Below are 72,089 nucleotides of genomic sequence, written 5' to 3' on the forward strand. Positions count from 1 at the left end.
AGTTTGACGTTTTTACTATTCCTAAATTACGATGTTGTACAGTAAAATGTAAGAATTCATCTTTTGACCTTTTGATAAGGTAAATGTACTTGCGGTTTGAAACATTGAATTCTTTTTCTTTTTTTTTTTTAATAACTTTTTTTTTTTTTTTTGCTGGACGTTATCCTTAACCCTATAACTTTGTCTTCAGGCTAATGGTGAGGTAAATTGAGTCAAGTACATAAGGCAACCAATTTAAACTCAAACTCCTACTATTAGTGACAACAACTGAACCCTTTCTACTCCTGAAAGTAAGTCTTGAGTGAGATTTCTCTTCTACTAGATCAATACTCGAATCGAATTCTTAAACTGAGAAAAAAGCAAGTAATAAGAGCTTGAATTATGCCAAGCCATTGAATTAATCTAATAATCCAAACCCCCCAATTTGGGGTACGTACCAATGAATCTCAGTGAGTCTAACACGACAAATTAAAGTATGCTTCTACATAAGACTAATACAGTGCGTATAACGTATGACATTAGAGGTCAAAAAACTTGAGCAGTTTGCGTAAATTAGAGCAGCAATTAAGGAAATAAATTGGAATGAGCAACTACCAACTGACCTCTGACGGCGACTTCAACTTCCATAACCCACAGCAAATCGCGCAGTATCTTCTGCTTCTGCTTCTTCACACTCAACCTTTTCCTACGTGCTTTTGACCCTATTTTTTCCTTTATATATATGTATAATATAATTTTACGATGTGATGTGTAATGTGAGCGTGCGCGTTATAATTTTACTAATATATGTGTTTTGCATGAAAATTTAGGTGAAAAGACGTTTTCTAATTTGAAACTGGAGCAGATTTCACTTTTTATAGAGATCATTGAGTGGGTTTTAATTAAGGTTAAGTATGTACTTACTCGTTAAAGAAACTTCTTATCATGCAGAATTGAACTTTAGTCGTGTAGTGAAAAGAATGGTTTTAGTATATGGTGTACTGACACTATAGATCAAATAGTTGATCAGTGAATAACTTAATAGAGCAAAAAGTCAAAGTGAGGCAAATCAGTTTCAATCGTGTTGCTAGTCGTAGGGTGAGCTAGCTCAATAGTGCAAAAGTCAGAGTAAGGCGAGTCAGTTTCCGCCGTGCTAATAGTCACAAGGTGGGTTAACTCATCAATAGTGCAAAAGTTAAAGTACGGCAAGCATTTCAGTTATGCTGGCAATGACACGGTGGGTTATAAGTTCAATAGTGCAAAAGTCAAAGTAATGTGGATTAGTCTCAACTATGCTGGGATGGTAATCGCGAGGTGGGGATTTGATTCCTGCCGGTAACACAATTTGTAATTAGATCTCTGGTAAAGTATAACAAACTTCTTATTTCCATTTGATTGTGACATATATTATTATTAACCCTTTTACAAGACTATAGAAAAAAATAATTTAGAGTCTTTCGAATGGGGTTCAATTTATTTACTATTTTAAAATTGAGACTATAGATGATAAGAAATAATGAAAGAAAAGTATAATTAGGAGGGAAGAGTGCCGACACAATCGGTAATGCATGCCTATATAGTAGAATTCTTTTTATTCTTTTTGGCTTTTGCTTTTATTTTGTTTGCATTGTGCGATTGCTCATTTTTTGACGCCGCAGTCAATGAGCAGACAACACGAAGCTCAAAGCTTAAAACGTGCCCCAACTTCTGAGTCTTTTGTGATGATTTCAATACCAAATTAAAATTAAAAGACAAAAAAAAAAAAAAAAACATATCCCATCTTCTTTAATTACCACTAAACAATATAATTAGTGAAATTAACTTTAAAAAAGTTGTATATAATATCATCGTTATATATTGTTTCTCATACTGATGCCATGTCGGAATCCAATTAGGAATTGGAATTACAATTCTTGACATTGGCATTGGTGAGGTAGATGATCAAGTCGGAAGATAAGTTTCACTAATTTGGTATGGAATAAATGTAATTTGAAGGCATTTTTAATTTTCAAGAAAGTTCACAGTCGCTACTCAAATGTTAAATATGTATTTTGAGTGAAACTGGTCTTGTAATCCTAGCAAACAAATAAATAGCTTTAATAAAATCAAACTTGTAATTTTGTGATTACTAAATTAATTGACTAATTTGATTGGGATATAATTTGTTAGTATGAAGGTGGATTCAAGCGCGGTTCAGGATATAGTTTGACAAAACTAAAAAACTTATTAAAAAAAAACGTAATTGGAATTACACAGAAAACAAAGTACAAGTGAGTGAAGTGACTTTAGAGGATTGATTATTATTTAATCGTCTATGTATCATCTCTTATCTTAAATTATTTACCAATTCAACTGTTGTGTACTAATAATTTTGTAGGTTAAAAGTTTAAATGAAAATAAAAAGAATATTTAATTTACTTTTGAATATTTTAAAATTTTAAAAGTTTGCATGTCATTATAGATTCACAATGCTATAATTTTTAATTATTAACTTTATATCAATTCTTAAAATATAATGGCATAATTAAGGAAGAAAAAATGTTATTTTCACAATTTCACTAATGATATTGAAACTCTTTTTTTTTTTTTGGTTATTTACTTGTAAATTGATTGACTTAGCCACAATTTTAAAATAATTCATGCATTAATTAAATATAAAAAGGAAATTTGATAATAAAAAAATTGACACATAAGAAGAATAAATTTAACTTAAGAATGTGAATATAGCATTACTCTTTGATACTTAAGGAAAATTCTATAGTCCAACCTCAAGAGTGTTGGAATTATATATTCTTTTTCTTTTTATATTTTTAAAGATGTATGGAATAGAATTTTATTAAAATTTCTAAAGCAAAAAAATAGTTCATAATTATATAAATGGGTCATGCTACATGGATTATAAAATCTTTTACGTATAGCAACAATTTTTAACATGGCAATATTAACATATTCTTTTGTAACGTAATCAATACCGACTAATTTATGATAATTAATAAATAAAAAAATTATATTATCACGTCTTATGGTGAAAGATTTTGATCTTCTTTATCCGTAGGAAGACCTTCAATAGTTTGCATAGGTAGCTCAACTGGTCACAGATGTGAAATCTATCACAAGAGACCAAAGATTAGCGAAACATCTCAAATAAGGCAAAAACTTGTGTGAGACCGTCTCACCATGAGACGGATCGGATTGGGTCGGGTTAAGATGCAAATGTAATACTTATATGCACAAATGTCATACTTATATGCTCAAATGTAATACTAATCAGGAATAAAATTTTTGTTACTTATTAGGGTAAATGTAATACTTTTAAAGGAAAATACAATACTTTTACATTTCGATTTAAAAGTATTACATTTTTCCTCAAAAGTATTATATTTGCCCTTATAAGTGAGAGGCACTTGTCAACATTACTTATTATGAAAAATGTATTACTTTTTCTCTTATAAGTAACAAAAATTGTATTTTTGATTAGTGTTATATTTGAGCATATAAGTATGAGATTTGCACATATAAGTATGACATTTGCATGGTTCTTTGACCCGATCCGACCCGTCTCACGAATAAGGATCCATGAGACGGTCTAACACAAGTGTGACCCCTCAAATAATGAGGGGATTCCTTATACGCAGTGATCAAAAGTAGCATCCGTTGATCAGTTAAGTCACCAAAATTTACTCATCTACAGTCTTGTCGGGTAGACTGGTGAAGTGTAAAAAGGCCTACCTGTTTCTTTTTTTTTTTTTTTTTGCCACTAGGATCAATAGAGCCATATAGGGACATCTAAAACTAACTTTTTGACCATATGTAAATATTTTATTTTGTATTTTTTAAAACGAAGCTAGTATAGCGACATCTCATGCATTCCATGTTAGTGCGCCGCTATAATAGTACTTGGCCTAAATTTCACTGTGCTATACCTAAACCAAACCACGCCCTGCCGACTATCCATAACCAAGGAATAATGTTCCAATGCTAATTACTATATCAACTAAACTCAATCACTACAATTCATCCTCGGTTTGCCCGTTCCAAAACACCTAAAAAAAATATAATTTATCTAATAACAGTGGTTTAGTAGATGAAAACTTATATTTGAAACTTTTTTTTAAAAGTAGTTAGGTGGGGTTCAATTGTTCAAACCCCACCAGGCTACCACAAATAATTTAGAGATGAGTTCTACTAATTTAATTTGAGGTTAGAGTTAGACTTTTTGAGACGGTGAAAAGCATGAAACTCACTGTCTCGATCGCCTAAAGTCAAAAGTTCACTGGATATATAAAAAATAGTAGAGTAAAACCAATGTCTAAAATGTTAATTTATCATACTAATTAATCTCAATCCCCTTTTAATAAATAAATACATCCCTCACATGTCTAACTGCCGCTCTACATACTAATCTAACCATCAATACTCTAATTTGACAATCACAACTCTAACGCCTCTCCCCAACAGATCGAGCCTAAAGTCCAATAATCTCAAGAGAGTGGTACATTAGTTGTAGTTGGAGCTATTATATTGTATCAATGAATTTAATCCTTTGACATATAATGTCGGTTATTTGACAACGTATTTATGCACGACATTGTAAATAAATGATATAACGTCGATTTTTTAAAACCGACCTCGTATGTTTTTTTTTTTAAATAAAATTTAAAGCAACAAAGTTGGTTTTAAAAAAAAAATCGACTTCGTTAACTTTTTTTAAAAAATTTACTAGATATATGAAAAATAGTCAAGTGATGAGAACAATGTCTAAAATGTTAATTTAGCATCTCTAATTTCAACCCAAATTTTAATTTATAATTAAATACATTTCTCACATGTACTAATCTATCCACCAATACTCTAAATTCTAATGTGACAACCACAACTTTAACGTCTCTCCCCATCAGATCGAGCCTAAAGTTCAATCTCAAAAGAACTAGTGGCTATTGTATGTTGTAGTTGGAGCTATCGTGTCAATGAATTATATTCAATCCTTTTGCAATGAATCTTTTACTCCATCCCCTTCATTACATACATCTAATTTAATTCGATTAATAAGATCAAGATGCATTCCTTTAAATTTTTTAAGCAACAAACAAACTATATAAAAAGGATATAGATTGTGAGTAATATTTAAGCATTTAAATTCTTATTAAATATCAGCAGCGAAATCATTGGATTAATTGAAATATTGAGGCATGCATGATATTATCTTATACAATTAGTCGGTGTGTGAAATTAAAAAATTGGGTGGTTATGATTTCCCAATATATCTACATCAATAGTATTGCAGAAGCTGTGTTCAATAATTCATGAGATGGGTACACAGATCTAAGATCTGTCCATCAGGTGCACCAAAGTATAACTGAACAAAAGATCATACAAGAAAGTGATCCATAAATCTATATTGCACACAAGGAACTATACATTATTCCCTTAGCTTGAATATGTGTCCACAATAATCCAAAAATAGCCAACCAATGATCCCGAGGAAAGTGCGTGGAAAAAAAAAAACAACTTAATTTTGTGGATGTAAAATATTTAATTTATTGCATGTCCTACTATTTGTCTCAATACTTCATTATTGTTTTGAGCAAAAATCAGAAGTTTTAACTCATATGCATGTAATAACAACGACGCTCTTAAAAGAGTTGCGTCTCAATATCCATGCTTTTGTTTCAAGTATAGAGTTAGAAGCTTGAATTCATGTGCGTATAATAGCATCATTGAGAAAGATGTCTGAATAATAGGTATTGACTAAAATATTATCATGTGGAGTCACTTTATATAGGGGTGGATAAGTGCGAACATACAAATTTTAAAGTGCAATACCGGTGCTACAAAGTGCATTTTATGATGATACTTACAAATGTAATTCAAAAGTAAAGTTCAAAAACTAGAAATCTAAAAGTACACAATACAAATAATAAGCTTACAAGTGCAACTCAGAAGTAAACTTCAGAAATTTCAAACTTACAATACAAATCTTTTAGAAGTACACAAGTTATATATATATATAGAAAAGAAGGGATAGCGCAAAATGAAACACTTACAAATTACTACAAATTTAGGCGAGCACATAACACACCCCAAAGATCCTCCATGAGAATAGTAAAAAAAAAAAAGAAAAAAAAAAGATAGGGGGTGGGTTGAGCGCCTGGAACCCCTATCATGTCGAAATGATAGTTTAGCCAATAGTTGCATAGCCAAGATTTTTCACTCGGGATGGCAAAGTATTTTACGGAGTAATAAAAACATTGATATTAATCAAAATAGTTTAATCACAAAACACATCAATTAAAATACAATATTTAATAGTCATGTGAAACTATGGAATAATATTCATTTATGATCTCTCGTATTATACTTTAGAGTATTTTTCTATAACTAACCCACAAAGCATACCACGTATAATTTTCTAACCCCAAACAAACATCATATTTTCTAACAAATTAACAATCTAACATCATATTTTTAATTTTCAAACAACATAAGTTGTAATCAACAAGTTTATATTTTGGAAACAAGTGGGTATAAATAAATATAAAATCTCCAACAAGGAAATAAATAACAATAATGTGAAATCAACATATATGGAAACAAGTGATGATAAGCAAAATCAAAATTGACTATACGTTTCGGCAAGTAAGTTGTAAACAAAATGAAAATCATTTAATATAATATTTTCTAATATCGAATTAAAAAATATTAACAATCAAAATATATAAAATAAATAGTAACAGTTTTTTTTTTTTTACAAGGTGGGGCAATAAGAGCCACGGCCTCCACTGATTATTTGAAATTTTAACAGTATTGTTAAATATGCCAAAGACCTTGTGGTCTAGTGGCACTAGGTGTTCCGATTTACACTCCCACATGGATGATGGGAGTGGATTCGAGTCTCAATAGAGTCAACTGTTGACTCTTTGTACATAGAATACTACTCCTATATAACAAGTTGGTCGAACAAGTTCAATTCTCCTTGAAAAAAATGTCTATTAACATTCTTAGTTAATTACCGCCATTCTTTCCGTCCCTACTAAGTAATTAATCAACATGATTCTGCTCTATGCAGTAATGAAGTTATGATTCGAGGTGACCATAGGTTGACCTAATGGTAAATGGTACAGTTTGTTTTGGATAAAAAGGTGACATGCTTAGTTGAGACAGTAGTTGGGGCAGTTAAAAAAATTTTTATTATGTTTATTTTTTTTTTGTCCAAAATTGTTTTCACACCCAAACAGTTAGACTGAGGAAGAGGAAGTGAGAACCTGAAAAGTCATCAATTATAGAAACTCACAAATGAAGTCCACACCAGACTATAAATCTCCCCTCATCTCTCTCCCATTTACTCACTCCATCTTCTCCCCCTCTCTCTCCCCATTCTGAGAGAGAAAATTCGCAGATAATTCAGTTAGTTCTTGGGCGACAGATTGTCCGTTCCAGAGTGAGGGGAGGAGAGAACACTCAGAACAGAGTAGATTAGATTAGAGTAGATCTAGTCAGAAAATGGCGGAGGTGGCGGCGAACGGCGGCGGGATGATACCGGAGACGTTCCGGGGGCCGGCGGCGGACATGGCGGCGCAAATGGGGGTAATGTGGGAGCTGATAAAAGCGCCGCTGATTGTGCCGGTTTTGCGGCTATCCGTGTACGTTTGCTTGGCCATGTCGCTGATGTTGTTCTTCGAGCGGCTTTACATGGGGATCGTCATAATCCTCGTCAAGATTTTCTGGAAAAAGCCGGAGAAAAGGTACAATTGGGAGCCCATGCGCGACGATTTGGAGCTCGGCAATGCCGCTTTCCCCATGGTCCTTATCCAGATCCCTATGTACAACGAAAAAGAGGTTCGTTCGTTTTCTTCAATTTTTCTAGAAAAACCCAGAATGTTCTTTTCGATGTTCTTCAACATTCTGCTGTTTTTTTTTTTTTTTTTTTTTTCTACAGGTGTACAAGATCTCCATTGGAGCGGCATGCAACCTTTCATGGCCGTCCGATCGAATCGTCATTCAAGTTCTTGACGATTCAACCGATCCCTTCATCAAGGTAATTAAATTCTCCTCTTCTTCTTTTTCTTCACCCCTGTTTCTGCAATTATTGATATGTTTAATTTCTGGCGCAGTAAAAATCATTAATTTTACTGTTAATAGAAAAAAAAAAAGATATTTTCAGATCTGGGATTCACTTTTCTTGGCCTTCACTCCATTATTACCACACTCCCTCCCATATATTCCTATACTTATTTTAATCCTTTTTCACATTCTATTTTTAAGTGATATTTGTTGTCGCTATCTGAATGCATTGAGTTTAAGATTTTTCAATTTGAATTAAGAAGTCCGGCTTTAATTGGCTTGTAATTTTGTGGTTATTAAATTGTTTGAAAAAATTTAAAAATTAACCAACTTGATTGACTGTGCACTCTCATGTCTTAAAAGAAGTCAAGAGTTCGAAACCCATCTCGTATAAGAAAAATTAATCTGAGTAACATTTCGCTTAAATGGTGATTGGTGATTAATCTGAGTATGGTACGGACTTAAATGTGTCTCTTACACTATGTAAGGGGCCTTACAAAAAAATATTTTATTTTCTCATTAATTAACATTATTAATTGCACATTATTCACGTAGCTACCAAAACCGACATGGCTTCTCTAGTAGGTGCGGTCAGTAAATGTTTTTTTTTCTTAATTTTATTGCTATTAATTAATATAATTAATTATAAGCGGCATTAAATGGTTTTGTTTTGTAGGATATGATTGAGAAGGAGTGCATAAGGTGGGCAAGCAAAGGCATCAACATTAAGTACCAAATTAGGGAAACCCGCGGGGGTTATAAGGCGGGAGCCCTTAAGGACGGCTTAAAGCACGATTATGTCAAAGAATGCGAATACGTGGCGATTTTCGATGCTGATTTTAGACCCGAACCCGATTTTCTCCGACGGGCTATCCCGTTCTTGGTCCATAATCCGCAAATCGCCCTCGTTCAAGCCCGTTGGCGTTTTGGTAAGTTTAAGACTACAAATCTTCTTCTTTTAAATACTTCTCACTGAACTAGTGAGTTAAGTCCATGTGGACTTAATAGTGCAAATCTTAATTAGTATTAATGATGTTATTTTTGCCATTAGGGAAACTGTCGGTGGTCTAGTCTCTTGCTGTCGCATGCTTTTTATATGGCATTATATGTTGGGATTCTTTTTTTTTTCTTTTAATATTTTCTTTTGGTGAAGTGGGGTCCATGGAACCACTTGTCACGGCAGTATGGGCCCACTGCGAGAACCTTTCATCTCCGTACATCGCGGAGCTTTACAAGTAATCCCACACCAGACTTTTATTAAAGATTCGCCCATAGAAGACCTAATTTTAAATTAATTTGACTTATTTTTGATAGACACAAAATTTTAAGTTAGACTCTTAGTGATAATAATCTATTAATTTTTTTAATTTGAGTTAGTCAGTTATAAACAGTCTTAATTATAATCACAAGGACTATCTGCCAATGTATCTTGTTGTTTGATTGCATCGTTGTGACCCTTTCAAATAGAAGGTCCGATAAATACTACGGTTAGATTTGGTTGTAATTATATAAAAAAAAAAATTATCATGCGATTCATAGACCCATAATTGTAATTACAATGCATTCTCATCTTATATTGTGTAATTATGACGACCCGATTTCACCTTTTTAAGGTGGATGACTGTCGTTTCAAGGACAATATGATAAAAGTTTAGAAAAATAAGAATGTTGTTAATTATGCTTTAGACATGTTTGGTTTTGGTGTCTTGACGTAACCCAATTTGTTGCTTTTGGTATATTCTTGACTTGCGAAACATGACACCACTATGAAACTTACTAAATCCTTTAACTAATTAATTAAGCGATTAAGATTAATGTTCTTTTTTAATATAGTATGACGTGTGATAATCAACATCTCTTGAAAGAGATTTCCGTTGAAACGTTTGTTGTCGTTGGTGGGGGTGGGAGGTGTAATGACCAGATTATCCTGTCGTTATGGCTAGAGTTAAACCAAGCACCTTCCTCATTCAGCGCCGGGAAGGCGCTGGATATGCGGGGTAGGTTTGTCATTTTGTGTGGAGAACAATGATTAACGTCTGTGAGATCGGTCGTTAAACGTAACGGTTATTTTCGGCACTCCGTGATGCCTCCACGTGAGATTATTCTCTCCTTTGAGGCACAGGGATCCGTATGGTAGACCCTCTCTGGTGGGCCCAGTGGGGCCCCTGTCTCTCTCTCTCCTCATGGTGTCAATATTCACCGACGCTTACGACAGGTGGCAAATTTTTATTTTTATTTTTGGGTTAAATTTTCTTTTTAAATAATTGTTGACAGTCACGTGATGTCAGAAAACAACAAATTGGTATTTCAAGCCAATGATTGGGGCCCTTTTGTTTTATTCTTTCTAATTCACTCCCTTTTCTTTCAATTAAATTCTTTTCAACCCCAACATTTTAAAAATTGTTACTCTGTATTATTTTACTTTTGTTACTTTTTTTTTTTTTAAATAATCAATTCTTGAACATTATATTATAAATAACGATAAAAAAAATTATAATTTTATATAACACAAAATACATCTGAAACTTTGTTCATTTAGCTTAACTTTTGATAATTTGTTGTAGTGAATGCGGATGAGTGTTTATTAACGAGAATGCAAGAGATGTCATTGGATTACCATTTCACCGTGGAGCAAGAAGTGGGATCGTCTACTCATGCTTTCTTTGGCTTCAATGGTAAGTGAAGTCAATTAATTTTATCAAACGTTTCTTTAGAAAAGGCAGATATATACAATTCTGGGATCGAAACATCTAACACAATCTGCTATTTGGTATCGGTTATTAGGGACGGGTGGTGTATGGAGGATTGGTGCCATAAACGAGGCAGGTGGGTGGAAAGATAGAACCACGGTGGAGGATATGGATTTGGCTGTCCGGGCTAGTCTTAAGGGCTGGAAATTTGTGTATCTTGGTGACCTCCAGGTATTCATTAGTATCATATATGTATCATTAAACAAACAAATCAAATGTATTTACATTGATTCTTGATTCCCCTTTGATTAATTCTAGGTGAAAAGTGAGCTTCCTAGTACATTCAAGGCCTTCCGTTTCCAGCAGCACCGTTGGTCTTGTGGCCCTGCCAACTTGTTCAGAAAAATGGTCATGGAAATCATCAGGAACAAGGTTGGTTGATTACTATATATGTTGGTGTAGCTCCAGTTAAATTGGTCAAGCTTTTAATTTGATAAACACAAAGTTACAAGTTCTGTTTTCAAATGTCCCGTTTGGTTTGACCTGGTCAGCTACGGGGCAACCTAGCCTGGTTGAGTGGTTGAACTCCTTGTGATTCTTTCCCAATTAGGATCATAAGGCAGTTTATTCTGTGTACACTCTCTTGATTAGTGGCTGCGAGTTTTCCTCATTACTAAAATAGAATGAAGGAATTATTAGTACAATAATATGTTTGGTAATCTTTGTTTATTTGTTGTGTTTGTAGAGAGTGAATGTATGGAAGAAGTTCTACACAATCTACAGTTTCTTCTTTGTCAGGAAGATCATAGCTCACATGGTCACATTTTTCTTCTACTGTGTGGTTCTTCCTCTAACCATTATTGTCCCCGAAGTTGAAATCCCAAAGTGGGGAGCCATCTACATTCCTTGCATCATCACAACCCTCAACTCGGTTGGCACCCCGAGGTACAATCTGATAGTGCAGTCTCGCTATCAGTTCAATCTTTTAGTTAAGAAAAAACACATACAACAGTACTTCAATTTGGTACCAGAATTAGGCAGAACTAGAACGTTCTAAGTTAAACTCGTTGCAGGTCAATCCATTTGCTGTTCTACTGGATCCTGTTTGAGAATGTGATGTCCTTCCACCGAACCAAGGCGACTTTCATTGGATTGCTCGAGGCAAAGAGGGCAAACGAGTGGGTTGTGACCGAGAAACTTGGCGACGCCCTCAAGAACAACAAAGCAAACGCGAAGCCTGCAGCCAAGAGGACAACAAAGTCTCTGCTCGGAGACAGGTGAGGGATTTTGCATTATTTCAACAGATCTCGTTCCAAACTTCCTGCAATTAAACTAACAATCGCTCTGCAGGATTTTGCCACAAGAATTAGCATTCGCGGGGTTTCTCTTCTTCTGTGGATGCTACGACTTCATGTATGGCAAGAACCAGTACTTCATCTACCTCTTCCTTCAAGTCATTACCTTCACCATTGCTGGATTTGGCTACATTGGCACCATTGTCCCGTCTTGAGTAGCGATCTTCCATCTCGCCTCGCTTTTCGTGGAATGGCAGAGTGATTTTCGGGATTCGTTTCTTCGTGTATATGCGAAAATTTGCTCTTTACATTCTTCTCAGATATGAACAAGAAATCCAAAGGTTTGGAGCAACACATACAAAAGAAGTGTAAGATAAAATTGCTCTTCTCATGTGAGTTTATAGTTGGGTGAATTGAAGAAGATGAGATTTATTTGTAGTGGAAACTTTGGATAGATGGAATTATGGTTTTGTTAGAGATGAGAGTGTTTTTAGTTGTGTGATATTTATATATATATATGAAGTTTAATGTAATGTTTCTTTAGTGTTATAACTTATAAGCTGATGGCAAAAGGGCCAAGCTTGTAATCAAGGTTTCTTGTCAATTGTCATTCTAGCTTAGGAGTGCTTTTTTACTTCTCTTTGAGGATAATATATAGTATTAAATTCAAAGAAAAATTTGACACCCTTGAGAGTTAATTGAATTTTCTCATCCTCGTCCCCCAATCAAGATCAACAACTATTTATTGTGTTAAGGAGTGATACGAGTATGAATTTTATATAGCTCTAATGTTTTAAATTAATAGTTATGAACTTTGCTATCGAATATTTAGTATCCTATGTTTCCTTCAACAACCCTACCTATAAAATGTCCCACTGTTATAATTTGATTCAATGCAAATTTCAAGAGTAGTAATTACTAATTAGAAAACAGATTTTAGTTGGTAAAGGAAAAAATGTATTATGAATGAGTGAGAACGAGGTGAGGAGAGTCGTATATTTTCTCTTTAAATTCTTATTTTGTCCTTCATTTCTAGTCTTTGAACCTTGACGGAGATTGAAAACAAATTCTGATTTTTGCATTCATTTCTTGAATTTTGTCTTCATCCCTTTTATTATTGGGACAAAAAATTAGATTTATCATTGAGTAAACGTTCAATTATTATCTTTAGAACAAGTAGTGACAATTATTAGAATAACAACTTGCCATTGAAATGAAAAAAGAAAATCACTACCAAAAATTCATCATGATAAAAGAATGGATGGATTTCAAATAGATACCAGTATATTATTCCTTTTATTCTATTAGTGTGTGACATATTAATAAATTTTTAAGTTGTTTTTGTCCTACTTTTTTGGCCATATTTTATACGTGGTGCTCACAAATTGGAACTTAAGTATAAAATTATTGAGAATAACACAATCATTGTGGGCTTGCACAACAAATATTCAAACAGTAAACCGATAATGTATACTTTGGAAAATGTGCAGAAGATCGTAAGTCTTCCCCCTTAACCTCTCGGGCAAACCACCACATAACATTTATGTTTGTGCAATAAAACAATCATTTGGTTTGCTTCTCTCTCATGTCTTTTCCTTTTTAGCCCAAAGGTGCGAATTGGTAAATCAGATTTTTATGTAATAACTCACAAATCATATATGACAGATAAAATATATTAAAAAAATTTTGTGCAACAATCTTAAGTGAGATGTCGGCAAAAATTAAACTTGTGACGTTTAACTATTTAAGCATATGACTGTATGAATGTCGCACTCCACTTACTCGACCACCTTTTGTATGAACTTAATTATGTCAATGGAGTTAGGAAAATTATACAGTGGACTATGGTCCAGATTGCAAAGTGAACCTCGAATAAATGTTCATTTTTAATATATAGAAAGTCCATTTTTAATTTGGAATTAAATTTTTTTTTTGAAAGGGGAATTAAATTTTTAGATAGTATATTAAAAAGAAAGAATTGCATTTTTGGTATTTCAGTTATACTCGTGATACATACTTAATCCTTGAGTTATATGTGTGACCATTTTTAATCCTAAATTATGTACAAAGTGACAAGTTTAGTACCAAAATGGCTAAATTTGTCACTTTATTAAATGACATATTGATGACAAAAATAGTTTTCAAGAAGCTAAAATCACTACTTCATGTATAACTTAAGGGTTAAAAGATAGTCATATGTTTAATTCATTGACTAAATTTGTATCACATGTATAATCGAATGATCAACAATGTTTGACCAGGTGATTCCCATGCCTATGGCCATCTTCCAATGAGCTTTTGCGGCACTTTCAGCTTGGGGGTCGACGACGATTCCATCTTCTCCGACAATGAGAGTGGATTGGAGCGAGGAAGCTCCCCAGAACATGGTGTCTCCGGCGACTATGTATGGTCCAGATGCTTTCGTGCTGCATCATTTTAATTTGAGAACTTTGAGATGTAACGTCGATGCGTCGGTGGTGGTTGCTACGGGTTGGACTATGTAAGGATTTTAATTTGTACTCGGGACCTTTCAGACATGTTTGTGGTTGCCAACAATGACCCGTTGTGGCGCAATACCGATCCTCTCCTTGCAAAAGCCCCTTGCAAAATTGCGCTAAAATGGATTATGGAGAAGGGACTTGGGGATGTCCGTATTGAGTTGGATTTTCAAGTTTTGGTTCATGCATTAGCTATAAAGGTTGTTCCCTACTCGTATTTTGGCTTTGTATTGGGGGATTATCTAAACCTATTAGATTTCATCTAGTCGTGTTTTGTTTGTTTTATTAGCAGGTCAGCTAATCGCGTGGCGCATTAATTAGTCATGACGTTTGGTTCTCCTAGTATAGTGCTTTAGTCTGGAACTCTGATCCCCCTATCTGTATTCAATCCCCCCTTTTTTTTAATAGTTCTTTGTTGTGTTGGTTTCAAAAAAATAATCTTTATATATATAAAAACAAAATCCTTCAAAACGAAATCTTCCTTCTCGCCCAAAATATTGTACATTAAAACAATTAAAATAATATAATAATATTAAAACAATAGAATAATATTAAAACAATACAATTCCTATTTCCAATACAATTCGTATAAACAATAGAATAATATTAAAACGATACAATTTCTATACTACAATTCTATTGTATCACAATTCTACATTACAATTCCTATCATACTACAATTCTATGGTAATAAGATACAACCTTATATAAATCTCTAATCCTATATTGTGAACTTTAAAAGAGAAACGCAAAACGCAGTGTAATTATTCCATACCTCTCCACCTTCAAATCTGCAAATTCTGTTATTGCGGTCAAGATATTGTTTTATTTAATATTGCTCAATTTTGTATTGTTTTATTTAATAGGAATAAAATCATGGTCATGTTTGGTCATATTGCTTTATTTTGTATTTATTGTTATGCATTTTTTATGTTGTTAGTATGCTGCCTTTTCTTTTTTTTTTGTTTTTTTTTTTTTTTGAGTTTTTTCAGCTTTTTGCATGATTTTTTAAATTTCATGATCTTCCTTAGGGAACTTGCATCCATTTACAAACACATGTTCAAATTTAAAGATTTTGGATCGTTAAAGGCCCCTAGAGAAGTGGATAGCAATCAGCTAATTGGTAAATTCTTCATAAAATTTTGTTATATATTGGATGTGTTCTATACTGCACAAACTAATATTATTAATTAATTGGTAAAAAAATTAATAAAATTTAATTGGTAACAAAATTTTATTTACCAAATTATGACAATAATTAAACCATTATAATTGTGAGAATAATGAAAACAAATTCGGCCTAATTTTATAAGAAAAAAATAATTTATTAATTATTATTTACATCAATAATAACAATTCAAATACTTATCTATACTACTATTAATGAATATAAAATAATCCTTTGTGAAATTTCTGCCCAAACAATAGTAAAGATAAAATGGAAAAGAAAATTGATTTTACTAATTGATTGAAAATAAAAAAATATTCTAACCAAAAAAGAAATGGAAATTAGGCAAATTGGAAAGGAAAAGGACATTACTAATTGACTAAAAAATTATTTTTAAAAAACTTTTAAGAAAGTTAATTACACTTTTGAAAACTTTAAATTATTTAAACTTAAAAAAAATTAATTAAACATGTGTTGTTAGATTATTTATAATAATTACAATTAATTCATTCAACTATCGAGGAGGAAGAAAAAACTAAATGTGATATAGTGAACATGAATATACTTAAGTTATAAAAGTATAATTTCACATATATTAGTGTAATTGATTATCAATAATTGTCTTTGGGAATTTCTTGCCGAGGATGCACAGGTTCAACGTCGACGTGTCTTGCAAATATTCAGGTATATCAAGCTCCAATCTATTTATTCGACTTTGTTATTTGTTTTTCATTATTTATAAATAAACTAATTTGTTATTTGTTTTTGTTTCTTTTATTTTTTTGCCTTTTAAGAGTTGATGTTATTGGATTCAGATAAAAAACAGTTTCCTCTGATGGAGTTGGAGAATTTGCTATCTTCGTGGGGGAAAATCTTGAAAGACTTTCCGGAAATGCCAATTCCAGACGAAAGTAGCATGGATTTGAGTGAAAACATGTTGATAGCCGAAGAGTTGGCGTATGACAAGGAATCTTTGAAGACAGAGTATGAGACATTGGTAACAAAATTGACTGATGAACAAAAGAATGTTTACGACTCTGTGATGAATGATATTGATTCAAATGGAGGTGGATTATTCTTTGTGTATGGTTATGGAGGAACATGCAAGACGTTCGTGTGGAGAACGTTATCATCAAAGATAAGGAGCCGCGGTGATATTGTTCTAAATGTTGTTTCCAGTGGAATAGCATCTTTGTTGTTGCCGGGAGGCAGAACAGCGCATTCCAGATTTGCTATACCACTTTCTTTGAACGAAGATTCCACGTGCAATATATCGCAAGGTAGTGACCTTGCTGAGCTTATAATAAGGAGCAAATTGATAATATGGGATGAAGCACCGATGACACACAAATACTGTTTTGAGGTTTTGGACAAAACCATGAGTAGGTATGGCAATATGCCTCGTCCCCGATGGAGATCTCTGATCCCCGCCCCGTCCCGTCCCCGAATAATAAATAAATAAATAAATATATATATATATATATATATATATATATATATACACACATTGAATAAAGATAATTTTTTTAATTTTTTTTAATTAAAAATTATACTAATTTAAGATTTTAACTAAAAATTAATCGGGGACGGGGATTTCCCATCCCCGCCTAATTCCCCGTGGGGACGGGGATGGGGAATATTTTTAATTCCCCGCCGGGGATAGGGACGGGGATGGGGATGGGGTCGGGGTTTCGAGGACGGGGATGGGAAGTATACTCCCCGCCCCCGCCCCACCCCATTGCCATCCCTAAGCATGAGGGACATATTGAGGTTCGTCATACCGGGTAGTGCTGAAAAGACTTTTGGTGGAAAGACAGTAGTTTTGGGCGGCGATTTTAGACATATCCTATCTGTTATTTCGAAAGCAACAAGACCAGAAGTTGTTAGAGCAACTATTAATTCTTCATACCTGTGGACAAATTGCAAGGTATTAAGGCTGACCAAGAATTTGAGACTACGGACCTTAGCTTCAGAGGAAGATAGACATACAGTTGATTGGTTTTCAAAATGGATTGCAGACATCGGAGATGGGATTGCAGGGGTTGTAAATAATGGTTCATCTGATATCGATATTCCGGCAAGGTTTTTGTTGAAGTGTGGCCACGATCCCATAACAACTATAGTTGAGAGCACATTCCCAAGCTCGAGATATGGCATGCTTGATGAGTCACAGCTAGAAGGTCGAGCAATCCTCTCGCTGACTTTAGATGTCGTTGATCAAATTAATCAGTACATATGCGACACGAATACTGCAGAAGGACGAACATATTTAAGTTGTGACTCTTTGTGTAAGGCAGAATCAGGCGGTGAAAATCTATCAGAAGTGCGCACTCCTGAATTCTTAAATAGTTTGAGATTGTCGGGTCTTCCTAATCATTCATTGACATTAAATGTCGGTGCACCTGTTATGTTATTGCGGAACATAGACCACTCTCTTGGTCTTTGTAACGGAACGCGGCTCATTATCACAAGATTGACAGATCACATTGTCGAAGCAAGAATAGTTAATGGGACACATGAAGGGACCAAAGTTCTTATCCCCCGAATGTCTCTTAGTCCTTCTGATACGAGATTGCCCTTCAAGTTCCAGCGTAAACAATTCTCGTTGATGCTTGCATATGCCATGACTATAAACAAAAGCCAATGCCAAACACTAACTCACGTTGGGTTATTGCTAAAAAAAACCGGTCTTTAGTCACGATCAATTATATGTGGCTTTCTCCCGAGTCAGTCATCCTAATGGCCTAAAGGTGTTAGCGGTAGACGAGGATGGACAAGATTGTGTTGCGACTTCCAATGTCGTCTACAAAAAGGTTTTCAATAATGTGTAAATATAATCAATGATATTATGTTTTTTTTTTCAAAATGATAAAGTTGCTATATATCTAGACAAAAAATATATCATCTATACAAATGAATTAGGATAGCAATTCATTACTATAACTAAGTTGCCAGAGAACGAGCACATTGGGCCAATTTCTAAAAATTCCTAACAATGATATATAAAATCTCTAAAGTTACAACACCGCATGCCTACATCTACACATTACCTATTAATTTGAGCAATTATTTACTCGAATTCAAGCAATGGTATCATCAACATAAATGACCCAACTCATATCTTCACTTGCACTATATAATATTTGATGTTATAATTTAAATAATTGTATATCCATTCAAATATTCTTAATATATTATAACAAACTCATTCCGTGCATCACACGGGTGTAAATACTAGTAATAATAAAAATTGATATATTAATCGTTTACATTGAAATTTGGATTATGGTTATGTGGTCATGGGCTAGAATATAATAATGATTGGTGAAGTTGTTAGTGGGCCTGGGCTTCTTCAGTTAATTCACTTGAAAATATTTAGGATGCATATATGTGGTCATGTATATATACTTCTCTCTCAGCTCTCAAATGAACATTGTGTACGAATCATTTGCAGTTTGAGCATATTGTTAATGTTATCCATTAAAGCCTCATCATTCCTTTTTATTTGTTTTGAGTTATTGAACAAATCCAAGTGAAAGAAATTTTTATTATATTCTCTTTTGTTGAGTTCTAGTCCTTTTATATACATAAATTAATTTTGATAAATCAGTTATGTCGGTAGTGTTAGTATTGTCATGTCATGAATTGCCCTTTCAACCACCTTTTTTTGTTTGTAAAATTTAAATAAAATTATTCATAAAATAATCCAACGTTGTTTCTAGAAAATTAAACATTGGCGGTCCTGCTTCAATTCGCGCCTCATCTTAGAACCCAGAATTCAACAGTCATGGGCTAGCGAGCATAACAAAGAAACCTCATCCCTTATCTTTTAAGATCTTCCCACTATAATTTAGTGGTTTAATTTGAGACCGTTAATAAGGTTTTTTTTTTTTTTTTTTTTCTGGGTTAGTCAAGGATTGAACCCTCGATATTTGGTTAAAGATAGATGAGTCTCATCCATACCTTTAAGTTGAGACGGTTAATAAGTTGATTATTAATGTAGTTGTAAGATTAGAAGTTTAACTCATTTGTATAGGTAGAAATTTCATCAAATCTAAATTTTATCTTTCAACTATATTTTGTTTTTTAATACGATAAATATATATATTATTATATAATGATTTTGATAATTCTATATAATAATTTGGGTCTTCTTGTTAAAAAAATGATATATATCGCTATAACAAAGATTACTATTCTGCTAATCATGAAAGATTGTTTGCTTGTTGAACCTGTAAATTGCATGAGAGAATAATACTAAAAATTAGTGGGTCAAACTGTCAAAGAGGTTTAGAAAAGTTCTTGGTGAAAAAAAAATGTGAATAAAGGATCCAAAAATATCAGATGAAGTATGAAAAAATCTAAAAAGTATAAAGTTACATAAGACTTCAACTACCAATGTACATGTCAATGCCATGTTGGCAAATTTAAGACTTCAACTGCCAATGTTAATTGTTTGTCAGGAAATATTAGTCCTTCCTCGATAGTGGAGATTTTGGTGTGATTTTTAAAAAGTTTTTGTAAGTGTGACTAAGAAATAAAAAATAGAGGTGGAGAAAAAAAAAATAAAATGTACCTAGGCGCGCGTAAGAACTGCACCTCACGCACAGGATTGCCAAAATCTCCTCCCTTGCATGAGAAAAAAATCACCAAAATTCCTCCCCTCAGATTTGTTAAAAATCTCCCCTAAAGTTTTTATTATTCTAAAATCCCATTAAAACTCACAAATGGGATGTCCTTATGTATATATATAGTACAAAAAGTTTTAGTATATATCAAAACGGTGGCATAGCTGTGAGATGGTAGAACTGTATTTTCCACTTTAATTTGTGAAATAATTGAGGTAAAGATGTGTGAACTATGTTCCCCATTGTTTCATAGAAACTGGTGAGAAGATGTTGACAACGACAACTCTCCGACCATGTCATGATGAATACAAACAAGTGGAATTCACAAAACATGAAAATTGTTTTTGTCACTGCTTCAATTCGGTGATGCGGATTAGGCAACACGGTCCATACAGGTTTGGCACGACAACACTCCACCACATACACGTTCGGATATAGCTTAGGTTTAACAACCATACAAGGCCAATTCCTATCATCAATGACTTCCTATCAGGTTTTCATACACTTAATTGGGCACCAACATCATCCCAAGTGTTGGATATTACTATAGAGAACTAAGCATAATCAGATGAATTCATGTCTGGTTAATTAGAATCAAGTGTTTACCATTACGCCAAAATGTATAGTTTCATAATAATGGCGCAATTTTATTTCTATACACCGCCACAAAAGTATAATCGAACGAACCTCACGTTTTGTTAGGATCAAACGCTTACAGCTACTTTAAAAGGTATGCTACATAGTCAATGCGTAACTTTATTTTCTCATACTGCCACATATGCATAATCAGATGAACCTCGCGTCTTGTGAGGATCAAACCGTCAAACGCTTACAGCTACGCTAAAAGGTATACTTTGTAGTCATGGCACAACTTTATTTTCTTATACCGTCACATAAGAATTACCAAATTCATCTATATCATAAAGAAAATTTACTGTTTACACGTTAAAAGACAATATACTTGATCGTACGAAACAATTGTAGCCCAAAAAGGTTATTAATTCTCCATTTAAAAGCTATGGATTCAATTCTTACCTTAACTAATTTAAATAGAGTAATACAAAATAAATTTGATCTATTTAACTTATTCCGTTGACAGTAATTAAATATGGTATATACAAGCTTCAATCTCTCTTAAATATGATATAAGACCTAACAAACCTTGTAATACTATGTTGCTAAGAAAAAATACTCCGTAATAACAATAATAATTACGGTATAAGGTTCTGTATATTACAGATCATATTTCGAGACTAATCCAATCGAGACTAATCCAATCGAGTTTTGATCAGATCTCGTCTCAGACAACTTTTTGAAGAATATTACTTAATAAGGAAAAGCCAATTATAAGCTTAGAGTTTTCAGAGTGTGAACTTAAACCAGGACAAGCCAATACTCTTGGTTGGTTTGTCAACTTCGTTTGAACAGCTGGAAGATGGAGACGACGTCGTTTGAACGGTTTCTGCCATTTTCGGACAGAGGAAGAAGTTACGTGAACCCAACGCCGCCAGCTTCTCTGTCCTGTCCAGACCTTTTTCACCAATAAAAAACGATCCAATCAGAACCCTTAAAAAAGAATTTATTTCAACGGTTCAGATTTCGCAAAATTGAATCGGAGCTTACTCTCTAAGCTAAACTGCGAGTAATGAAGGCCGTAGTCGCGCGCGTTGGTGGAGGCGAGCACCGGCCGCCGCCCTTCCTTCACGTACTGGCGGAGCGCGGCGGCGATGAGGTCCTCCACCATGGAATCCGGCGGGATCAGCACCTGCAACGCGCCGGTGCTCCGCTGTATCGTCACATTCAGCAGCAGCTTCGTTAGCTTCGGCGGAAACTGCACCGCCGCCGCCGATGATCCGGCGGACGAATTTCTCCGGCCGGCGAGTAAATCCGGCACCGTCCTCGGCCTCTGCAGCAACACCGCCGCAGAACTCCCTCCGCTCAGTCCGCTAAACGACATCGCTTTCTCCGCCAATCTCCCCTTCCGATTCTTCTCCTCCGTTCCCCCTCTCCGTTGACTCTTCGGACTCGGCATCGGATCGAATAAATATGTATCTATATATCTATATATCTATATATATATATATACACACACACACAGAGAGTTTTTGTATAGATTGGATGTGGAAAGGTGGGCGGTTACCTGAGGCGGCGGTAACGGATGAAACGGAGGCCGGAAGCGCAGGGAGCCGGCGGCGAGCGGCGGAGGCTCTGAAGCTCCCGGCACACGGCAACGAACATAACAAGAGTGGTATAAACGTAAATAAATGTGAAACCCGAGGACAAAAAGCTAAAGAAGCATGAACGATTCAACGAATGAAATAACGATATGGTGGCGAAAGATATATATATATATATATACTCTGAATCAGCGAAGATAAGAGGAAGAATGTCCCACATGTTGACTTAATTGTTTCGACGTACCACCTTCAAATTTTACTCCAATAATAATTATAATAATGTAGGAGTTCAAATTTTACTCCAATAATAACTATAATAATGTAGGAGTTCAATTTTTACTCGAGAAAAAGGCTCAAGATGCTTAGAAGATCTCGATTGAATAATTTGTGAGCACATGAAGATTAAAATCTGACTAGTGGAATGATTGCGTGACTCAGGTTTATCTCCGTATGGATTAAAATTACACTATTTGGTTTGTAAGAATAGGAGCACAGAGAATTCAAAGGTAAGGAGCGACAAAATAACTAAAATGTTCTTATGTTGCTGCAACAGTAATAATAATAATAATAATAATAATAATAATTATTATTATTATTATTATTATTATTATTATTTCAATTTATTTTAAAAAAGACAAAGGATATGAGCAGATGGTAAAATTGTCTTTACACCAACAAAATTGTCATTCTCTCCACCGAATTGCAATTCATGAGGATACTCCATGAATTGTAATTCATCATTTGGAGGGAATTACAATTCCTCCAACCAAACAATGTAATTTGAGATTCACTAAATTTCTGAATTGTAATTTTTTCCAAACTACACTCAACCAAACAAGCCGTCTGGATACTTTTCAACTCTGAAATAAAAACCAAAACAAAAAACAAATAAAAAAAAAGGGTGCATAATTGGAGTGACCGATTACCGGCTGCAGCAGTAAACCACAGACAAGAATACCCGATCCGCCAGATTCATTTGTCTATAGGATTTAGGAATCTCTGTCGTTATCGATAGACCGTGTTTGGTTTGGATGTAATCAATTGTGGGAATTGAATTTAATTGGGTTTTGTTATTCCTTGCATATTCACGTTTTCTTGTAATGGTGTGGAACTGTGGATAAGTTCAATGCTTAATTATTATCCTGACAGTGGATTCCCATAATTGTAATAGTTCATTTTGTTGATGATGGATGGTACTTGAAATAAACCATTTATAGTAAAGTGAAAAGTTTAAATATAAATACAATGGAGGAATGCATAGAATTTGTGGAGCAAAACTGTAACACGTAATATATTTTATTTTTAAAATCAATTAGATATATTATCATGTTTAAAAAATTATTGAGTACCAATCTAAAAATTAATTGGAGCAATTTAGGTCGAGGTAGGGGCGAAAAATTTATGCATAAAATGCGGTGTAATAAAACACGTTTGATGTATTACACATCATCATTTAGTAGTATAATACTATTTATGTCACGACTGATGTGCCATAGGTTGCACAACGATCAGAGCATACACTATAATTTCTTAATGCATAATTTACCTATTTGTAACGCTTACCACTATATCATTACTATTTAGATTTTTTAACAAATAATTATATTAAGAACTTTGTCATTAAACGCCTAAAGATAAATCATATTTGAAATTTACATTGTGCTCAGTTGACAGCTTTGTAGCTCTCCTCGAGGGAAGGTAACAAGAACGAACTCCTGTGGTGGGATATTGACTCTTTAGACTACAATAGATAAAGAAAGTATAGAACAAATACTATCTTATAACAGAGTTAATAGTACTAAAAAAAATATTTGAAATCTACCAACTCCAAAATTTGGTAAGGTGACTGGTCACTCTTCCAACAATACGTACCAAACATCAAGATTCCTAAATTAATTAATTAATTAATGTAGGATACTCACAAGTCCATGTCACGTTTTGAATTTCAACTTTCAAAGTTAGTCCGTGTTTGGAATAATTGTTTATTAGCTTTTTTTTTTTTTTTTTTTTTGAAGATTGTTTATTAGCTTTTGAGTTTGAGGTTCATACGTAAACTAAGCAAAGGGCAACAACGTAAAACACAATCCATTCCGTACGTGCCAAACACAGTAAATTACGTTACAAAAATTCTCACTCATTATTTATTCATAAAATTAAAATTAAAATTATTTTTACTGTACTGTACATATATCGTGTACGCTTTCATCATTCGGTCACGTTCATAGAGTCTAGAAATTTTAATTAAAATTTTATAACTAAATAATTGCTTAATTGCCCTTTTTAATCATTAAAACACATAACCAAATGATATATATTATATAAATTACAGTAACTGATGATGTGCATTGCATAAATTCCGATTCTAGAGAGATAGGAATAACATATCTGACGAATCGATTAACAGGATATGATGATGATGCTTAGCTAAGTAATTTGCATTCATGCAGGCTTTTTCGGGGATATGTCTGACTACTTTCAATATTGAATAAAAAAATTCTCTTATATGATAATGAGAATCTCCACCTTTCTCAAAATGTGTGATTTTATGTGTAACGACTTTCGAGGTATAGTAGTCTCCAACTGAAAGGTATAAAAGCATTTATCACAATGATGTGTAATCCATGACAAATAGCCGCAATTTGACTATTAAACGTGGCGCAACACCCATCTTGGAAATGGTAGAATCCATACGTACTACCAATCACCACAAAAGAATTTCTTAGGATATATTTAACCACTTGCAATTGCTAACTCGAGTAGACCCTTAGCACTAACATCCACGCTACCGTACCTTCATTATATTTTTAAATGGTCTAATCTAATCGATTAAACTTTCATGTTTAGAACCAATACACAAATACACAACAATACCAGATGCTTTGTATATTTAGTTCTTATTAAAGATATCGAGTGCCGCAGTGCAACCATCTTTCAAATTATTTATTTTATAATTTGATGAATCAATATATTTATTTCATCACAAGACAAGAGAAGATTACCCAATGCCCAATTTTCAGATATGATATCTTGCAAAGTAAATTTACAAAATATAAATTATAAATAGTGTGAATCAATAATCATTAATTCAATAAACACACGTAAAAGAGTGAGGCGTGTGAGGGTGACCTTTGGGAAGTCCAATGAGACCTCTACATATGTGGATTACGTTTGCGCAAGCAACTAACAGGTGGCGAAAGGTGATTGGAGGAGACTGAGAATTCCTGACTGCAAGTGACACGTGGAGGATGGCCGCAGTCAAATGCGAGTGTCTGCTTGCCCTTTCCTGGAAATGAAACCGTCATATTTGCACATGTGTCATTTGTTTCTGTTGCCGACTAGTCCTAGGTTGCACCTCACCCAGTTGTGATTTCACACACCAATTTCGAGAACGCCTGCCACTTCTGTATTAAAGTCTTAATTGATAAAAGTAAATTGTAAAATGGGTCTGAATAATTCAGATTCATCACATTATTTGAATATTCACATTATGACCGCTATCAAAATAAAGTTATTAATAATTGAGTTGTGTTACATTTGGTCACTTGATTATTTTTTATTTTTATATTTCATTTTTAACTATTAATTTTGTTACATTTGGGTGTATAATTAGACTTTTGTTGTCATACTTAGGGATGTCAATTGTACCTGTATTCGACAGAAAATTTGACCCCTGCCACTATACAGGTAGAAATAGGGTAGGGGAACATGTCCTCAAAAATATATGTATACAAGTATATAAGTATATGCATTTAAGCCATATAAGACACACACATATATATGTATTATTAGTATGTATATAATATATATAATGCATTTTAGAAATGTTCTAGCCATTGGACTTAATTACTTGCCTTGGGATCTATATTTTAGTATTATTAAGTTGAAGATGAATATATATGAGTTATTTATTTATATAGGTTTTAATTTTAATATTTTGATAAGTTATAAACTGTGTAGGGGATCCCCCGTCCTCATATAATCTCCATAGGATAGGAATAGAGAGATTTTTTCCTTCCTTGGCAAAGGATGGGGATGAGAAATGTGCCGGGGGAGAAAGTTGGTGGTCGGGATGTGGGGAATGCCCCCAGACCACTCTATCCCGTTGACAATCTTGACATCTCTAGTCACATTTAGTGTTCCGGACCAAACCCGTAACAATTACTCACCTAAAAATATAAATCGTTTCTATTTCAGCATTGTTACAAGAAACAATCGTTTACTAAAATCAAAATATATACACATTACTAGTACTAAAATTTATCATTGTAACAACCACAAATGTAAAGTAATTATCAAAGATTTGATTAGCAAGATCGAATGTAGCAATAAAAGCAATTCAACAAAATGAGAAAATTACAATTCACTCCAACCAAACACTGTAATTTACCATGTCAACGGATTAAGCTGCAAAGAAAATGCAGTTACAGACTTACAACTAACCAAACAAGTATTTTTTTTTTTTGAAAGCAAACACCATGGGGCTCAAGGACCGTAACCTCGATCATCTGGAGCTCTTCACGGACTGTGCCACTCTGCACTGACAACTACTATCTACTCGACACAAGCTTCTTTCTTATGTTGCTTTTGCTGTTGAATCTTCAAGGTCTTTTATCGCATCTTTTTCTCGTTGTTCAGTTTTAACAGTCCCTAGGTCTTCAAACCTAGGCGCTCATACTCTTGCTTCTGCTGCCTATTCACATGCTGGTGTTTTGTTTTGGGATTCAATCCCTCCTGAACCAAACAAGTAATTAGTGTTAGTTTTAACAATTAAGTTTAAAATATAACGTTTAATCATTTAAACGTATGTTACATTGGTCGCTAACTAAGTATAAAAATATAAAATTATGCATTTACCACTCATCATAACATTTGATTATTATACAATGTTTTGAAATTTATTAATCAATGACGTGACACGGATGTTCAACTGTTCAAGATTATAGTTTTACCTGTTTCGTATTCTTGCCAGCTTTCCTTTTTAAAATCTGTGGCGGCCTCCTATCCACGTCACCGGTAGCCGGTTTGGGGGTGGTTTTGGAGCTATTTCCAAAACCAAACAGATGACGACATCAATCTTTTTCCTCTATTTTTTTTTTAATTATTTTTTGAAATTGTTGGACGCAACATAAAGGGATAAGAATCTCAATCCCATCGTTTAATTGTATTAAATGCACTTATGACACACAAATGAGAATAATTTAGATTCATTGAATACAAAAATGATTTTTATGCGAAATTACCAAAATATCTTAAAGGCAAAAAGTAAAATTATTTGAATATAAAATTACTCCGTATATAGTAATTACATATTAAGTTTACATTTTGCAATTTTGAACTGAGACATTTTATCACGGTAGTACTCGATCATCAAAGTTCTATGATTTAGGTGATGTTTTTGAGCCAATATTGCACTTAGCATATCAGTTAAATATTATACTATTTACTATGATGTGTTAAAAGAGATGTTATAATAGACCCGCGGAACTTGAAAGTGATTCACTGATGACTATTGTAAAATTCTTGTAAAGAGATAATGTTAGGGATTTGTATCTAAATATCATTTGTGCGGCGATGAGTTTCGATATATGAGACACTAATGGTCTAATGGCATGCTTGGTTCATACGAAAATATTTTTTTTGACAGAATTTTTTCATAAAATTTCAAAGAAAACATATTTTACTTGTTTGGTTGGTGAAAAAAATTATTCCGATTGAAAACAAATTCCTCAAACATTTTGGAAAAAAAAGTTACAACAAGAATCCTCATATTATTCTCGTATATATTTATTATGTAGAAATATTTAAGTCTTTATACTAATTATTTTCAATAATTAATCGAATTTTTTATTAGCCAAACAATATTTCGATAATCAAGTAAAAAATTTCATTAGATTTAAATTTAATTACTTCTCAGTTCTTTTTCATGAGACAAATTGATTAAATATGATGGATGGATCTCTTTCCTGGTTTTTACATAATTGTAGTGGGATTTGTTAACGAGGACATGGGAAAACTGCAGCGTGGAACACAAGGACAAAATTGGTTTAGCGTATATTAATGATTGATGGGTTAGTTGGCACGTGAATGGTGGGAGATTCGAGTGTCGCATATAATAGAACTAATATTATACATATTTTTTTTTTAAAATTTTTTGTCGTATGTTTTGATTAATTAAAAAAAATTCATTTACTGATTAGGATCACAAGGTAAAATTTATATATAGTAAAAAAAATTATTACAATTTTTTTTTTCTATCAAAAAATTATGATACATGACAAAAGTTTTATTGTGTAGGAATGAATAGATCATCTTCCATTGAATTATTGGTCACTGTTGCTCAGCAGTCCACATGGTAATTGCAATGCATAAGGTCACGTCTGATCAGACATCTCATCGACATGTTGATAATGCATTCATTTCTAAGACTGTGACCCTAAATATGGACTATATGGAGTAACAACAAATGAAACCAACTTTTTGAAAAAGTCCGCAAAATAAAACAACAATTCTAAGTTATCAACTGTACTTGAATAAAGGTTGAAAAAAAATATTTCTAGTACCACCGAAAAAATCACTCACTAAATATAACACGATTCTAATACCTTTAAAAAAAAACATGATTCTAATACCTGAAGGTTACATTATGCGTTCGATATGATTCTTGTCAATATTCTTTCAATTGAGTCTATCATACAATCGTATATACATGGCGTTTTTAATGCAATTTATCTCTCATATATAATTTATGAACAATTACATAACATTATGATTTGTCCAATACACACCCACATCGATGTGATTTCATTTGGTTAATTTATATGAATAATGATCATATTAACAGGAGCATAGTTAGACTTTAAAATTAGTAGTGTCGGTAATATATTTTTAAAAAAAATAATTATACTTATTAATATTTTTTTTAAATAAATCTACAGCAAGTATTCACAAAAAGTTTTAATCTAATTTAGGATAGACTAATTTAAGTTCTCAAAAACTTGGATGGGGTGTGGTTGAGTGACAAGAGACTTATTCATCCTTAACCAAAGGTTAAGGATTCGATCATTGACATTGGGTATGAAGCAGCCTAAATCTTAAGCTCTCAAAACCCCTACTCAATTGACATATCTATATATATATATATATATGCAGAGAAAGACCAACTGTAAATTAAGATGATTTAATTTGTGAACTTTAATGATCACATTGTCAATTTAGCACGACACAAAGTTGTAATTGGTCTCTAATCATGACAAATTTTGAATAGCGTTACTAAGAATATATTACTAGAATCCAGCTTAAGCCCTACCATATAATTTGCGTGGGACAATGACAAATTGTGTCCCTATATATATATATAGCGCATTAATATGCCATTGCAAATCACATGCACTTTTCTGTTTCTTTTTCTTTTTGATAGAACTTGATTTTCTTAATTTGAGAATTTTTATTCTTAATATAAAGTATAAAGATTAAAGTGTGATATATAAGTTGTAGAATGTATGTTATCAAATGCATAGGAATGAGAGTGTTTGTATTGTTAAAAAGATTACTACGTAAGTAGGTATATATAAGATAAATAAGATCTCTGCGAATAAGAGAAGAGATCATTTCTCATCATCCTAGTCACAATATAACTAAACTTCTAGTATTTAACTAGTCATACATACCCTACACCATCAATATATAACTAAACAAATTATTATTCATTACTCTAATCAATGTTTGTTTTGATCTTGGACTCTTTTACCACAAAAAAAAAAAAAAAAAATCTCATTCCATAAACTTCAATCACTTCTCGTCTTCAGTGCTAAAGAGGACAATACAAAATGGCATTTTCAACTCTGCCCATTGGCTAAATGGCCTCCACCTTTTGCTTTAAAAATGCTGATGGCTACTTCCACATAAAAAATTATTATATACTGATCACACAACGACGTCTATTGATACCTAAATAGTATATTAAGAAGGTGAGAGCTCAGATCGAGATCGAGTCTTGACCGCTGCAGTGTGAAACTTTCACCTAATGGTGCACTCAAAAGAGCTAGAGTTTGATCCTTCCACCTAAGATACTGTTAAGTGTAATCATTTTTATTCATATATTTTCCTTTTATCAATAAACGCATGATACGTGATTGGAATTTTAGGAGTTTATGTATCGCTTTGATAATAATCATATCACTTTCATTTCTCTTTTAATTTGCACGTTATTTTCAAGTACTGTGGACTGGATTCATATATACATATACTTCTACACATTTTTATATAAATGAATTGAATATATGAATTTGGGCAATAATAATATATTATTATTATCATTGGGCCAAAACTTGCCAAACTTAATATTAAAATGAAGCGAGCAATATACTACTGTACAAAGACTCTAGAGACACCTTAAGAGACTCTTCTAGATTTCGTAGTTCTCATATGATTATGATGTAACATTTTTTATTTTATTATGACAACTATTAATAGTATTAAGTGGTGCAAGTTAATAGGTCATTTATGATCATTATGTTTGTGGTTTGAAACAAACATAACCGTTTCTGTTATGTAGCCGGTAATGATTACAGGTAAGCTATATAAGTATAGTCATCTCATTGTTCCTGTGACATTGTGACACACTACATCATCTAGTTACACAGAAAATAAAGTGACAAACAACAAACTTTAATCTATTGAAATTCTTGAAGCAATAGTGCAATGAAGGTATCAACTATGAGTGTAGTTATGCTTGATCCTATGCTTTCACAACTTGATGTCAGAATAATTATTGTGTTTTACATGTATAATAATACTAGTTTTTCTTATGCGCGATGCGCAAAAAATAGGTGCCCAATATTAGTATTTTATATTTAAATTTTAATATAGTAAATAATAATAATAATAATGAAAAATATTTTTATAAATTGGATATTTGTATTTTAAAAAATAATTAACATATAACTCTAATATTTAATGTGTATATATTATTATTATTATTATTATTGAAGAAGATAAGAAAATATATGGTGGATGCATGTGCATGGTAACAACAGTGGAAAAGATAACGGAAGTTATAACGGTAGGGGTGTATTTGTCCAAAATATTATGTAGCACAACTTTTATAGCGTAATGTACAAAAAAACTTAACGGAAAAAACGGACATAAATGAGGGGTATAACCTTCATTCACATTTATGTTTTTAGACATGTATCTGATTTGTATTATGCTAACATATCAATGAGTACACTTGAAAGTCCCTATGGAGGTGCTTCCAGATCCCTCCAAACTGCTACTTTGCAGGATAGCATTAAATATTCAATTTTATTTACTTTTTTTTTTCTCCAAAAGTTTATCAGCTTTGGACTATTTGGTACCGCAAATTTTACTGTGGACCGCGCATCAAAACGACGTCGTTTTGATTAATGAAAATAGACGGATGAAACAGTCTTCGTTTCGCGCAATTGCAGTTCCCTTTCAACACAACTGCAGTATTAGTTCAACACAACTGTGGTATCATTTGAGATGAACTGTAGTATCAGTTACGGAGATTTATGGGAGTCGTTTCTCCCATTTATTGAAGCGACGCCATTTTGTAACCATGGTCCACGATATAACAACTGATTTGGTAACAAACTAATCAAATTTGTTATTCTTACAGTTACTTAAGTATCATATATGATATATGGTAGTAAATTTTATTTTTAGAGGCTTAACAATGACAATTTTAGAATTAGATTTCAAAATAAAATACTAAAAATAAAAAAAATATTACGGAGTATAATTAAAGGACTAAAAACTGAAATTAATTCATACAGAATAAAAGTTAAGTAGACAATAAATAAGAAAGCCTCGTGCCTTATAATGATAAAATATAGTTATATATATACAAGAATACAATCCTTGCCAATATCCTCTTGATCGAGCCCGTTGCACAAGATATTCCTAACACAGTTTATCTCTTATGTGTGGTATTGATGGTTTTTTTTTTCTTTTGGAACCGGATATAGAGGTACAAAACAGAATAGGAAAGTAGTAATCTTATTATATTGCTCGGGACGCTAGGTCCAAAATGGTACGTACAAAGCCTGAGACACTGGCCCAAAATGACAGTTTAAATAATAAATAAATAATAAATACTATAGCCCAGAGAAAGGACTAGGAAATACTAGGGACAATAGTACGTGTAGCAAATGGGACCTCTTGTGAGCGGGTTAAAACTACGAACGAGAGACCATTAAACCAGAATGGTTATAATGATCAGATCGTGATGTCTTTACGGAGGCAGGGCACTCCGCTTTTATAGTGTTGAAGAGCTGCCATGTCTTACAAAGTCAATGATCATGGTTTGTCCTCCTTATCCATCCTCCACGTGTCCACGCCATGCCATTCATCTACGTGACTGTACGACTGTACAATCCCCACGTTTGTACTAGCATGCTTCCCCCATGACCATCTACATACACACCTTCGACACTACGCCCCCCTCCAAGTGGGGGCGTCGTCACCACACTATAGGGCACACCAGGCCCGCTAGCCGCGCCATAGCCGAAGACGGCTGGTCGTAGCAAGTTTATAAATCTACCAGCCAATAAACATCAGAATAAAGATAAGCCTTAGTGCTATTAAACACAAGTGATGGAGTGGCCTGGTAGGTTGCGATGCTCGTCCCATGCTAGAGGTTATGGGATTGATCCTCATTGGCAATACTTTTTATCATTTTACTAGCTCCAGGCTATGGTGCCCTCCTGCTTCCACCTGGCTCGCCGGCCACGTCTCCCCCGCGAGGATTTATGACGGGCTGTTCCTGGCGACATCTTCCTAGAAAAGGAAAGAAAAGGAAGTGAACTTTAGTTTCTTTATATACTACGCATAGTAAATTATAAGGCATTATCTTATTTTACTAGGATTTTTTTTTAAAATTATGTTGATATGATCATCCATAATTAACTCGTGGTATGACAAATACATTAATCAATAACTATAATTAGGCAAAAGTGTCATCCCGCACCCTGAACCATTCACGATTATTCATCCCGCACCTTGAACTTCAATAAGTGATTATTCGAGCCATAAACTAATTTTTTTTTTGCGTCTAGCACTTTTTGTAGGTAATCCGGTAAATGGGATGACATGGCTCCGGTTTCAACGCTTAGGTGGCTTTTTTTGTCTAGTCAGAGCTCATGTGTAGGTTATAAATATGTATATGGCTTTATTTTCCCCCAAATTAGGCTTCTTCATCACCAAAACCCTAAAGATTTGGCTTTGAATCTGATTTCTTCTCCTCTCTTCTCTAGTACGGGTTCATCAACATCAACGCATAAGACATTGTTGAAGATGTCATCTTCTTCGTATTCATCACGAGTGAGAGCAAATATGGAGTACGAGCCTAGTATATTTTGTAATTGTGGTTTGAAAGCTCCGATTTGTACAACTAGAGACTCGGGTAAAAAATTCTTCGGGTGTCAAAGATGGAAGGTAGGCATTGGGTGAATAAATATTTCAATTTTATTCATTTTTTTAAATTTTTTTCATTTCTTATGTAATTTCCATTTGCAATTGTGGATATTTGTTTATGAATTTATTACGGAAATTTGTTTATGGAATTTTTTAGGCAAACTGGAATTTTCACCAAATTGGATTTTGTTTTTGGAAATTGTAAGGGATTGGCAATTTTTTAGGCAAACTGGAATTGAGTACAATTTTTTAGGCTTTTATTTATTTTAATTTGGACAGATTTCACCCTTCAATTTTGTTTAATTTTATTAACTATTTTAATTTTACATGTACAGGATGGAAACGGTTGCGGGTTTTTTTTTATGGAAGGATCAAAGTTCTAGGAGGGGCGAATGTGAGCACGAAAACATAAACGCGATGTTAGTCTCTTTGAGTCGTGAAATAGGAGGTCTGCGAGACCTAATTGTAACCGAGTATAGTGAAATGAAAAAAGACAACAAAGTACTAAGAAAAAAGTGTTTTGTTCTCATTATTGTAATTGTAATACTTTTAGTCAAATTGTTGGTTTGAGATGGTAAGTAATGAAAAATGTCAATGTTGTGCCTCATTTAAATGATTGCTGCCAAATTCATAGATGGTAAACTTCATTCACTAGATGGAAATAAACCATAAACCATTCATAGATGGTAATAAACAGCACCAAAATATCTCCAAAACCTAACCAAAACAGCACCAAAACATGACCAAAACAACACTAAAACCTGACCAAAACAGCACCAAAATACCTCCAAAACAAGACCAAAACAGCTGCAAAATATCTCCAAAACCTAACCAAAACAACACCAATATAGCACCAAAACATGACCAAAACAGTTGCAAAATATCTCCAAAGCATAACCAAAACAGCACCAAAACCTAACCAAAACAGCACCAAAATCTTACCAAAACATCAACAAAATAGCACCAACACTTCACCAACACAGCACCAAAACAGGACCAAAACAACACTGATTTCATACATGCTGAAATTTGTTCATACATCCATTCATTAAAGTATCAAAACAGCTCATATCAGAATTCAGACTACCTAGCTAGTAATTTACAATCATTTGTTCATACATCCACAAAACACTAGGTAGTAATCTACAAAAACACCAAAAACATCATTGTCGTCATCTACAAAAACACCAAAAACATCATTGTCTTCATTAATCATCATATGCCTCCATGGTTCCATTTAACTTCACTCTGTGCAAGCTACATAAATAAAAGCATCATTGTCAGCCTTTCTAGCATTATTTACAGCCATGTAAAGGAATAATTGTACTCAATTAATTTACCTGAAGCTCCAACTAAGTTATCCTGCGACAAGCATGCCCCTCTTCCTCTCCCTCTACCTCTACCTCTACCCCTTGCAGCAATAGGTCCTTTTCCTCTTCCCATAATAGCAGAAGTACTGGAAGATTCAGCTTGTTGGCTTGAGAGTGTAGGACAAAATCGTTTATTATGTCCCTTTCCCTTGCATAATTGACATGTCATAATTCTTCCTTTTCTTGACAATTTCCTAACCTCTGAACTGATTTTCTGCTTTTGTTTTTCATTATCTTCAAGTTTTCTCTTCTTTCTTGGCCTACCAGTCATCTTCTTTGGAACAGGAGCATGTATCTCATTACCTTGAGTCTTTGGCCAAGACATTTCTCCATTAACCGGCTGGATTACATGCTCATAAGTCTTCAAGTAAAGCTCCTTGCTATAGCATTCATGTATGTAATCTTCAGGTTGATGTCCTTTGTGGAATATTGCACAAATGCCATGACGGCATGGAATACCACTCAATTGCCAAAGCCTACAAGAACAAGTCATCAACTGCAAATTTACCTTGAACTGAAATATACCCTTTTTGATTTCATACCCCTCAGCTCCATTGAATGCCACATCCCAACCTGCACTCCCAAGTATGCTTTCATTGAGTTTCTTCATCACCAATGACCCGTAATTTCCTCTCCAATTTTCAGCCATTGATTTTTTCTTTGCTACCCTCTTCATTGTTGCTACCCGTATGTCCTCAAGCAATGGAATAATAAACTTTGATCTTGCACTCAACAAAGTTCTGTTGAATGCCTCACTTAGATTATTATCTACCATATCACACTTGACATCTTCTTTGAAGTAAGCCTTGCACCAGTTTTGAATTGGATATTTGTCAAGTCCAAAGCGAGCAACAGCATCAATCTTCTCTAAAGCCCTCAAATTTTCAGCAACCTGTGCTTCATTTGGTGTCTTGGCAATCTGCCAGAAATGACCTTTCAACACTTTCCCTCTGTAGCTTTTACTCCAATTGGCATATACATGCCTAGCACAATTTCTATGCTGAACTCCTGGGAATAAATTCTGTATCACATTGGATAATCCCTACAATGGATAAATCAGAAAAATGTAGACAAATGAGTACAAAGTCAGTCCTAAAAATATATAGAAACTGAATTTCAAACTGAAATTGGGTTAATTACCTTTTGTTGATCACTCATTAGTGTCCATTCACTATTGTCCACAATCTCCAAGTTAGCCTTTAGAAGCTCCAAAAACCATCTCCATGAAGAATTATTTTCAATCTCCACAACAGCCCAAGCAATTGGGTACATCTGATTATTCCCATCCCTACCAACAACTGTGAGGATTTCACCCTTCAATTTTCCTTTCAAGAAGCATCCATCTAGTCCAATAAATTTCCTACACCCCGCTAAGAATCCCTTTTTCATGGCATTAAAGCATACATAAATCCTCTCAAATACCAAGGGTGATGTAGGAACAGTTCTTGTAGTTTTTATCTTAACGGTACAACCGAGATTAGAATTTAGACACTCTTGAGTATAATCTCTAAGCTTCTTGAACTGACTCTCATACCCTATATCCAACTTCTTAAGGATCCCAATTATTGCCCTTCTACACATGCTCACTGAGACATTGATGTTCAACTCTTCTTTAATGGCCCTACTCAACTCTGAATAACCAATACTAGGATTTTGCCTAACCTTTTCCTCATATTTCCACTCCACCCACTTCTGACTAATTATCCCTAATGTAAATTCAGTGTTGCATCTATGGTCCAACATCATTGATTTCACTTGAAAACACCTTGTTATTTCTTCCCAACCTGCACTTAAATGAAAAGTGCACCCCTTTCCAAGACATTCTACCCTAACATACTTTAATCCATTTTTTTTCCAAAACAAATCCCTCTTTGTGTGTACAGCATAACTAATCATACCAAGCTTGAATTGCACATTATCATCAAAGTACATACCTAATTCAAAACATTAATACCAACAATTTAATACATACCATTAAAACTATTCAAACAGTTTAATACATAAACATTAAAAAAACAGTTTTATTCAAACAGTTTCATACAAAACATTAATACAAAACATTAAAACAAATTCAGCTTGATTTAAACAATTTTAAAACACTTTTATTCAAACAGTTTGTTTCATTGCTGTCCACCATCTCCCAAAAAACATATTCAAACACTTTAAAACAGTTTATAAATTTCTGTTTATGCAGTGAATACAAACATATTGGTTAAACATATATAGAGAATGAAGTGCACATACCTAATTCAATAATTGGTGGATCAGATTTAGGGTTGAACTTGGGGTACTTCTCATTGTACTTAGAATGAACTTCATTTCCTTCATCATTCTCTTGGTCTTCTTCGACTGTAGGTGGATCTTCTGAATCATAATATTCTGAATCTTGGGCATCTTGTTCAGGAATATATGATGGTGGGACATTTGACTCATCTACTCTTGGCTTTCTCTTTCTCTTGGCCCTACCCTGACTTGGAATACTATTATGCTCCCCTTGGTCACTATCACTGCCAACTTCATGCTCAATGTTATTCTCACTTTCACCCTCAGTGTCACTTTCTATTTCACTACCAAAATCAGTATTTGTCTCTTCTTCACTCACAGATTCAGCATCTCCCTCAAATTCACTCCTCGCATGCTCATCCCCTACTCCTTCCTCAAACTCATCCTCACATTGTTTTTCACCCCCTTCAGACCCCGGTAAATATAAACCAACTACTTCAGAGTTATCTATTTCATGTTCAACATAAATCTCACACTTTTTGTGTTGACTACTAATATGAGCTAAGTATAGACTACTAGCATCATTGTTTAATAGTTTTAAGGCTTCAAAAGGTTCAGAGGGTAACTTGTATGTAAGAGAGACTATTTTCCCATATCTTTGGTCAGTTATATATTTTAGTAAATGGGGATAACATATAAAATCTGGGTCCATATGCACTACCTCAGTCTCACCATTTAAATATTCTAGCCTAGGTTTTTTCACAAAGTTACCACCATGGTGAATTTTTAAATCCACAAAGTCATTCATCCTGAAAAAAAACACCAAACATATTCAATAACTCTATCAACCACTATGCAGGACCACAATTATTAACATAAAAGCAAGGACCACAGACAACACTTTAAGGCTTTATACACAACAAATTGACAAAATCTAACTGCAAAACACTGTATTCAAGACCACATTTGTACACACATATGCAAAAAAAGATAAAGGCAGCAGATTCACTATATCAAAAGCATAAAATAAAGTATTCAAACCGGGACCACACAACTTTAATTTATTCAAACATTATTGGAGTCTTCAAGCATAAAATAAGGACATTCTGCTCGTTCGTGATTTAGGGAACAACAAAAATATACCTTAGGCTTGGATATCAAAGGTTGCAGTCGACGCACACTCGGATTTCGAAGCCTTAGATTTCGGAGGTTGCAGGCTTGGATTTCGCAGGTTGCAGTCACGCACACTCGGATTTCGAAGGCTTGGATTTCGTAGGTTGCAGGTTTGGATTTCGAACGTTACAGCCGACGCACACTCGAATTTCGGAGGCTTGGATTTCGGAGGTTGCAGGCTTTGATTTCGCAGGTTGGAATCGAAGCTTGAATGTCGCCGGAGGATTAGGTTTGGTGTCGTCAATTCAAACAAATTAGGGCTTTAGTTTTTTTTTCGAAGGTTAGGGCTGCTTTAGTTTATTACAATTATTATTTTGTTTTGTTTTTTAAATCTTACATAGACTACTCAAACTCTAATTAGCCAAGTGACCGACAAAAAAAGCCACCTAAGCGTTGAAACCGGAGCCATGTCATCCCATTTACCGGATTACCTACAAAAAGTGCTAGACGCAAAAAAAAAAAAAATTAGTTTATGGCTCGAATAATCACTTATTGAAGTTCATGGTGCGGGATGAATAATCGTGAATGGTTCAGGGTGCGGGATGACACTTTTGCCCTATAATTAATATGAAACAATTGTTACACTTATCACATGTGATATTATCAAGTAAAATATTTAGTAAAAAGATGTATATCTAAATGTCATTTTTTTTTTCTTTGCAAACATATCTAAATGTCATTTTAATTTAACTATATTTGATAAGGTTATAGAACAACTGGATACACTCAATAATCAAAATACCGGACCCAACTTTTCTAGTCTATAAGGCCAGTTTTCCAAAATAACAATATGAGCCAAATTGATTGGGACAACTGCTAGGCAACTTGTGTATATATGTCTATAGCAATTGAACCAACCAACTTTGTCCAGTAGAATTGCTGTGGTAGACCACTTTAGTTGATCAGATAGCCAATTAGAGTGCGTTATGTACATATATTTGCAAGGTATTATTATAACATTGACAATTTAGTATTCAATATAAATAACTATTTAGCCCTACATTTTAATTTGGATCATTTCACGTCTCATTCAGTCGGGGCTGGATCGAGAGGGGAGTAATGTGGGCAATTGGCCTCTTTGTCCATCAATTATTGTGGCATTGTCACATTTAATCCTATTTATTTTATTTTGTCATATGACATCCATGACTTTGAGATAAAAATATTTATGAATATCATATTAATAAAAATGATATGCGATTTATTCTAACCATTTTATCCAATTAATTATATTTTATAATTTATCATGAATATTTTTTTTCGTATTTTGATTTTGTTTTAAAATTCTTTTACCCCCAGTTAACAAATATTTATGGCTCCATTCAGTAGGACTCTTTACACTACTCTGTCTACAAGACTGGAGTTGTCTAACCTCCCACTCCTGATTGTAGTTGAATCTTACAATACTTATTTTTTACTCTAAAACCTAATGTAAACACAAATCTTAATCCTTCATCTAATTTACACAATTAATATTCATAAATTAATGGTTACTTTCCCCCAAAATTTAGCTTTGCTCCCAAAATTTACTAAACTAAAAGTCTAATTCAATCAATAGGCCACTATCACCTCCAATTATTACAGCTGTGTGAACTATATTATCAAATAATATACATTCAGTATAAAAATGATGTACATTGTATTCAAGCAATGTACATTGTTTGTGTACTGAATGTACATTATATTGTATAATGTACATTCAGTACACAAATAATGTACAGTTAGTATATTAAAAATGTACTTTTTGTTATGGTCCACACAACATTATGTGGATGGTCCACACAATAATTTTTCGTGATGGGCAAATTATGCTGTGGACCCAGGTCCACCTTGCAAGGTTGACCTGGGTCCAAAACTACGTCGTTTTTGTCTCTTTTTTTTTTAATTAGTAAACATATTGCTGAATATAGAGTTGTACAAAAATGTGTGAATATAGAGGTTTCAAAGTGTGAATGTAGAGTATAGGAATAGTGAATGTACATTTATGATTGTGTGAATGTAGAATTGCCCAGAAATGTGTGAATGTGGAGGTTTCAAATTGTGAATATAGAGTATAGAAATCGTGAATGTAGAGTTATGCATGTGTTAATCTGTAATAGAGTTAAGAAGTTCTAGCAACTTGTAGCCCTGTAATGTGTGAATGTGAAGTTCTCAAGTTGTGAATATAGAGTATAGGACCTGTGAATATAGAGTTTTGAATGTGTGAATGCATAACAGTGGTAATATAATTACTAAACATATAATCTTGTAATGTGTGAATGTGGAGTTTACAAAGTGTGAATGTAGAGTATAGTGTATGTGAATGTAGAGTTTACAAAGTGTGAATGTAGAGTATAGTGTATGTGAATGTAGACCCAGGTCCACCTTGCAAGGTGGACCTGGGTCCACGGCATAACAATTGCAACGAACCTCGGAGGGTTACGTTCCTACTTCTAGGCCTCAATTCACATTGTTTTAGATCCAAACTCACAAAATAATTTAGCCTAATTTCATCATACATCTTGGGCTATCTTCTTGGAATAGCGCAACTTGCTTGGACCTGTTAAATTAATGAGGCTCCAATGGGGCCTCTGGTGCAGGCCCATCTACATTATCCCCAATAGTCATTTTCATTATAAAGCCGATCCTTATATCATGGATCAGGGTTCACAATGCAATGTGAACCCTGGTTCATGTGTGTCTTATGCTGTGAGTTTTTGTGTCTTGTGTTGTGAAATACACAAATTATGTACCTAAATTAAATTTGAAAAACAAGTAAATATATAACATGCATATGTGTCTTGTGTTGTGATTTTTTGTGTCTTATGTTATTAAATTCTATACGTTGCGAGTATGAATTGTATACCTTATCGTTTCGATACAAAGTTCATAATGCTATATGAATTCTGATCCATGATATAAATTGCCTTAAAAAGCATGCATATATAAATTACAACTAAAATGTAGTACAATGACAACGACAAAAATATAAAGATCTTCTACAATGTTGATTGATATCAGATAGTATTACATATTGTTAGTTTTATGACTTGCCAACAAACATTAACAGTCGAAGAACAAGTACAACAATGCTCGAGAATGAAGAACAAGCTAAGAGTTTGGTAAAATAAAATCAGTGTATTGAGTATTCAGAACTCCAAACCATTTACAATCTCTTTCTTAGGATTTATATACAAAGACAAACATTCAATGCTATTAGCTATTCATGGAAACCACATTCTTATAAATATTTCCTAACATAATCCTAGATTGTATCGTTCTAAACATGACAAAATTGCCCAAATTGCTCCTCCCAAAAATAAGAAACCATGTTTGAAGTATTCAAGTTGACCTAGTCGAAGACTTTGAACGAAGATGAAAATTTCTCTAGCTTGGTGTTTCCACACATCTTCGTTACACAATTTACATGCCACGCAACGAAGATTTATCTAAGCAAATCGAGAAAAAATACAACCTCTTCATACCCAACCATCATATATAACTAAACATACCCAACCATAGTGTGGGAACAACCTCTCAAAATGATGGAAGTTTCTTGTGCACAGTAAGTAAAATCTAGCTAATCTCTGTGTTCAACTAAATTACCCTTATTTTCATCCTCCTAAATGTTTTGTCAGGCTGAGCGTGGAACACTTGAAGTTGGGATTCAACCTTTTGGAACAACAATATATAACTAAACATGCGTCAAGCACCTTGTGCTTTGAAGGCTTGTAGTGACTCTCCCATATGGAAAGTCATGAGATCGAACCTCATGGAGGCGTTGTTGATTCTTTTTACTTCAATAAGTTAAGAAAATATAGATGAACAGATACTATAATGTAATTGAATCAGTAGCACCCAACCAAAAAAAAAATGCTATATAAGGGATATGTTTGGGCACCTAAAAGGGGATGGGATCAAAATGGAATTGTAGTCAATATTTTGTGTCTCAATACGCAACACAAAGTATGGATTAGGGGCGACAAAGAATTTATTAGTCGCAGCCGCCGTGACGGTTAGGAGGGTAGTTTGGAAAAATCATATCATTTTCAACGCACGTCAACGTCCCCACCGTCAACCTAATTAATCTAATCCAAAAGATTAATATTAGGATTTTGAAAGCAAAATAGCAAAGCTGTGGTCTTTGGAACCATCAAAACAAGCATTCTAATCAAACCACTTCGGCACAGCTTTTTATGTCGGTGTTTCGTCAAAAACCATGTCTGGATTCCCTAACCGCCTACTGCAATTTTTGGGAATTGGAAAACGTTTTAATTATACAATAAAATAGCATAATTGGAGATCAATTATTTTAAACTTGTTTTGTTGTTTTCAATAACTTAGCTAGGCGATATATATTCTTAAATTATTTACTAATATTATTTGATTTATGGGAAGGTTAGCAAGGTGAGTTCCTGAATTATTAATATTCTATTGAATATAATTCATGTATGATATGTACGATTGATTATATAACTCGTGTTGTGAGAGATGATTAAAATTTGAGTTACGTTGAAGTTAAGATTTTTGGTCTGACCATCTTCTCTTTAACCTTACTATGCATAGGGTACATATTATGCATGTCCTATATGGAGATCATTACACAAAATTTTGCTATCATTTATAATTGTTAAGAATTAATTTTGTATATAGATTTTGATGATGTTAATTATATTGTTGTAATTTTAAGAACTTAGACTCTTCAAAATTTGTTCTGTAGTAATTGTACGTCTTGGGATAATCTTGGTAATTTAAAGACCAAAATTAGAACGTAATTAGTCGATTGCTAGGCCTTTGCATTTAGAAGATCTTTACCGATATTCTTGTGTAAAAGCCCTATAGTTAACTGTGTTCACTTTTGGCAGTCTTTATCTAGTAGACGTCATGTTTTGGTTTCCAATAGATCTACTCTTATGATCACTAAATGCTAGCGGTAAATCTCGTCAGTAGACCGAATCAACAGATTTCAACTCTCTTGGAGTTCAAGTCAACAACATAACCACTTAATTCATGTATTAAAGTCTTCCAACAAATGTCCTATTATTTGACTATGATTGGAATCAAAAGAAGTAGTGAAGTTAGCTAGGACTTGACAAACCTTTGTGCAACAAATCCCAGGTCTATCGACATACGTTCTTTTGGTAAATCCAGTACAAGGAATATTTTTTGTTCTTTTTTGAAAAGAATTGTTGGGATCTTTTCTCAAGGACTCTTATTGACTACCTATGAGCGACATGCTTTTGGACCTACACCAACCAAAGATATTCTTTTCACCTAAAATGAAATCGTTTTTAAATTTTAACTAATGGTCAATGGTATGTTGCGGAAAATGAGAATATATATGATAGTTTTTGGACACCTATCATCTCAAAAGGCACAAAGGGAAAATTTTCAAATTTTCAAATTTCTAGGGCCATCAACTCTAAATAAAGAGCATGCCCAATGCAAAAGTGTTGAAGAAGTTACCAAGTTACAAACACTCCCACAAGCCAACACATCATGCAACATTGATCAAGTAAAAATTATAAATCGAATATACAAGCCTTTCTTAGTGCTTTAACGCTTAAAGAATAAACTTAAATTCTCTGTAGTTAGTCATCAAGACTAAAATTTCCTATTTTAAAGGTTTGAGAAGCTTCAGGCAATCCTTGAAGGGGTATTTAAAATTTCTTGTTCTAAGGATTGCTAAAAGAGCTTAGAAAGTAAGTTAGTTGACTTGGTTTACAACTAGCATGAAAGACTATCTTTCCACTTGTATTGATATGAGTTAATACTAGTGACACGTCTTATGTTAAGAAGAAGCGTGGAGTAGTGATACTTGAACCACAGAAAAAATCTATGACTGAATCTCTATACCCCCTTATCTCTTTAATTTTCGTTGAGCTTTTTTTACACACTTTCACACTTTAAATCTTGCTACAAAGTCAGGTACCTTGTGCTCATATGGTACCTCTGTGACTCTATCTCCTTGAGAGACAGTCACAAGATCGAACTCCAGTGGTGTGGTATTGACTCTTTGGACTGCAACAAATAGAGAAAGTATAGAACATATATTATCTTGTAATATGGTCAATAGTACTAAAAAAAATCTTGTTACAAATTTTCTTAAAAGCAAGTTAAAGATTATAGTTGCAAAGATTTTTTGTTGACATAGGAAAGAGAGTCGGAGAGAAGAAAAAACTTGCATAAGGTTGGATTTTTTGTATGACCGTCAAGAGAGGGAAAAAAAAAAAAAAAGAGAAAAAACTTCAAAATCTGCTCATTCTTCCTCCGTCTCTTTCTTACTTGCGAAAAAAGAAACTCTACAAATTCATTTAATAGTTGGTGATTTTTAAGAAAATTGTATGATGATATGAAAGGACGAATTGACAAGATAAGTGATTTGATGATGTGTATAAGTTTGAAAACTGCTAACAATGTACCCTCTTCAGTGTCATGTCCGTTTCCATTATAAAGTACGGTTCGATCGATGCAAGTCAATTGTTACAAGAATAATTAGTACTATCATTCATATTTTTTTAAACAAATATCAATAAAATCTTGTGTTAACTTATCATGATATATAAATACGGTGTACCAATTAGTGTTTAGCTAGTTTTAACTCTCTATCCATTATCTCATTTATTATTTCATAACTAAAGAAACAAAAACGATTTTTATTATAACGAGTTCAAACAATTAAATAATAATATCTAAAACATATATAGTTGACACTCTCTTTCAGTTACAGGATTGAGTATTTGAGAATATTACCCGTATAGGTAACTCAATTGATGATTGCAGGGGTGAAACTTGTTACAAGAGATATAGGATTAAGTCTCACCAACGGTAAAGTGAGAACAAACTTTCAAAATAAGGGAGGTTCTTTGTGCACAGTGAGTAAAAGTCTAGCTTTTGTTGATCTGAGTCACCATAATTTATCCCTTCACAAACTATTGGGCCACAATGTGGTAGCGCCTGGGGTGGATGATTCTACCTTTTGTCACAAGAATATTCAATAATCATTATATGTCTTAACAACCAATGATAGCTTGACACATCAATTCTTTTTAATCCAATTCATCATTCTAATATTGAGAGAAAAATGGGTCATATGTCACATTATTAGATTGGGATGTACAATGATGTGGTATTCTGGGATACCGACCTAATTTTATCTCCACTTATTCATATGCCACACCATTTTACAAAATATTTAATAAAATCTCTTTTACTTTTTTTCAAAAAAGTTCTTAATTTTTATTTTTGTCACATTTGATGTATAGTTTTTAATATTTGTCACATTACTTTTACTTTTGATCTCTAGACTATTTGTCACATTACAATATTATTAATATTGTATTGTTTGAACACTTCAACCCTTTTAGCTAGAAAGAAAACTTTTTTTTTTATTTAATGAAAGAGGAAAGATACACTCCAAAATAATCTTCAAATCTCAAGATTATTAATTGGACACAACAGTCTCACATTATCACCCAAAAAACTTACATTTGACTAGATTTTACTAGTGATCTTGTTGAATGGACTATATATTAACAATAGGAATAACAAAATATAATGTATCAGTATGTAGGACATAAAGAATTCTTTAAAATTAAAAGCTGAAATGATCCAATTTAGAATTCGCAAGATTAAAGTGGAAATAACTCTTGGCCCACAAAAGATAAAATTCCTTCGTCTCCAAGCCTCTATATCTCGGCCATATAGTAAAGTGGATAAGTAAACCACATGACTCATCAGCTCATTAGGTAGGAAGACAACTAGAGAAGTGTCTGGTGTCCACAATAAGTCCACCATATTAAATAAAATTTTCACACTGAGACAGTTAAGACTCGATTTGCGTCTTTGCTCTTGATCTTGTATCTTCGCCGCCCACAATCTCTGCCTATAAACTAACTGAGTTGTCTATACGATCAAGTGGAAATAACTTTATCTAATAAAAATGTATATTCTAAATAACATATTTAGTTAAAATTGTAGTGGGTGAAGTAACAGGGAAAATGATACATAAGCCGCTACATGTATGGTAAAACTCTTATCATGTATTACAATTTTATTGATAGAAAAAAAATCAAATAAATGCAATTGTAACCAATATTTTTTTTGGATGAATTAAAACGTGAATACGTGATACCTAATTAAAAAGTAAAAAATGAAGTTAAAAAAAAAAAAAGAAGAAAAAAGAATACGTATAATATTAGTAGTATCAGTCATGGTTGGATAAACCTGAAAGAAATGATACCAAATCCTGTCCACATCAGTAAGGAAGTATGGAATTGTGGGGGTGGGGACCGTTTGGGTGCCCTCTAAACATACCCTTGCTTGTGCAATGGAACTAAAACCCATAATTGCCTTACATTCACCAAAATTGGAACACAAACAGTGACAAATTTCACTCTCATCAAAACGTTAAATGCACAAAACTAAAACATGAAACTTCTAAGAAAATGAAGACAAAAACAACATGAGAAGGGACACGCAGGTTGTGCTACTTCATCAACCATTTTCAGTCATCTCAAAGTCATATATATATATATATATATATATATATATATATATATATATATATATATATATATATATATATATGAGAACCAGCCTCCTATGAGTCCATGAGAACCAATTTGTTGGATTAAAAGAATATATCTATAGACGAGATTAATTGAAAAACTTAAAAACGCGCGTGTACATTTGTAGTATTATGATGTGTGCATATTAAGCATGTTTCTGTGTTGCACACAACACACGTTTAATATACACACATCAAAATACTTAAGTGAATTCTCAATCCGCAACTTTCAAATCGAGACTTTTAAAAGTTAAAAGAATATAATAACTTTCCCAACAACCCCATCATATGCAAAATATGATGATCCAAAGGTAATGTTATTTTTGTGCAAAGTCTTATGCTATAATAGTACATAGCGCAGCGTAACTTTATTGATTAATTTGTAGAAAGATTAGTCAATTCTTTTTTTTTTTTGAATACAAAGATTAGTCAATTCAAATCATAAATAATTAATAAATATAAAAATGATATAATATCATATGTCACATAGTAAGATACATCTTCTCAGAAAAAAAAAAATTTGTGTACATTTTCCATTATCCAAATAAACTTCTTTTTACACTATTTTGTCGGAAATAGATTCAATTACAAAATATAATTTTTACAACCAACAAATACAATCACTAAAGCCCCTAATCACAAATGTAACTAGACAGCCTCGCTTCTACAAAAATCACATTAAGGGTGCGTTTGGTTCGCACATGGGAATCGGAATCGGAATGGGTATCAAATACTTGGTAAGGGTAATGGGTTTTGGTGAAAGTATTTAGCCTGTTTGGTAGTTGGGTGGAATGTGAATGATTATTAATAGTTGTGTTTGGTAGTTGGGTGGAATGTGAATGATTATTAATAGTTGGGGAAGAAAGTTGGGTGGAATGTGAATGATTATTAATAGTTGGGGAAGAAATGATGAAGGAAGATGAAACCCTTATTTAATAAGGGTATGGGTTTTGCCATTAATGGAGTATTCCAAACCCATAGTAGCATTCACAAAACCTATCAACCAAACACTAACAATCACTTTGATACCCATACCTTATGCCTAAACCCCCAACCAAACACACCCTAAATTAGTTGAAGATTTGATGTCACACTCACTAGTAACGACCTAATTAGCTATGCGTTTATCCATTTGGAGAACAGTACTGTCATTCAAAGAGAATATGTTGTGATAATTTTTTTTGAATGACGAAAGAAATTCATAATCACTATTCAAAGTTGTACATAAGATAAATTTTATTTTGTGATCTTAACGGGAAAAATTACAAAAGAAAAAAATTTATAATCACTGTCATTTGGTAAATCTTCTCTTGTGATTTTAATGAACAAAAAATCACAAAAAAAAATAAAATAGTATAAATTGTTTATATCTCGTTGTTTTAAACAAAAAACGACAATAAATTCCTTTTACTGAAGATCAAATTTTAAATCTTATAATTATCAAACTAAGAGCTAACCAACTTGGTTAGAGTTTACCTTCGCCTCATGTTGAGGTAATTGACCAATAAAGATTAAGTCTAGATATTAGATAACAACAAAACATATGTGCAACATTTTCCACAAAATTCTAGGACCATGGAACTTCCTAGTAATTCCTCACATTTTCCGAAGGCAATTTCTTTACTAGTAAATAAAATCTAGAAAGGTGAAAATTTACGGTGAAAAGTAAAAACATTGAACTAAGCTCAAAGGGTAAACAGTAAAAAAAAAAATCTTTTGTCATCAGCATTTTCTTTTTTTCCTTTTTTTGTTTTCCTTCTTTTCTACCTTGATCGCCGTCTGTTCGCGAGAATGGTCGTGGACCGGGTTCGTGTAAACCGTGTCAACGGTTCGAGAACTGAGTCTCTGTACTTGCACGGCAGCACCTGAATTCTCCCCCGCTTCGATCGCACCACCGGAGAAGCCTCGCCGCCGCCGTTCTGCTCTTCCTCCTCCGCATTTCCGTACAGCTCCACCGCCCAGCACGGAGGTCGCCGCTTCACCCGCCGCCCCGGCGACGACGGGTCGACCGCCGTGATCTTCGTTTCGTCGGAATTCTGAGATTCCGAGGTATTTTTCTCCGGTTCCTGTTCTGCTCTAGAAACCCCGCCGCCGCCGTATTTCTTGTCGTTAAACTCCCCAAAGATCAATCTCGCCGCTTCAATAAGCAAACCCATGAACCCTTCTTCTCCTTTGCCTTTTCCACCCGAAAGCTCCGATCTTTCGCACAATTTCTCCGTTCCGAACGCCTCATCACCGCCGCCGCAATCCGCCGCAGCGCCACCATTTCCATCGCCTTCAGACTCCGGCGGCGCACGAAACCCGACGTTCAGGTCGATACCGAACACTTTAACTTCTTTCTTCTCATCATATTCCGATTCCGGCGTCTCCTCCGGCGGAAAAGTCGAAATTATCCGAAGAATATTCAATAGAGAATTTTGAGCTTTGGAACATCCGCGAGGAGAAGAATTGGTTGAAGGAGCAATCTGAGACGAACCCATTTTGTTAAATCGGAGCTCCGAAAGGTTCTTTTGGAAATCTGCAAACGATTAGGTCAGAAAAAATCAAGAAAGAGAGACAGAAATGGGAGAGAAAGGGGACAGCGCAGTGAGAGAGAACTTGAACAAACAAGGCAAAGCACACCACCCTATTCTCGTCGCCTTTTTCTGTGTATTTATTATTATTATTATTATTATTATTATTATTATTATTATTATTATTAAATTTCCTTATATTTTATGATCATTAAATATATTTAGATTTTTTTTTTCAGGATTTCTTTATGATTTTGGTTTATCCATTTCCCACGACTCTAGGGAGAATTGGCGTTGAGCACGTCAAACCATTTTGGAATTAATAATTAGAAATTTAAAATGCTATTTTCTCTTAAATTTACTTTTAAATATTCATCCAAATTAGTTGATTATTTGCTCTTTTTTTTAAAAAGAAAAAATTAAATTTGAATAAATTGTATTATCTATAGGCATTGATATGTAAGGAGGATTTATCTTGAACAAAAAATCGTGATTTAAGTAAAGTTTGGAAACGGTTTAAATGTTTGTAAGAGTAGGATGTCTAATATTTTCTTGGTCTTATCATTAAGGATTGTGTGTCTTTAATTTAGTCTTTTAATAGTACTCATTGAAAAATCATGTAGCTTATGCTTTGACTAAGGTTACTAATTCTTGTTTTCAAAAAAAAAAAAACAACAAAAGGGTTATCGGTTCTTAATTTAGTTTAGAAGTCTCAATTAATACTCCATCCCCTATATTTGTTATTTGGGTTAATTCTATTTTTGGTCCTAGATTTATAGGTGGCAGTCTACTTTTAGTCTTTTTTCTGGAACATCCACTTGTAGTCCTAGTATTATTGTGACGCAATTATTTTTGGTCATCTATCAACAAAACAGTTTAAATGTAGTTAAATATAAGGACATTTCAGTCTTTAATGATAGCTTTTTTAAAAAAATATCATAAAAAATATAGCGGGTCAACTTACTTTGAATAAAAAAAAAAGATCAAAATGTCATTGTATTTAACAACATTTCAATGATTTTGTTGACGGAGGACCAAAAATGGTCATGCCACAATAATACTAGGACTAAATGAATATGCTTTAATAAAAAAGAACTAAAAGTGGATTGTCACCTATAAATCTATGACAAAAAATGGAATCAGCAACTCTTTGTTATTTGGTTTTGATTCAATAATAATGCTTTTTGGTGTTTGTTTAAAAAAAAATTAACAAACTGCTGCGTAATATATTATCTCAAGCAGGTTATAAAGTTTTAATGATCATAAATAATGATTTTTTTTCACTAAAAAAATATTTTGTGAATACCTAATTACTTTGCAATATATAGAGAAACTAGCAAATAGTAGTATGAAATTGTCTTAATAAATGGATGAATAGATTTAACCTTGTGTGCATTAGTATACAAGTATTTAGAATTTATAAACTAAATGAGGCATATTGTGCGATTTAACAACTTTACTAGTTTTCAATGAAGGAATAGTGATTAACCTTTAAGTTTGAAAATTAACCTTATGAAATTTATAAAATTTTGTTAACATATTTGTAAGTAATGCCTTTGAAAATTCAAGTAGATGTTAAAAGTTTCTATAACTAGAGTTTATGTTTTTTTGCAAATGAACCTAAATTTAATATTTTTATTTTTCGTCTCTGATCTTGACTATTGTACATGTATTAAATTTGGTCATTGACTATTTATATTTTCAAATTAGGTGCATGATTATATAATTTGATCATATCTGGTCCTTGACCATTAATTTTTTTCAAATTATATGCATGACTATGTAGTTTGTATCGCATTTGCATTTGCCGTCCAATTTTCTGGCCAAGTTTCCAGCCAACTATTGTCAGAATTTTAACAAAAATATAATATATTCTAATTAAAATAGTATTTTTGGCCAACTATTGTTGAAAAAATTTGTTTTTCTCATTGAAATTCTAGCAATAGTTGGCTAGAAAATTGGACGGTAGGACCAAATGTGATACAATTACAAAGTCATACACCTTATTTCAAAATATTAATACTTAAGACCAAATGTGATAAAAATTACATATTCATGCATCTAATTTAAAATATTAATAGTAAGGGTCACACTTGTGTGAGACCGTTTCACGGATCTTTGTTCGTGAGTCGGGTCGGGTCGGGTCGAAGCACCATGCAAATGTCATACTTATATGCTCAAATATAATACTAATTATGAATACAATTTTTATTACTTATAAGAGAAAAAGTATTACATTATCTATAATACTTTTAGGAATACATTATACAATTTAGGAATACAATTGAAAAGTTTTCCTTACTTATGAGAGAAAATATAATACTTTTGAGGAAAAATGTAATACTTTTAAATCGAAATGTAAAAGTATTGTATTTTCCCTTAAAAGTATTACATTTACCCTTATAAGTAACAAAATTTTTATTCCTGATTAGTATTACATTTGAGCACATAAGTATGACATTTGTGCGTATAAGTGTTACATTTATATTTTGACCCGACCCGACCCGACCCGTCTCACGGTGAGACGGTCTCACACAAGTTTTTGCCTAATAGTAAGGACCAAATTTGATACATGTAGTCATGTACAATAGTCAATGGATCAAAATTGGCCAGTCCCCAACCACTTAGTGTGCTGACCGTTGAGACGAGGGTTAGTCCTCTGGCTGTCGGCCGGAGGGATACCTTTGGGTAAATCCAAAAAAAAAATTGATTTTTTTCTTAATATAATGACGAACTTTTATATGTGGACTCTAAAAATTAATAGATTTAAGAATAAGGTAAACTATGCTTAAGATATCATCGTTTGATTTGTTGATTTAATCTTTATTCAACTATTAATTAAGGTGTTAAACACTTTGTGATCAAGAGGTATAGTTGTGGCCTTTTTAAGTGAGAGGTCACAGGTTTGATCTCCAGCAGAGTGTCGGCTTGAAAAAACCTATTAACTAGGGTGATGCATGTTAGACTATCTTCTAAATTCACTCTATTTTACAATTCAACAACATTTTTAAAATATAATACTATATATATATATATATATATATATATATATATATATATATATATATATATATGTATGTATGTATGTATGTATGTATGTATGTATGTATGTATGTATGTATGTATGTATGTATGTATTAATTATAGTTTCAAATGATAACCTATTGTTAACATGTGAATTGTATCATTGTACACCGTTGGTTTTGTAGTTTATAATTTTTTGACCTGATAATAAATATAGATCACTACACTGTACCATTGTACTACACTTGCACCACTATACCACTGTATCAGATGGACCACTGCACCACTCCAAACATCTCGACCGTCTGATCCCTCATCTAAACAGTAGATAGGAGTTCACAAGTTCATACCAAAACATAAATTCAAATGAACCGTACATATTGTTTCGTTCAAGTGCACACCAATCTTTCCAGTTGTTGTGCATTCTTGTAATACTTACGGTGCATTGATTCAGAAGTTCATACCGTATATGTATATATATATATATATATATATATATATATATATATATGCACACAGAATTTTTTAATCTACTGATTTGAGTTTTCAATAGAGGAACTCTACCATCACTTGGTACAATTGAGTGATTGACATGTGATTAGGAAATTATTGAAAACTTAATAATAAAAGATAAATGAAAAGTAGTTGCGAAGTACTATCTAGGGAGTGGTACTAGTAGCTTTTGGTTTAGGTGAAGTGACGTGGCTTCCAATATTGCCATGTCACCCATAGATGATGTACGTATGTGATTGGGAGGTTGGGACACGTAAGTGAAACATTGGTGCAGTGTTAGAAACACCTGTCATCCCTCTATGGCTATCAACAATCAACACAGCAATAGCAGCCTGTCTTTTTCCTGCTGGGGCCCGCTCCTCCCATCTGTCGTTCGTTGAAATGTTTTTCTTTTTAATAATAGATCATGCGACTTCCACACCTTGTTTACGAATACGAGGGTCTTCTTTTCGTAGACATTGAGTCTTCCTTAATTTACTTAATTAATCTAGTGTTTTTTGAAGTTTTAATGGAGATTTATCCATTTTGTTAACGGCACACTTGATTTACGAAATAGGCCGGGTGGAATAATATTCTTGAGAATATTCATATTTTATTGTTTGGCAAATTATTTTAATATTGAAAATAATATTTTTAGTGATGAATTATACACTTTATAAAAGGAGAATAACCATTCTGAGAAGTTTTAGTATTAAGCTATTTTTAAGTTCTCAGAAATAACTTTGTTTATTACTTGTGTAATTGACGAATAGTCAACACATACAATCGATAAGAGAACATGAAAATCGCTAAGGGAAATTAGAATTATTGTAGAAACGTGTTTATTACTTTTTGTAAATAGAGCTTCAAACTCTTTATAAGCTATTTTTAAAGGTATTTATATAGCTCAACGTTAATTATAATACTCGATTGTAATTAAGTAAGTAAATTTCTTAAATAATAGGCTTTAATTACAAATTTATTGCTGGTAAAAAAAAGAAGAGAAAAATAATCTCTTATATTTAGGAACAAATCGTCCAAGTTGTCCCTCCAAAGGTAGATAAGCACATTCTAAAATCACAGATTGGAGCGAGTCAAGGCCAACTACTTTTGGAGATTATTTAAGGTGAATTTACAAGTTTAGCTTTAAAAAAGTTAAGTTTTTATAATAATAAAAAAAATGAAATAAGGGTTCAATAAGTTCAGTGATCTAATTGCATTATAATGTGTAATTCGATGACCTATTTTATCCTTATTCCTAAAAAAAATTTAATTGTCTCTAACATTTTTCTTTAATGAGGGGAAGTTGTCATTATGCTAATAATTGATGAGAGACCAAAACTAGATGCACCTATAATTAGTAGACTGAGTCCTTTATACCTTTAAAGCTTAAGTATCAAGTATAGCATTTTTCTTAACTTTTTCTTAATTGATTAGCTGCCATCACTGTTGTTAAAAGCGAAATATTTCTTAAAAATACATTAAACTATTAAACTAGATTTGTGGTTTAATTATTGGATTTTAATCATAATACACGACATTAAGGGCTAGTGTTTATTAAACGGGAAACAAAGTACACATATCTATCCACAAAGGACAACTAGAAAGTAACAAGAACATAAGTATTTCTAGTTGAAGACACCCGGTTTAATGTAAACAATGGAGCCCAACGTTTAGATTCAATGAACACTGAGTATATGATAAAGATTTTCGTTACATTTTTCTTTTTAAAATTACGTTTTTGACAATGATTTTATGATGTAATATTTAATATTATTAAGTGAATTCCTTTTGTTCAATTATTAAATTAAATAATTAACATGAGATGATATGATGATAAAGTTACATGTTTCGATTACACCGCCGGTGATGCGGTCTAGATTTGGTGGCTGTCACATTTCTTCTTAGGAAACCGCAGCGTCACCATTGCCCTAACCGAGTCGGATATTACTTCCGAGAAGGTGGTGCCTTTACACTATCCCAGAATGGGTATCGGAAACCGGCCGACTAGTTTCTTCACTATCCTACATATAAAGATTTTTTGTGATAAATTTCACCTATGACAAGCTGAGCTTTTCATGCGGAGAAATTTTTCCTCTATGACCATTCATTCTTCCACCTTTGACTTAGTAGGACTTGAAATATTTAAAAATACACACTTATATTGTTTGTATATATTTTCATTTTGTCTTATGCATTTCATATCATATGTTTTCATGCAACTTAATATAGCTGTTACCCTTCATTACTTGCTCACAAAAGGAAAAAATTCCAGCCCTCAAATTAAAGGACCCACACTATCGCTTAATAAGATAGTGGAGCAGTAAATCACGGTGACTCACTGTGTTTATCGCTACTTACTTTTTACAACAACCAACTGAACTTCGAGATGCTACTATACCCTTAATTGGTGGAAGATAAGGTGCACAAGTAGTCATGAAATGAAGCATGCAACCTGTCTTGGTTTTCACATGCTATAACTTCCTTGGCCTTTGAGAACATTCCAAAACCGTACCAAGCAATATATGTGGCATGTATATGCTTTAACCTTGGTTCTGCACTTTCAGTTAACATGTGCATTATATATATTGCATGTGACATGACCAAAGACAAGTAGACAACCTTAATTAATTGGTCCTTTCTCATACATACATGCAATATAATGCACTTACTCTCAGGACTGCGATCCAAGGTTACGTTGATGGTAGATTTCTAGTGCAAACTACTTAAAAAGAAAAAACCAATTTTTACCCTTGCAATCTGCACCCATCCAAATTAAACACAGTACAAAAGTTTAACAGAGGGAGATGCACTAGAGATGACAATGGTTCGGTTCGAACCAAATCGTGTATGGTAAAAATTGAATTGAAATTGGAACTATATGGATTGTTCCAGTTTTGGTTAGGAACGGGAGCCCAAAGAGTTCCGCTTCTGGTTATGAGAAATTTGGATTCAGAATCACCGATTTCAATTCGGAACTGGAAGGTTCCGGTTCTGACCGTTACAATAAAAAAATTAATAAAGGCGTCATTGCGCCAAACTGCCATTCTGCCAAAGCCTTTTAAAAGGCTTTGACAATTTGGCAGAATGCATTAATGGCCAGTTGGCTAGTTTTATAACATAACACACTAAATTAAAAATAAAAATAAAAATTCCACGGTTAGAACCGAAACCTTAATATAAAGTTATGGTCCCGATTTGGCTAATTTGAAAATCAGAATCGCCAATTTCGAATCAGAACCGGAACCGTGGTCAACTCTAGTTGGTGCATGTTGCGCACACCTGTAGCAACTAGCATGCACGCTACTAGTCTTGTAAGTTTTTTTTTTTTTTTTTTTTTCGTATTTTTTACCGTCTTGTTGTTCTCCTCTTTTATATATACGGAAAGTCAATAATAAGTTAACTATGCAAATGTGAATGGTAAATCCAACCAAATGTTATATTACGAACGAGAGTTCACTTTGCACTATGGACTTAAAAATTATGTGTATGTAGTTAACATATTATGTAAATTCAGTTAATAAATTATGTACATGTATATAAATTGAAGTCATACATTTTGTTAATGGTATATTATGTGCCTACAGTTAATCAATTAATTATGTATATGTAGTTACCATATTGTGTGCTCTTAATTTACTACATAATACAATATGTGCCTACATGGATGATGGGAGTGGGTTCGAGGCTCAGTGGAGGTAATTGTTGACTTTTTGTGCTTCAGTAGGTTGAGAAAATAGCTATGAACAGATACTACATTGTAACAGAGTCTAGTACTCAAAAAAAAATAAAATGAAGCATGCTATAATGGGTTTTACATCAATCATATTGGGCCTATGTTTGTTTGACACGATCTATTTGCTTGGGCTAGAGACCCTTCGGTATATGGGCCGTAATGGTATGACGCCGTGAAACTATTTCTAAGAAGAAACTTGGACTTAATGTAATGAGTATTTTTAAACATAATATAATAATAATAATTTATCCAAACAAATCAGTTCATTAGTACAATCATCTTCTACAAGTATATAAAGTATTTCAAAATACACAACAATTTATCATCTACTTTAAAATACAATGAACAATTCCAATCATTATGGTCAAATATTGTTCACAAATTAAAGTTCTAATCAAATGCATCCCTACTCTATATAACTTGATACACAATCTGCCTGACCCATTTAGAATGAACTAGACCAATACCTATTTTGTTGTAAACAACTTGTTGGAACTACATGTCAAAAATATATGAACAGTAAATATATAAAAACTTTCCTATTATAGTACTTAGCATAACCACAATATGATTAATTTTATAAAATGAATTGAATTAATAAAGAAATATATGATGAAAATCTAACCCATGCTTGAACAGATTCTTTATCATCATCAATGTCTGTCATATGCTCAATTAAAATTCTTATGTAAGCCATGGCATAGAAACCATATTGGTTACAATATGGTTCACGAGGAGCCTATACATGTTAAATAATATTCATTCATTAATAATTTATCTAGATATACAAACACTTATATATACTTAGTTAAAAATCATAAATTATCACGTTCTTTAGTATGATAAGTAACTCCATCAATTAACTAACCAGAATACTTTAACACTTGGGTGCGAGGCCTATGTGCCAACCACTTTACTCTTTCAGATATTTCATGAGTGGAATCATTTATTGCTCTTCTAACCCCCAAATGATAACAATTTAAAATTATTATATGATATTTACATTTAACAACTTTTATTTTGTTGTACTAGTAAAAGTTATGGAACTTACACAATCATGTAACCAATTAATAAATGTTCGTTTATGCTCACCAAGTAGCACATTCTTTATTCTAACTTTACCACACAGTGTTGCCTTCAAATGTGTCCTGTGTTCCTGTTCCCCAACAAAAAGTATTTGATCGAAGTTACTTAACCACTACAATATAGACAATAGCTTGGAAGTTTTAAAAGAGTTGGAGAAATTACTTGCATTGGCGTATTGGTCTATTTCAACATCATTTATCAAAATGCAACGATGTGATTGCTCCCATTCATCTTGACTAATGGAGTGCATTTGAGTACATGATAAAGATCGAGTACTCTCCACTTCATAATACCTTGATGGGATCAAAATTGTTTGGACGTTAGAAAAATATTCTTAGTAAAATTCTACAACTTCTTCAAAACTATACAACGCAAAGACCTTGTTTAGCAAAAAAATAAGTTTCATTGGTTAGCAATGCTACTTCAAGTTATTTGGGGTGGATTACATTGTTTTAAATTAAAATATCAAATGGTTCATGAAGCATAGTAAATGAGACCGCTGAGACAAGTCATTTGATGCCGGATCCTTCTTGTAATTTGCTATCTTTGAATAAACTTACACCTTTGCTTTAAAATAAAGTCAAACGGTTCAATTGCAACTGTTTTTTTTTTTTTTCAATTGAATGATAAAATTGCATTTTCATGTTCCCAGAAGTGAATTTCTATCTTTTAATAAAACATATAACTATTGGGTTTTTTCTAGTCATGATGAATTTTATTTTTAGATTTTTAACCACCAATGGTTGGAGCTTCGTGAATACATCAAAACGACCTAACTGATCAAGTCTTCCAACGACTTTTGTTGGTAGTTATTGTTATAACCACTTTTGATGTGTGCCAAAGACCTTATGGTTTAGTGGCACCCGGTGTCCCGGTTTACACTCCAACATGGATAGTGGGAGTGGGTTTGAACCTTAGTGGAGATAACTGTTGACTCTTTGTGTAGTTGATATGAAAGATTTTTCAAATTCTTAAAGTGATCGAAAAGTTGGTAAAATTTATCATTTCTAACCTTACACCCTAAGTTTGTGATCACTTTTTTATGGTTGAAAATCTTAAGGGCAAGAAATTTAAAGTTTTTTAATATGGTAATAAATAAACTCTCTTAAATAAGTGTTTTTGGTTTAATGAAATAATATTTTTAAGAGAGTAATTATAAATTTATGTGTTTGATACATGCACCAAAAATGTCCACCTCATAAATAATTAAGGATTTGTTAAGGATCTTGCATATCTATATATCAATGATGCCACAAATCATAATATATAACAGGCAATCAAATCCCCAATATATATATAGATTAAACTATTTTATTGGATTGCTTCCCTTACGTGGAGGGTTCTTAAGAGGCCAGTTGGCTACTAAAGGCTCACTCACTGTAAGCTTGTGGCCAATGTAACATATATACATACAACAATCTTTCTTCTTCTTATATATATATATATATATATATATATATATATATATATATATATATATAGCTTCTTTTCTGAAAATGGTTGGAGATGGAGATGTCACTTTGGGTTGTTAAGTGGAATCCAAGTCATACTACATTTAAGTTTTCGTGGTTTAGATAATGACAATGATAATGAACTCACAGTTTAATTGGTAGCTAGATTTAGGTGAATACTTAAAATCGAGTTCTAGTAGTTACAGTGTAAAAATTTCATCTAATGTAGTCAATTTTTTTTATAAGCTTTAGACATTGTTGCTTTCACCTAAGGTCACTAAATCACAGTGATTTATCTATTCACAATCCTGTTAGATCAGGAAGTCAGACTTGGCATTTTGAGGTCGGATAATGACAATGAGAATCTATTGAGAAGTGTATAAGTTTTAAGATTAAGTGCAGGTGAAATATTCCTTAGCTTGCATGTGGGCATCATTCTATGTTTCGACAACGTTTCTGATTCCTTGTATCTTGTTTATCTACTTGGGGATTTCCTTATCTGAAGGCTGCGATGGTGACCTACGATACCTTCAATCCTTGAGGGTAGCCTCTAACTCTACCTTGGGAACTACATATAGTTATTGGACCTAAAAGCACAAGAAAGTAGAATAAAATCTAGATATTTTACATGCCCACAAATAATATTAATAATAATAAATTGTTTTTGCAATAAAACTATAAAAATAGTGTTGGACGTACGGAGGTATGTAAAGTCAAGTCTAACATCTTGGCTTAAAATAAGAAAGTCAATAGAACGTGGAACGTTATTATTATCAAGTTAACTGTCTCATTATCTCGATTGAAATTTTCCTATTTTAACTAATATTCTTATATTAGTGAAAAAGTATTTCTGGCCAATTACTAATACAGCATCTGATTCATGCTGCATATTTATTTACTTATTTTACCAAGATATTTCTTAAATTTTCTTTAATTTATGTCATTTTCTTTGACCCTGTGTGCTTAGTTTCATTTGGATGGATGAGAAGTGCTCTTTATTTAATTTTTAAAGTTTAATATGCCTCACCATAAATTGGATATATCTTTCTATTCAATTATTCAAATTAAACATAGATTCGAGACGTTCTATTTTTATTTAAGTCCTTTTATATAATATTTTATTTAATGGTGTTTTAAATTTATGGTACCAATCATTTTTAAAATGTTGCATCTTGTATTTAACTAATCCCCATTATGTATTATTTGTAGTGCATTCTTTTTGTACTTTAGAAAATGATGAGCATGCACTATATAGTACAGTGGATATTATTAGTAGAGGACAATGCACATGAAAAAAGCATTTGTTGATAAAGTAAGATGTGGATTAAGACACTAGCTAGCCTTCCACCTACTTTGGAAAATAATGCAATTTTATACATTATAATAATCATCATGTTTTTTTTTTTTTGCATGATAAAGAAAATTGACCATCATTATTGATGTGCACGGATAAATCTCGCATTGTGACCCTAGTCAGTAAAATGATCTTTACGAGGTAAATTAATGTGGATTGTCCATATTTTGATGATTTGGCTCAATCCAAAAAGGTCAATAGTCCTCTCTCACTGGGAGTACAGTCGAACTTAAAACTTTTTTGTTATCAAGCTAATAACCTGACCAACTTGGCTAGGATTGCTATCTAATCATCATGATTCCCCAATATGGTTACATAGTCATCATTATAATACAAGAAAAATCCAATTTATATACCCTAAAAGAAGTGGCCAAATGGGTGAAGTATTATTTTGTATCAAAAGTTTACGAATTTGATTCTTGCCCACAACTTTACAGTCGAAGCTATGGGGCTGAAATTTGTAAGTAAATAATCAAAATCTGTAGGTATTTAATTTACTAATAAATTTAAGTATTTAACCTTTAGCTATTTTGATTTTTTTTAAAAATAGTGTTTTCTATATATATCCACAAGTTAGCAAGCGAAGTTTTCTTGATTTCCTGCCGTCCTTAGTGTATATATTCCTTTGCTTTTTAACTCTGTACATATTGCCTGGAAAGTGAAGTGAATATATGCTAAGGAGTATCAAAAGATTTGAAATCTTGAAGGAGCTTGTTACTTGTTAGTGATATTGAATCGAGGTAGGTTTTAAAATAGTGAAATTAAAGTTATATATTAGTAGCATAACTGTACACATTGTGCTCAGATGCCATGTAGTGACTCTCTTATATGAGAGCTCATGAGATCAAGCTTGGGCTTCAACATGTAACATATACTATAATGTAATATGGTCAGCTGTATTTTAAAAAAAAATTATATATAGTAGATGGTCGTAAATATTTTGTCCTTTGTGCTCATATGACACTTCTGTAGCTCTCCTTGAGGGAATGTTGCATGAACGAATCTGGTAAAGTTAGTCAATAGTACTAAAAAAAAAATTGTTAGCTGTATATATAGTAGATGGTCGTAAATATTTTGTCCTTTGTGCTCATATGGCACTTCTGAAGCTCTTCTTGAGGCAATGTCGCATGATCAAATCTGGTAAAGTTAGCCAATAGTACTTAAAAATTTTAAAAATAATATTATAGTCAGTTGAATTTACTACTTACCCAAAATATCACTCCAAAATTAAGCATTTAATACATGATGAGGCACATTACATTACTTCCCAACTGTGTCTAGTAAATTGCCATAATTCCATACCTGCAATCTGGTTGCTTAGGTTTTAGTTCTCTGCAAAATATTGCTTGCCTCATGCAAATTTGGAACCACTTTAGGTTGGGAAGTCAAAAGTCATCATTAATACATAGTACTTCCCATATTCCATACTACATGGTTTTGACCATTTTAAAATAAAATTAACTAGTTACTTTGGCGGGTTGAAATTCTATTTAAGAAAGTAATATAAATTTGTATGTTGCTCATAATTGATCAGATTATTAAATTAAGAAGACCAATAAAACACTTTGACTACTATGAGTCGAACTTATAACGTTGTGGTTACTAAGTTAAGACATATTTTATGATTTAATTCTCTATCAATTTAAAATAAGATTACACCTTTCTTTGTTGACAATAATAGAGTGCGAGTTTGAATTCCATTGAAGCAAAAAAAAAAAAAAACAATATGAATTTTTTGTTGTTGTGCACATTAATGTACACACATTTCAGTACAAACCTTATACATTCCTAACTCCCCTCACCCACCTACCCACCCTGAGGCCATCCTAGCTCGAAGCTCAGTGCATTAACCCACAAGCATTAAATTTTGTCAAACCACTGATAAAGTATATGTATATATGCATGAAAGTTGCATCATATAGCTATTTCCAGGTTTCTTCTCTTAGAAATAAGATGGATGATGGGAGTGGGTTCGAACCTCAGTGGAGACAACTGTTGTTGTATACTAACGTTCATTTTTAATATATTAATTACCTAAAAATAAACATTCAGTATATTAAAAATGAACACTTATTAGTAATGCACATTACAATATTGATCATGGTCCACAATATAATTTGCAAGCTTTACTAGCATATGTAGGGTCTAGAGTTCAAATCATGCCAAGAATTTTTTTTAGAAGAGTAAAAAATTTAACTTTATCATGAGCACTAATTATATACATATTTGTGAGTCTATGTCAGTAATTTTTTTTAGAAGAGTAAAAAATTTAACTTTATCATGAACACTAATATAAACATTTGAGAGTCTGAAGTCAGTTAAATACATCCAGTAATTTACTTCTGTTAAGTTAATTTAAGATGATACTAAGCTAAGTGGTGAAATTGATGATACTAAGGTAGTGGTCAAATTTTAACTTGACAAGTCAAGGAAACATAGCATTGCTACCACAACAGTACATTATTATTAATTATTAGAATCCTAGTACATTTTACAGATAATCCTACACACTATATATATATATATGATTTATTATAATAAAAGGAATTTAAGAACCTCTACCTGCATATCTAGAGCCTTGCACCTATATAGCTAGTATTTAATACTATTTCTAGAAATATAAGCAGAAAACACCACATAATCACTCTAGCTAGCTGCAGCTGCCTCTTTCCTGAAGAAACATGAAGGATAGATTGCTGACACATTTTACAATGCTAAACAACCATTTCACAATAATATATAATTACTCTGATGAAGCTTCTTATGAAAATTGTCTGCTACATATTTAGTCTTTTGTTTTTAGACAATAATGTTTGGGGAAACAGCATCTAGGGGTTTTGGTGTTGAGTGTAGATGTAATCCAGATGAGCCTCTGCAACCACCCTTCTCTTCATGCATTCTTCATCTGTGCTCTCACATTTCTCTAGCCCCATCAGCTTCTGCACAGTTTAAACAACCAAAACTCAGTAATTATTCCAAGAATTTGAGAAGAATGGGGTGGGTGACAGCTAGAAGAGTCGAGTTCAGCATCATGCCATCAAAACGTGACATTAACTGTTATATAAGTATCAGAAAAATAAAGTTACATATTTGCTATTAGTTATAGCTTTTAACTTTCATAAGTGTTTAACCTGACAATTGGTATCAAAAATTACACAAACAGAAAGAAATAAAATTGCAACTTTTACTGCTAGTTATAATTTTTAGCATAAAAGTAAGCGTAAATTATAATTTTTTGTATAGTGATAAACGGTTGATATGGCAGAATGAGAGGGGTTAGAAGCAGCAGATAGATACCTCTAGAGAATCAGTGGTTTCTGGCTTGATTAGTTGAGTGTTGGTGCCATTTTCAAGCTTCACTTCCTCTTCTTTACCTTGTTTGTTTGGCAAGAAACGGCCTGCAGAAATCTGTGAGGAAGTGAAGAGGAAAACAAAGAGAAGAAGAAGTGCATAGGAAACAGTCTTTTGCTTCATGGTTTTTCAGACAGTAAAACTCAGATTTCTTGACTGGTTATCTGTGTGCTTGTGAGAGAGAGAGAGAGAGATTGTTGAGGTTTATGGAGAGGGAGAATGTGTGATTGTGTGGTATAAATAGTGCAAAAGGCAGGCCTAGCTTTTGTTTGAGCCCCATGAAACTTGAGAGGCAACTCCCCTAGAATATATTGCAGACACACAATAGTGGGCCCCTCTCTCCATCATCTTTATTATTATATATATATATATATATATATATGCTTCCATGCTCATGTGACAACACACACTGATTATTATCTGATCCCCCTAGGTTAGTATTTTTGGTTTTCAGTAATTTTACACCTACTTCCATTCTATACTCCCATTTTTATTTCTTATTATGGGATGACATGCTTTGATTATTTAATTTAATAAAAAAGGCTCATAATTTTTACTAATAATACCTTTTATTTTTCTTCTAATAAAATTTAAACACATAATGAGAATAAAAGCTGAGAATAGATCAGATTTTTAGAGTAGTATTTTTTTTTTATTTCGAGAACTTCGCTCCTATTTTAGAATCTAAAGTACTTGTAAATTAATGTTTAGCTTTTTTAGTTTGAGTTGGTAAGCTATGGATAATTTAGACTAGTTTATTTTCTTGCAATCTCTCGTTAAGTAGGTCGTCACACGATAAGATTTATCAGTACACACCTTCAAATAGTATTACATATTTTTCTAATCATTCAAAATTTTTTATACTTTCTTTTGATAGAAATTTAATTTTTTTTACCTATAATTGATCAGTTAAATTATGTTCCGAAATAATGATGGGTGCAAGAGAGAGAGATAGGTGCTTAGTTTGCTATGGTCATTGTCAAAGGTATAGTGGTCCAGGCAAGGCATAGAGAACTCCAAAAACTCAATATGTAATTGTGTCTGACAGTATCAAGAAGTCAACCTTTTGGACATGCAAACAACTGTTTCCCATTATAGCCTCTGCTCCTCTCTTGCCCAAAAATATTTAATATACCCTAATCTACTTTTTCATCTTACCACTTTTAATTATAAATTTTATCTTTACTCACCGCAACCATTAAAATTTAATGTAACTAGGAAATACTAAGAGCGCAGTTTAACTATGTAACCAAAAAAATTAATAATTTAACATGCATGAAGTTGGTTCAATTCCCACATGGTAACAATAGCAAAACTAAGTGGCAACTCCACCTTCATATGACTTTTGTAGTTCTGATGATGCTACTGTGTACCAAACTCCCTCATCTATCATCTCATTATTTATTGCAACGGTGGATTATCTACTATCCACCCTCGAGATTAGCTCCACCTATTTAATCCAGAATTAGAGTTAGACTTTTAAGAGCTTGTTTGGTTGATTGTAATTGTAATTCTTTTATAGCTTAATTTCGTAAATTACGATGTTTGGTTAGAGAGAATTACAATTCCCTCCATTTGCTGAATTGGAATTCATTGGTGCTCTCCATAAATTGCAATTTCGTGATTATATTGTGGGAAAGAAAAAATGGACGAAATGACAAATGAGTCCTTGGTTATTATTATTATTATTATTATTATTATTATTATAGTCTTTATACCACTTTTTTTCCTTCCCACCCCCAATAATTCTATTCCTCCCTACTAAACAATATAATTTGAATTCTTACTTTATTCCCACCGAATTACAATCCCCCGTCCCCCGACCTCTAATTCCTTCATTCCAATCAAACGCCCTGTTTGTGCTTAGGAGAATACAATTTGGTGTGAAGCTCAAAACTAGACATGCATTTTGCATGAGAATACAATTTGGTGTGAGGTCTGAAATTAGACAGACTCAATTTACTTCATTATGAGCTTGAGAGACAGGTTGATGGAGTTAGGATATAGTCCAACAAAGTTAGAAAAATTGAGTAAAAAAGTTCTTGCATTATTTACTAGGGTGTCATATCTTTAACTTGATGTAACCTTCTGTGTGGGAGTGTATTGAGCATTTGAATCCAGAGGACAACACAAATGCAGAATTTTCTTTGTGGTTTCCTTATTCATGAAGTGTTGTGTTTTTAAAATAAAAATTGAATTGCTATTCTGCTTTTATTGGGAAATGGATTGAGTATTATTAATACTTAATAGTGTGTCTGCTAAGTGCTACATTCTGACAAATTGGAATACAAAATGGCATTGGAACTGGTAATAGCATTGACAATTTTCAATTCATGTATTCCCTTGTAGACTTCTTTAGTATTTAAAATGTCAAAATGCTTTTTTTTTTAAAGAATAATATTACACTTTTTTTGTGAGGAGAAAATTTCACAATTACTATTTAAAAGTATATACTATTACTTTTATATAATAATAATTCACAAATCATATAAGAGTATGCATGCACTAGATCCCATGTAATAAGTTTTGATATGAAAATTATGTTCCACTTATTTGGTCACCCCTTTTGAGACCATTGATTTATTTTTTTGACTGAAAAAAGAAACTTTTCACCCCATTTCTCAATTAGTTGAGAAAAACTCGCATGCTAGTGTGTATTATGTAAATTGCACTATTGAGTTATAAGCCACAAAGACCCCGTGTGATGGATTCAACCGAAAGAGTGTTGACAAAAATTAAACTCGTGACCTTTTAGTATAAATTTCATGCTCCATTTACTCAGCTACCCCTTCCATGGCTACTGATATATATATTTTTACTTAATGTTAATGTTGCTTGAGTTAATTGGCTATAAAAATTCCCTATTCCATAACTCAATTAGTTGATTAATCTTTAAAAAAAGTTAATTAAAAACTCCACTTCTTTAACAGTTATAGGATAAAATGTTCCACTACTAAAACAAATCTTAGACTTTAATTACCTCTTCTATAATATTTTTTGCCTTTGTGACCTACTACAAATCCTACAATATCAATTATTAAAATCAAATACTTTCCAAAAGTGAAACTTAAAACATGTATGTACAATGCACAATTTTATTTATTTATACTTGTATATCAATTACCGTCATGTTTCAATAAAAAAGAGCATATTAAAAAATAAAAATAAAAAAGAAGGGGCTGTACTGTTGACAGCTAGGACAGTAAATCTTTTGTGTATGAATTACTAAGGGAAAACATACACAATAATTAGCTAGGGTAAAATTAAAGAGAAAAAGGGTTTTACAGAAATGCTTTTGGTTGGTTCTTTATTATATTCCATTCCATTCCATCCAGTGCCAGCAGGCCTGCAATAACATTAGGAACTCCCAAGCAACCTCACCTCATCACAAAAAGGCATCTCTCTGAAAAGATACAGACTTTGCCCTGCAACAAATCTATCTCCACTCCATTCCTTTTGATTCATTTTGTTCTTCTTTTTCAAGACTATCATTAAACATTTTCAATTCTTGCTGCTGCTTTCAAGATGCCTTCCATACATTATATTGTGATGCCACTAAGCCTTTTAATTTGGTTCCTTAAAGAATACTCACTAAGCTTTTTTGATACTTCTTTTGTATATTGGACAAATCTCTTAGCTTTCTCTATTTGCCCACTTCTTGCTGGTGCTTCAGTGCTTCTGATGGCTATTTCTTTATTCATTCATGTTTGTTATAATATTTTACTTATAATAGCATTTTGCTTGACTAATGATTGTATTATAATACTCCATATATATTTGAATGTGAAAGTGTATCATAACTTTTGTGAACAAACTAAAATAAGGCAATGGATGGTTTGGCTGGGATTCGATCTTGCATTGACTTTGAGTATGAAGCAGTTTTAAATCTCCATGTCAAATATTCAATTTCACCAATAAGATACAGAGACGAACTCACCTCCTCTCATGTAGAGGTGCAACCGGGTGTCACTAGACCATAAGGTCTTTAGCTACCTTTGACTTTCTTATTTCAATGTATTTGCAATAAAATTCTTTATTAATTTTTTTTTACCTCTTATAGATAACTGACCTGTCCTCTATTTCACACTACTTTTTCCATTCTCACACCTCCCACTTTGTAAAGATTATTTCCGGTCATTCAATAAGTAACTTTTTATTTTTAATTTTTGAATTCCAAATTGATCAAATTTAGTCTTTTGATCATTAAAAATATACAATTTTAAGTTTCACATTATTGAAAAGATGTCATTTTCAATCTATCATGAAGATTAAAAGAAACAAGTATTGAATCAGAAATAAATTTTATCATAAACTTAATAAACGAAAATTAAAAACATGTAATAACTATTAGTCAAGATATCAAAGCTGCTAGAATTATTAACTTATTTTATTCCCATTTTTTTCTTTCAATTTCATTTTCTCTCTCATATTGCCTCTCATGTTCTTCTAACTTCACCATAATCTCATTATAGAGAAGTATTTCATAGATGTTATAAAAGTTTAGTTCTTGCTAAGTTTTAGTTTGACCTATTCCTTGCATGGATCTTATTTCAATAAGAACTTGATGAGCCGATACACTTGTACGTCTTGCTTTTATTGTTATATTGGGAGTAACATGGCTCGACAAAAAATAGATAATGATTTTTTTTTTTTTTGCCATTTACACTTTGTCAATGACTTGATAGATAATTTGATAGGCCAATCAAGTACTCTATACATGACTTTGGCAAATTAGACCATGGACCAGGTCTACCTTGCATTTTAGCTCTTAGTCTAAAAATAATCTTAAAATTTTGGTATTTGTAATTGACACATTTTTTACCTGCAGTTGAAAGTTTTTGTACCTGTAGTTATCATATTAAAATTATTTTTTACATGTCAAAAAATGTTAACTACAGGAACAAAATGTGTTAATTAAAGATACATAATTTTTGTATCAGGATTCACAATGCAACATGAACCCTGGTCCATGATATAACAATTGCATAACTTTATTGGTCAAAACTCAAAAGTATCATGGGTTTTTAATAAAACTTAACGGAAGGATTTAGGTGTAATTTGATGATAAATTGCTTTTCTTTTTACATATTAAATGTGAATTTGGTGACAGAATTGGGCCAGATTATATGGATCCTCTTTATTTTTTAGATCAACAGACTGAATATTTTAACACCTAAGTGTCAAGTTGGGTATTGATATTAGGCCAGCCCAATAAATATCACATCCTCTTTCTCTATTAGGCCATATCATTAAACGTAGTCTAGCCCATATAAAATTTGAACGGCAAAATAATGCACCATTTTTTTTTAATTATTAATAATGTCATACGTAGTATTAAATATTGTTTTGAAATAATAGAACAGTAAAGAATGAGAGAAGGGAAAAGATCTTTTATTGATAATTTTAGTATGTATATTATATTGTGTATTACAAATAAAATATATGATCTTAATATATACAACATAAACTTAACCCTTCATATCTACAACATAAATGAACAACATGAATGAAGAAGATGACTGGCAATATAAAGGTAATGAAATAATGGCTATCAATACATATAAAAGTAAAAGTTTATATAAATAGTTCAACCCAAACCCAAACCTCTAAGGATCATAAAAAATAGTTACAATTTTAGTTAACATATTACAAGCAACGTCGTTTCAAACTAAGGATCATAAAAAATTTCTAAAAGTGTACACTTTTGTACATAAATAGTTCAACCGAAACCCAAACCTCTAGGGCTCGTTTACTAACTGAAAAATTTTATCCAGTTTTCTGGAAATTTAGAAAATTGAAGAACAGAAAACAGAAAACATGTTTACTAGCACAGTTTTTCATTTTGAAAACATGAAACAATTTTTCATTTTTCTAAAAAACTGGAACACTATTAAAAATTATTTTCTACATGAAAAACAGAATCATCGATCATCTATTAGATTATATGTTACTATAACTACATTCTCACCATTATCTATTTACATATTTATTCATTACTATGATTAGATTCATTATTATCTTCATTTACTTATCTTCATCTTCTCTCTTTTCTATTTGTTTTACTTATTTGAACATAACTTATTTGCTTATGCTTAAAATTATACACCATTAACATTATCAACATTAAAAATTGAAATCTATACCACCTTTTATATTTTGATTGAACTCAAATGAATATATCCAAAAATATTTTAAATATTAGCTCAAAAAATATTAATATTATCTAAACTTAATTTTATGTGAACTTAATAGGTTATTGGTTTGGATATATTTTTAGTTATGTTATATACAGATTGGTTCGGATATCAAATGTAAAAATTTTACATATATTGAACTTAAAAGTAAAATTTATATTTATTTTATTTAAACCAAATATATTTTAAAATATTTTAAATATAAGATCTAAAAAAATAAATTTGAAAAAATAAGTATTAGTAAACAAGTTTTCTAAAAAGAAAACTAAGAATGGAAAATAGAGAATGAAAATTGAAAAATTAAAAAACAATTTTCTGTTAATAAATAGGCCCCTAATATTTGTGATCCCAACTTACTGCGACGAACAAGTTTTAAGTGAGATTTCTTCTTTATTAAACCAATGCCCTAAGGCAATGGGTAGAGGACCACAAGGTAATTATGGCTTTTCAATTTTGAATTTTTGAGAACAAAAATTTATTTATTTATGTTTGTAGCTAATGCCGCCAGGGCACCATCCTCAACAACTTTGATTGATCCATTGTTTTCATTAAATAATATTTATAATTATTTGGAAAATTGAACACTTAATTTTCAGTTGAACAACTCAAATATGAATTTAACATTTTTTATTAAGAAATTGTAATGGACAGATACAGAGAATGCAACCACATTTTTTATTAAATAATAATGATAATAATATAACTAATAACCACTACCAACAACAACAAATAACCTTTGAGGTACTTCTTTTCTTAACCACGAATCTAACTGATTTATTGTTTTAAAAAATAAATAAATAAATTTAACCGGTAGGTCTTCAGTATTCTATACAAAAATTCGTTTAAGGAAAAGAAAAGAAAAGAAAAAATATAGCAAGACGGTTTTATTCCTTTTAATAATAAAAGGAGAATGTTACATTAATCCCATTTTTTAATAAGAATTTTATACTGGACACTACCACAGTTACAAATTGAATACAATTAAATGATTGTTATCATAAATTGATCGAGGTTCTAGGATTACAGTTACATCATTAGTCATTATCTTACAGAAAATGATGATCAATTTCATCATTATCTCACAATTTTCATAAAGAGATGAATATCATAAAAGTCCGCCTCATCCTTCCAGAATAGCATCATGATCATCATCCTCATGCTTTACCAAAACATGTCTATACTCTCCTATATACATAACGAAGGCTCAATACAATATATATATATATATATATATATATATATATATATATATATATATAAAGACTAAAATATATAGTGAAATGTGGCTTATCACGGCCAATAAATGCCAATGATGTTCGCATTTTATGGTTTTCACATAATAATTATCATGTTCATTTATTTCCACTCTATATTTATATGCTTATTTTTGAGCTTTTATGGGGGACCGTCCTTAATAAACTCAACATGGTGAATGCAGGAATAATTAGTAAATACACCACACAGTGTTCGGAGGAAACACACCATTAGGTGTAGTAAGGTATAATGCTTTTTTTTTTTGTCTGGTACATTTTGTGGTGCATTGGTGCATTTCATTGTTGTGCATTTTCTAACACTATTGGTGCATTTTTGCATACCTAATGGTGCGGCCGCACATTAAGGTCAAACCACACTAGAACTTGAC

At 32.6% G+C, this 72,089-nt stretch overlaps 4 protein-coding genes across 4 annotated transcripts; 1 reads left to right on the plus strand and 3 right to left on the minus strand.

Moving 5' to 3' along the window:
- Positions 1–7,301: 7,301 nt before the first annotated feature.
- LOC116025714 (glucomannan 4-beta-mannosyltransferase 2-like) lies at positions 7,302–12,709 on the plus strand. Its single transcript, XM_031267048.1, has 9 exons — positions 7,302–7,815; positions 7,916–8,014; positions 8,717–8,969; positions 10,605–10,715; positions 10,825–10,961; positions 11,049–11,162; positions 11,476–11,675; positions 11,804–12,007; positions 12,081–12,709. The coding sequence occupies exons 1-9, from the start codon at positions 7,480–7,482 to the stop codon at positions 12,238–12,240; spliced, it is 1,614 nt and encodes a 537-aa protein (XP_031122908.1). The 5' UTR covers positions 7,302–7,479; the 3' UTR covers positions 12,241–12,709.
- Positions 12,710–21,320: 8,611 nt separating this feature from the next.
- Positions 21,321–22,641, minus strand: LOC116024015. The gene is made up of 2 exons (XM_031264908.1): positions 21,943–22,641; positions 21,321–21,850 (listed from the first exon to the last, which is right to left on the minus strand). Exons 1-2 carry the CDS (start codon positions 22,349–22,351, stop codon positions 21,681–21,683), a joined length of 579 nt encoding a protein of 192 aa, XP_031120768.1. The 5' UTR covers positions 22,352–22,641; the 3' UTR covers positions 21,321–21,680.
- Positions 22,642–32,869: 10,228 nt separating this feature from the next.
- Positions 32,870–38,322, minus strand: LOC116024236. The gene is made up of 6 exons (XM_031265126.1): positions 38,258–38,322; positions 36,443–37,236; positions 35,273–36,344; positions 35,052–35,108; positions 34,694–34,847; positions 32,870–33,056 (listed from the first exon to the last, which is right to left on the minus strand). Exons 2-6 carry the CDS (start codon positions 37,232–37,234, stop codon positions 32,870–32,872), a joined length of 2,262 nt encoding a protein of 753 aa, XP_031120986.1. The 5' UTR covers positions 37,235–37,236; positions 38,258–38,322.
- Positions 38,323–63,343: 25,021 nt separating this feature from the next.
- LOC116025720 (putative phytosulfokines 6) lies at positions 63,344–64,470 on the minus strand. The gene is made up of 2 exons (XM_031267054.1): positions 64,200–64,470; positions 63,344–63,841 (listed from the first exon to the last, which is right to left on the minus strand). Exons 1-2 carry the CDS (start codon positions 64,374–64,376, stop codon positions 63,731–63,733), a joined length of 288 nt encoding a protein of 95 aa, XP_031122914.1. The 5' UTR covers positions 64,377–64,470; the 3' UTR covers positions 63,344–63,730.
- Between the last annotated feature and the right edge of the window lie 7,619 nt (positions 64,471–72,089).

Source organism: Ipomoea triloba, chromosome 7 (assembly GCF_003576645.1).
Source record: "Ipomoea triloba cultivar NCNSP0323 chromosome 7, ASM357664v1".
NCBI lineage: Eukaryota > Viridiplantae > Streptophyta > Magnoliopsida > Solanales > Convolvulaceae > Ipomoea > Ipomoea triloba.

Bases quoted from the DNA above. Each gene is read 5' to 3' on its own strand.
- LOC116025714 (XM_031267048.1), top strand. From the start codon at position 7,480: ATGGCGGAGGTGGCGGCGAACGGCGGCGGGATGATACCGGAGACGTTC. The intron at 11,676-11,803 runs GTACAATCTGAT...AACTCGTTGCAG, and splicing joins AACTCGGTTGGCACCCCGAG to GTCAATCCATTTGCTGTTCT. The intron at 12,008-12,080 runs GTGAGGGATTTT...ATCGCTCTGCAG, and splicing joins AAGTCTCTGCTCGGAGACAG to GATTTTGCCACAAGAATTAG.
- LOC116024015 (XM_031264908.1), bottom strand. From the start codon at position 22,351: ATGCCGAGTCCGAAGAGTCAACGGAGAGGGGGAACGGAGGAGAAGAAT. The intron at 21,851-21,942 runs GTAAGCTCCGAT...TTGGTGAAAAAG, and splicing joins CTCGCAGTTTAGCTTAGAGA to GTCTGGACAGGACAGAGAAG.
- LOC116024236 (XM_031265126.1), bottom strand. From the start codon at position 37,234: ATGTACTTTGATGATAATGTGCAATTCAAGCTTGGTATGATTAGTTAT. The intron at 36,345-36,442 runs GTAATTAACCCA...TATCCATTGTAG, and splicing joins TAATGAGTGATCAACAAAAG to GGATTATCCAATGTGATACA. The intron at 34,848-35,051 runs GTATGAACAAAT...TGTTTTGGTTAG, and splicing joins CTACCTAGTGTTTTGTGGAT to GTTTTGGTGCTGTTTTGGTT.
- LOC116025720 (XM_031267054.1), bottom strand. From the start codon at position 64,376: ATGAAGCAAAAGACTGTTTCCTATGCACTTCTTCTTCTCTTTGTTTTC. The intron at 63,842-64,199 runs GTATCTATCTGC...TAAACTGTGCAG, and splicing joins AAACCACTGATTCTCTAGAG to AAGCTGATGGGGCTAGAGAA.